Genomic DNA, 72,089 nt, shown 5'->3' with positions numbered 1-72,089 from the left:
AGTGCCCCAAAGTTTCTACCGGAGAGTCAAGACGAAAACGTGTGCCAACCCCTATGCATAGGTTCATGGGCGGAACCCGCAAGTTGACCACCAAAACATACATCAAGTGAATCACCTGATATCCCATTGTCACCACAGATACAGACATGCAAGACATACATCAAGTGTTCTCAAATCCTTAAAGACTCAATCTGATAAGATAACTTCAAAGGGAAAACTCAATCCATTACAAGAGAGTAGAGGGGGAGAAACATCATAAGATCCAACTATAATAGCAAAGCTCGCGATACATCAAGATTGTGTCGAATCAAGAACACGAGAGAGAGAGATCAAACACATAGCTACTGGTACATACCCTCAGCCCCGAGGGTGAACTACTCCCTCCTTGTGATGGAGAGCGCCGGGATGATGAAGATGGCCATTGGTGAGGGTTCCGCCCTCCGGCAGGGTGCCGGAACAGGGTCCCGATTGGTTTTTGGTGGCTACAGAGGCTTGCGGCGGCGGAACTCCCGATCTATTCTGTTCTCCGATGGTTTTAGGGTATATGGATATATATAGGCGAAAGAAGTCGGTAAGGGGAGCCACGAGGGGCCCACGAGGGTGGAGGGCGCGCCCCCTGCCTTGTGCTCTCCTCGTTGATCCCCTGACGTGCACTCCAAGTCTCTTGTATTGCTTTCTTTCCAAAAATAACTCTCCCGAAGGTTTCATTCCGTTTGGACTCCGTTTGATATTCCTTTCTTCGAAACACTGAAACAAGGGAAAAAACAGGAACTGGCACTGGGCTCTGGGTTAATAGGTTAGTCCCAAAAATAATATAAATGTGCATAGTAAAGCCCATTAAACATCCAAGATGGATAATATAATAGCATGAATACTTCATAAATTATAGATACGTTGGAGACGTATCAGCATCCCCAAGCTTAATTCCTGCTCGTCCTCGAGTAGGTAAATGATAAAAGAAATAATTTATGAAGTGTGAATGCTAGCAGGTGCACAAGTTTGATCAATGATAACTTCAATCAGCTTTTCTAGCATCATCATATGTCATAACAGTAGCTCAACTCATAAAACTTCTCATGATCAAGTAACAACTATTCACATGTTAAAGTATAGATCATAAACTTTATTGAAAACTAATAAACAGTGCTCTTAGTCATCAAACAATTGCAATTTATCTTATTTTCAGGAAGGGTCTATGTCAGAGCTTTGATTTAGCAAACTCCACATACTCAACTATCATATAGTCTTCCATGATTGCTACCACTCAAAGCATATTTTTAGAACAAATAGCATCCATCGAACACAGAGAAAGATAGGGGCTTAATGTTTCGCCTCCCAACTTATTTATCATATAGATAATTTTCAACAATAATAATTCATGATCAAATATATTTGAATGGCCATATATGCTTAGATCTTTCCATCACATGATGCTTGCCAACTAAAGAGTAGGTTGGAATGAGAAGGATTACTACTGACTCTTGCATAAAAGTACAAGATAGGCCCTTCGCAGAGGGAAGCAGGGATTTGCAGAGGTGCCACAGCTCGAAGCTAAAACAGAGATGAAACTAATTTTGAGAGGTATGCTTTCACTGTCAACATAACGACCAAGAGTTCCCAATATCTTCCATACTACATACATTATAGGCGGTTCCCACACAGAAAGGTAAAGTTTTTACTCCCCCTCCACCAACATTCACACTCCACGGCTTGTCCGAAACAACGGGTGCCGTCCAACTATCAACATTCCTGGGGGAGTTTTGTTTAAATTATTTGCGAATTTGTTTTTGATCTTTTGATCATAGGACTGGGCATCCCAGTTACCAGCCATTTTCTCATGAATGATGAGCGGAGTCCACTCATCGTGAGAATAACCCACCTAGCATGGAAGATACTGACAGCCCCTAGTTGCTACATGAGCGATTTGGGCATACAAAACCGATTATTATTTGAAGGTTTAGAGTTTGGCACATACAAATTTACATGGAACGGCAGGTAAATACCGCATATAGGTAGATATGGTGGACACTCATGGAAGAAACTTGGTTCAAGGAATTTGGATGCACAAGCAGTATTCCCGCTTAGTACAGATATTTTGGCTAGCAAAGGATTCTAAATAGCAAGCACCACATGTTAGAGGATCCATAACAATATAACTTCTATACAAATATACCCAAGCATAACTCATTATGTTGTCTTCCTTGTCCAACTTCAACTAATTTGCTCAGGTTTGAAAATAATTAATGGGGCTCACATTCATAGAAGATGTCCAAGATAGTATATTTATATGTGAAATCTCTCTTCCTTCAATATTCTTTCATGAATTGTTCAAGTGACCAATACAATGTTTGCTAACCTTCAAAAAATTGACCACCTCTACTTCTTATATGTGAAGGCATTACTCCCCATGGTAAAGGCATATGAAACATATATAAGTTCAGATTTATGACATTCAAATCATTCAACTATTTACTCATAGGATATAAGTGAAGCACACGAGTAAATGACAAACTACTCCAAAAAGATATAAGTGAAGATCAATGAGTAGTTGAATAATTATGCAACTATGTGAAGACTCTCTAACATTTAAGAATTTCAGATTTTTGTATTTTATTAAAACAGCAAGCAAAGCTAAAGAAAATAAAATGACGCTCCAAGCAAAACACATATCATGTGGTGAATAAAAATATAGCTCCAAGTAAAGTTACCGATGAACGAAGACGAAAGAGGGGATGCCATCTGGGGCATCCCCAAGCTTAGGCTCTTGGTTGTCCTTGAATATTACCTTGGGTGCCTTGGGAATCCCCAAGCTTAGGCTCTTGCCACTCCTTATTCCATAGTCCATCGAATCTTTACCCAAAACTTGAAAACTTCACAACACAAAACTTAACAGAAAACTCGTAAGCTCCGTTAGCGAAAGAAAACGAAACACCACTTCAATGTACTGTAATGAACTCATTATTTATTTATATTGGTGTTAAACCTACTGTATTACAACTTCTCTATGGTTTATGAACTCTTTTACTAGCCATAGGTTCATCAAAATAAGCAAACAACACACGAAAAACAGAATCTGTCAAAAACAGAACAGTCTGTAGTAATCTGTAACTAACGCAAACTTCTGGAACTCAAAAAATTCCAAAATAAATTGTTAGACCTGAGGAATTTGTCTAGTAATCACCTTAAAAAAGAATCAACTAAATAGCACTCTCCAGTAAAAACTTTTAGCTAATCTCGTGAGCGCTAAAGTTTCTGTTTTTTACAGCATGATCATAAAGACTTCACCCAAGTCTTCCCAAAGGTTCTACTTTGCACAAACACTAATTAGAAATAAAACTACATATAACCAGAGGCTATATCAAATATCTATTTCTAAACAGAACCAAAAAGCAAGAAACAAAAATAAAATTGGGTTGCCTCCCAACAAGCGCTAATGTTTAACGCCCCTAGCTAGGCATGATGATTTCAATGATGCTCACATAAGAGATAAGAATTGAAACATAAAGAGAGCATCATGAAGAATATGACTAGAACATTTAAGTCTAACCCACTTCCTATGCATAGGAATTCTGTGAGCAAACAACTTATGGGAACAATAATCAACTAGCATAGGAAGGCAAAACAAGCAAATCTTCAAGATTTTCAACACATAGAGAGGAAACTTGATATTATTGCAATCCCTACAAGCATATATTCCTCCCTCATAAAAAATTTCAGTAGCATCATGAATGAATTCAACAATATAACCAGCACCTAAAGCATTCTTTTCATGATCTACAAGCATAGAAATTTTACTACTCTCCAAATAAGCAAATTTATTCTCATCAATAGTAGTGGGAGCAAAATCAACAAAATAACTATCATGTGATTGAAAATTAAGATCAAGATGACAAGTTTCATGGTTATAATTATTCTTTATAGCATACATGTCATCACAATAATTATCATAGATAGGAGGCATGCTTTCATCATAATAAATTTGCACATCAAAACTTGGGGGACTAAAAATATCATCTTCATCAAACATAGCATCCCCAAGCTTGTGGCTTTGCACATTATTAGCATCATGGATATTCAAGGAATTCATACTAATAACATTGCAATCATGCTCATCATTCAAATATTTAGTGCCAAACATTCTAATGCATTCTTCTTCTAGCACTTGAGCACAATTATCGGAATCCTTATTTTCATGAAAGACATTAAAAAGATGAAGCATATGAGGCACCCTCAATTCCATTTTTTTATAGTTTTCTTTTATAGACTCAACTAGTGATAAAACAAGAAACTAAAAAATTCAATTGCAAGATCTAAATATATACCTTCAAGCACTCACCTCCCCGGCAACGGCGCCAGAAAAGAGCTTGATGTCTACTACGCAACCTTCTTCTTGTAGACGTTGTTGGGCCTCCAAGTGCAGAGGTTTGTAGGACAGTAGCAAATTTCCCTCAAGTGGATGACCTAAGGTTTATCAATCCGTGGGAGGCGTAGGATGAAGATGGTCTCTCTCAAACAACTCTGCAACCAAATAACAAAGAGTCTCTTGTGTCCCCAACACACCCAATACAATGGTAAATTGTATAGGTGCACTAGTTCCGCTAAGAGATGGTGATACAAGTGCAATATGGATGGTAGATATGGGTATTTGTAATATGAAAATATAAAAACAGCAAGGTAACAAGTAATAAAAGTGAGCGTAAACGATATTGCAATGCTAGGAAACAAGCCCTAGGGTTCATACTTTCACTAGTGCAAGTTCTCTCAACAATAATAACATAATTGGATCATATAACTATCCCTCAACATGCAACAAAGAGTCACTCCAAAGTCACTAATAGCGGAGAACAAACGAAGAGATTATGGTAGGGTACGAAACCACCTCAAAGTTATCCTTTCTGATCGATCTATTCAAGAGTCCGTAGTAAAATAACATGAAGCTATTCTTTCCGTTCGATCTATCATAGATTTCGTACTAGAATAACACCTTAAGACACAAATCAACCAAGAACCCTAATGTCACCTAGATACTCCAATGTCACCTCAAGTATCTGTGGGTATGATTATACGATATGCATCACACAATCTCAGATTCATCTATTCAACCAACACAAAGTACTTCAAAGAGTGCCCCAAAGTTTCTACCGGAGAGTCAAGACGAAAACGTGTGCCAACCCCTATGCATAGGTTCATGGGCGGAACCCGCAAGTGTTGGGTTCTACGGTAGGGTGCGTCGACTGCAAATTAAAATTTTCCTACGCGCAGAACAACCAAGAACATGCTACGGGAGATGGATCACAGTTCGTTACCACTAGACGCGCAGTGCCGTGCAGCGGAAGAAGAGTTGGGGCAGCGCGTCCGCGTGGATCGTCTCCACCTCGTGCGATCTCCCTCGAACAGCCGGTCGTCTGATCCCACGTACAAGTTCGCCGGAGCGGCGCAGGTGCACCACGTCTAACGGTATCCGTGCGTGCAGGAGGAACACCGTGCGGCGGACTGCTAGGTCCGATCACACAGTCGGCGGCGAGTGGAGATGTCTATTCGCAACACATGCAAACCCTAGTGACAACGCCGAAGCGATCAATCGCATGAGTGTGCCGCACCTCCACTTTATATAGGCGTCCGTCGCAAGCTCAACACTTGGGCCTCGCACGGACCCTAAAGCCCATAAGTCTACTCGGCCACAATCCGAATACAGCTCGGATCACATCCGACCAGTGTCCTCGGATCCGACCTCGTAGGTTCCTTCCCTTAAGCGCGCGACCCCTTAGGTTCAAGGCATGCCGAACACCAAGCAGACTATGAAGCTGGTTAGGCGAACCTGTACAACGTGTCACACTTCTGTTCCCTTTGCCTCACGATATATGTTGTCGGGCTCAAGGCGAGATTGTCATCCTTGTGCTAGCCTGACCTCTTTCTCGTTCCAGTGATGCCGACCACAAACCGGATTATCTCATAATCCTTGTCGCATGGCCATGCTTATCCTGATCGGATCACACGAGGGGCCCAGAGTATATCTCTCCCGATCGGAGGGGCAAATCCCATCTTGCTCGACCACGTCTCGCAGCATGGGTCTGGACAAGCCCGAAACCTACCTTTGTAACTACCCAGTCACGGAGTAGCGTTTGGTCGGCCCAAAGCAAGTCTGTCACCATCCCGAGTACATGTGCCAGCTCAGGTCTTAGGACATAGAACGTATGTTGTACTAGAGACTCACAGATGACATATCGCTGCGTCTCATAGTTGGGTCTGTCCGACTCGGACCTTATCTCGACTCGGATCCGACTATGTCGAATCCGACCAGACCTTTCCAAGTCCATATTATCCGGTTAGCATCCAATGCTCCATGGCTAGTGAGACCAAGCCATCAACCATGTCATATGCTAGTCTAGTTGGCTGCGCGTCCACACAGCCCTTTCGACTAGGGACCTTTTAGGACAGTTATCATACAATGCATAGTCCCACAAACAAGTCATGTACTTGCTAATACACATCATTGATAATGTCCAAGGACTATCTTTATTCATAAACACATAGGAAATATCATCAGACATGATTGCCTCTAGGGCATATCTCCAACAGTCTCCCACTTGCACTAGAGTCAATCAAATAGACATCTAATGCCCATAGCTCTAACATGCCCCTCATGCTTGGGTTGTGGAAGCGGCTTAGTCAACGGATCTGCAACTTTTTCATCCGTGTGAATCTTGCATAACTCTACATCACCATTCTTTATGATCTTTCGTATCAGGTGATATTCCGATCTATGTGTCTGACCTTGTGGTGATTCCTCGGCTCCTTGGCTTGTGCGATGGCACCAGAATTATCACAATAAAGGTCCAACGGTTTTACCGAGGCTGGGAAAATACCAAGATCATCCAGAAAGTTCCGGATCCAAACACCTTCCTTCGCGGCTTCACAAGCCGCAATGTATTCGGCTTTTGTGGTAGAATCGGCCACCGTATCTTGCTTGGGACTCATCCAGCTCACTGCTCCTCCATTCATGATGTACACGAATCCGGACTATGATCGACAATCATCTCTGTCGGTTTGGAAACTAGCGTCGGCGTAACCCCTTACGACGAGCTCTTCCTCACCTCCATAAACTAGGAACATCTCTTTAGTCCTTTTCAGGTACTTCAAAATAGTCTTTACCGCTGCCCAGTGACTCTCACCTGGGTTGGCCTGGTATCTGCTTGTTAGGCTTACCGCAAAAGCAACATCTGGCCTTGTACATATCATGGCATACATGATGGATCCGATTGCCGAGGCATACAGAATCCTACTCATCCTGCTTTGCTCATCAGATGTCGAAGGACTTTGAGTCTCGCTTAGCCTTATACCATGTGAGAGTGGCAAGAACCCTTTCTTCGCCTCACTCATGTTGAACCGCTTCAACACTTTATCTATGTACGTGCTCTGGCTTAAGCCGAGCAGCCTCCTTGATCTATCTCTATAGATCTTAATGCCTAAAATGTACATTGCCTCACCAAGGTCCTTCATTGAAAACTTGCCATTCAATGACTCCTTGACCGAGTTCAGCATCGAAACATCATTTCCGATCAGTAGTATGTCATCCACATACAAGATCAAAAACACTATCGAGCTCCCACTTAACTTCTTGTACCAGTGACGACTTCATCAAAACGAATGTTCCAACTCCGAGATGCTTGCCTCAACCCATAAATGGATCGCTTGAGCTTGCATACCTTACTAGTGCTAGTCGGATCAACAAAACCCTCGGGCTGTATCATATACACGTCCTCGGTTAAATTTCCGTGAAGGAAAGCCGTCTTGACATCCATCTGCCATATCTCGTAATCGAAATATGCAGCTATAGCTAGTACGATCCTCACCGACTTCAGCATCGCTACCGGCGAGTAAGTCTCGTCGTAGTCAATTCCTTGAACTTGTCCATAACCCTTAGCGACAAGCCGAGCTTTGTGGATCTGAACATTTCCATCCACATCGGTTTTCTTCTTAAAGAACCATTTGCAACCAATGGCCGTTACGCCAGGCGGCGGATCAACCAAGTCCCAGACTTGATCCTCATCCATGGACTTTAACTCAGATCTCATGGCCTCCAGCCATGCCTCGGAATCTGGGCTCACCATCGCTTCCGCATACGTGGCCGGCTCGTCGCTTTCTAGCAACAATACATCACGCACTCTGCGCAATCTTTCCGACCTCCGTGGTTCCGGTGCCGCTTCCACTACGGGTTCCCTGACTGACTCCTCTATGATCTCATCATCATCAGCCGAGTCGTCCCCGAGTGTTCCTCGAATTTCTTCGAGTCGGACCGTCCTCCCATTGGCCTCCCGACTGAGAAACTCTTTCTCAAGGAAAACCCCGTTCCGAGCAACAAACACTTTGTTCTCTTCCCGGTTGTAGAAGCTATATCCCAAGGTTTCCCTCGGATATCCCACGAATATGCACTTATCCGATTTGGGTGTAAGCTTGTCTGACATAAGTCGCTTGACAAATGCTTCACAACCCCAAATCTTTAGAAAAAACAAACTAGGAGTCTTCCCGGTCCACATCTCATGTGGTGTCTTATCTACGGATTTTGATGGTACCCTGTTAAGTGTGAAAGCTGCACTTTCTAGAGCGTATCCCCAGAATGACAAGGGTAAATCCGATTTGCTCATCATAGACTGGACCATGTCCAACAAGGTACGATTCCTCCGTTCCGACACGCCGTTTCTCTGTGGTGTACCCGGAGGTGTGAGTTGAGGTACTATACCTCGGCTTTTCAGATGATCATCAAACTCCTGGCTCATGTATTCACCTCCACGATCAGATCGTAGAAGCTTTATAGTCTTGCCGAGCTGATTCTCAACCTCGTTCTGAAACTCTTTGAACTTTTCAAAAGTTTCTGACTTGTGCCTCATCAAATAGATATATCCATATCTACTCAAGTCGTCGGTGAAAGTCACGAAGTACTGATAGACACCTCTGGCAGTTGTGCTCATTGGACCACACACATCACTATGTATAAGCTCCAATAGCTCGGACGCCCTCTCGTAACTCTTTGCGAAAGGAGACTTAGTCATCTTGCCGAGCAAGCATGATTCACATGTCTCGAACGACCCGAAGTCGGACGAAGTTAGGAGCCCATCATCATGGAGCTTCTTCATGCGTTTCAGACTAATGTGTCCAAGCCGGCAATGCCAGAAGTATGTCGGATTTATCTCATTAGGCTTATGCCTCTTGACATTCACGTTATAGACCAGTTCCTGTTCCAGATTCAATATAAACAGCCCATCAACAATGGGTGCATAGCCGTGGAACATACCATTCAAATAAAACGAACAACCATTGTCCTTTAAATTGAATTCATAACCCTGACTCATCAAACATGAGGCAGAAATAATGTTCCGAGTAAGTGCAGGAATGTAATAACAATTTTTCAATTCCAAAATAAATCCAGAAGGAAGCTGGAGCTACATCGTGCCGACCTCCAATGCAACAACTCTTGCTTTGTTGCCGACCCTAATGTCAATCTCCCCTTGTGCCATACGCCTAGTTCTTACCAGCCCCTGCATCGAGTTGCAAACATGAACAACCGATCCGGTATCAAATACCCAAGAGCTACTAGGTATGTTAGCAAGGTAAATGTCACATATGCAACAAGTGTACCTTTGCCTGAAGCAGCATTCCCGGCCTTCTTGCCATGCTCTGCAAGCCACTTGCTACAGTTCCTCTTCTAGTGACCAATTTCCTTGCAATGATAGCAAATGGTCTTTCAGTCCGGTCCAGACTTCGGCGCAGCGGCGGAGGTTATCATCTTCGTGCCCTTTGCCTTAGCCTTCTTCTTAGACCAACTCTTCTTGAACCTGGCCGATTTCTGCACCATCAACACTTGATGCGTGCCTTTCTTAATATCCTGCTCTGCCACTTTGAGCATCCCATGCAATTCAGTGAGCTTCTTATCCATGCCATGCATATGATAGTTCGAGATGAACGTCCCATAGCTGGGCGGAAGAGAACCCAGAACTGCATCAGTAGCCAGCTCATCCAAGAGCGGGAAGCCCAACCGATCCAAAGCTTGCACATATCCGATCATCTTGATCACATGTGGGCTCAGTGGATCACCTTCCTTCAGCTTGCAATCCATCAAGGATCGCCAGACGTTGAACCTTTCGATCCTAGCATGTGTCTGAAACATGCTCTTGAGACTCTCAATCATATCGTAAGCCTCAACATTTTCAAAATGTTGTTGCAAATCGGGCTCCATACAAACCAGCATCAGACAACTGATCTCCGTTGATTCATCAATGAGTTTCTGGTAGGCATTCTTAGCTGTGGCACTAGCATTATCGGCAGGTTCCTCTGGAAGTGGATCCTCTAGAACATGTTCCTTTTTATCATGCTTGAGGACAATTCTCAAATTTCTATACCAGGTGGTAAAGTTTGTTCCATTCAGTTTATCCTTTTCCAGAATTGATTTCAATGCAAAGTTGGCTTGAGCAGGTGGTGCCATTTATCTACAACAGAAAATATGCAATCACTAAGCAATGTGTCTATGTAGAGTAATTCTAGCCTTAAACGAAAATACTCCCACTGAAGTTGGCATCCCTCTGCAAACTTTCAGTGATTTAGGATCCGACTAGCACATGCGACTAGTGAGCTTTAGCATCACTGCTAGACAACATGCCTATCCGGTAAGCAACTCCTTGCTAATCATATCTCTATACGACTCCTATCGGTCGGGAAGGTATACCCCGGCTCCCAACCTTCTTTGCCACAAGGCCCAAAACCGTTTTGATAGCCTTGTCAAGTTAACCTGATGCAGTGCATGTCCGTGTCCGACACGAACCCTTCAGTTCAAGGACACCCAGCAGCACCTCGATTTTATGAGCCCACTAATAGACGTACTTGACGTGCGAAGGTGCAACATCGGGGATGGCAATTCGCTTGATATTCTTGAGGGATCTTTCTACCATTCTAACATGCATAGAAAACAAGAAGCATAACAATCACAAATAAACATATATTGTGAAATAGTATGGCTCCTTCATGGACATTCTTCCAAGTCGGCTCCGAATCCGATGACCATCTAGGAACTCCATCTTGTTTGTCACGCCGGGACGCCAAGCCAGCAACCTGATCTCTATTATCCAACTACTACAACTAGTAATGAATTTTACATAGAGTCACAAGTCGACACGCAGGTCGTTATACAATATAATGACAGCACTCTAGCTCTTGTCGGCTGACAAACATGACGCGCAGGCCATGTATAAATTACACACATGCATCACATACACATGAGCCATACTATTCACATCAAACCCTGCAAAACAAAGTTATGCATAGAATCGCATTCTACCGGTTTGTGTGATCGTGTACGAAATACAAGGCGCTATGCACACGGCGGTCCCATCTGAACTCCGATCACGCCGAATTCTCTGATCTGACCGATCTCATTGATCATCGCGAATCCGATGCGGATTTACGTTTCACTGTTAACCCCGATGGCGGATAACCGACCGGTAGGGGTAGATCGTGTCACGACCTCATCGATTCCGATTGACAGAAAACATAGCCACATCGATCCCCATGTGCAGTTGATCTCATCAACCGTGCACATAGCCGATCTCATCAACGACAACAGATCTCATCTGCCGCCTCCACATATCTAATATGCATACGATCTGAATCCAAATCCTATAGCAGAGGCTCTGATACCAGTGTTGGGTTCTATGGTAGGGTGCGTCGACTGCAAATTAAAATTTTCCTACACGCAGAACAACAAAGAACATGCTACGGGAGATGGATCACAGTTCGTTACCACTAGACATGCAGTGCCGTGCAGCGGAAGAAGAGTTGGGGCAGCGCATCCGCGTGGATCATCTCCTCCTCGTGCGATCTCCCTCGAACAGCCGGTCGTTCGATCCCACGTACAAGTTTGCCGGAGCGGCGCAGGTGCACCGCCTCTAACGGTATCCGCGCGTGCAGGAGGAACACCGTGTGGCGGACTGCTAGGTCCGATCACACAGTCGGCGGCGAGTGGAGATGTCTATTCGCAACACATGCAAACCCTAGTGACAACGCCGAAGCGATCAATCGCATGAGTGTGCCGCACCTGCACTTTATATAGGCGTCCGTCGCGAGCTCAACACTTGGGCCTCGCACGGACCCTAAAGCCCATAAGTCTACTCGGCCACAATCCGAATACAGCTCGGATCACATCCGACCAGTGTCCTCGGATCCGACCTCGTAGGTTCCTTCCCTTAAGCGCGCGACCCCTTAGGTTCAAGACGGCTTGGTCGCAGTTCGGATTACCTCCGAACTGCACGGTTTGCAGTGGCCTCTAGCAAGGCATGCCGAACACCAAGCAGACTATGAAGCTGGTTAGGTGAACCTGTACAACGTGTCACACTTCTGTTCCCTTTGCCTCACGATATATGTTGTCGAGCTCAAGGCGAGATTGTCATCTTTGTGCTAGCCCGACCTCTTTCTCGTTCTAGTGATGCCGACCACAAACCGGATTATCTCATAATCTTTGTTGCATGGCCTTGCTTATCCTGATCGGATCACACGAGGGGCCCAGAGTATATCTCTCCTGATAGGAGGGGCAAATACCATCTTGCTCGACCACGTCTCGCAGCATGGGTCTGGACAAGCCCGAAACCTACCTTTGTAACTACCCAGTCACAGAGTAGCGTTTGGTCGGCCCAAAGCAAGTCTGTCACCATCCCGAGTACATGTGCCAGCTCAGGTCTTAGGACATAGAACGTATGTTGTACTAGAGACTCACAAATGACATATCGCTGCGTCTCATAGTTGGGTCTGTCCGACTCGGACCTTATCTCGACTCGGATCCGACTATGTCGAATCCGACCAGACCTTTCCAAGTCCATATTATCCGGTTAGCATCCAATGCTCCATGGCTAGTGAGACCAAGCCATCAACCGTGTCATATGCTAGTCTAGTTGGTTGCGCGTCCACACAGCCCTTTCGACTAGGGACCTTTTAGGACAGTTATCATACAATGCATAGTCCCACAAACAAGTCACATACTTGCTGATACACATCATTGATAATGTCCAAGGACTATCTTTATTCATAAACACATAGGAAATATCATCATACATGATTGCCTCTAGGGCATATCTCCAACAGCAAGTTGATCACCAAAACATACATCAAGTGAATCACGTGATATCCCATTGTCACCACAGATACACACATGCAAGACATACATCAAGTGTTCTCAAATCCTTAAAGACTCAATCCGATAAGATAACTTCAAAGGGAAAACTCAATCCATTACAAGAGAGTAGAGGGGGAGAAACATCATAAGATCCAACTATAATAGCAAAGCTCACGATACATCAAGATCGTGCCGAATCAAGAACACGAGAGAGAGAGAGAGAGATCAAACACATAGCTACTGGTACATACCCTCAGCCCCGAGGGTGAACTACTCCCTCCTCGTCATGGAGAGCGCCGGGATGATGAAGATGGCCACTGGTGAGGGTTCCCCCCTCCGGCAGGGTGCCGGAACAGGGTCCCGATTGGTTTTTGGTGGCTATAGAGGCTTGCGGCGGCGGAACTCCCGATCTATTCTGTTCTCCGATGGTTTTAGGGTATATGGATATATATATAGGCGAAAGAAGTCGGTAAGGGGAGCCACCAGGAGCCCACGAGGGTGGAGGGCGTGCCCAGGGGGTGGGCGCCCCCCTGCCCCGTGCTCTCCTCGTTGATCCCCTGACGTGCACTCCAAGTCTCCTGTATTGCTTTCTTTCCAAAAATAACTCTCCCGAAGGTTTCATTCCGTTTGGACTCCGTTTGATATTGCTTTTCTTCGAAACACTGAAACAAGGGAAAAACAGGAACTGGCACTGGGCTCTGGGTTAATAGGTTAGTCCCAAAAATAATATAAAAGTGCATAGTAAAGCCCATTAAACATCCAAGATGGATAATATAATATCATGAATACTTTATAAATTATAGATACGTTGGAGACGTATCAGTGGCATCCGAGCCAGGTCTATGCGTAGATGTTATATGCACGAGTAGAACACAAAGAGTTATGGGCGATAATAGTCATATTGCTTACCAGCATGTCATACTTTGATTCGGCGGTATTGTTGGATGAAGCGGCTCAGACCGACATTACATGACCGCGTTCATGAGACTAGTTCTACCGCCGTGCTTCGCACACAGGTGGCTAGTGGGTGTCTGTTTCTCCAACTTTAGTTGAATCGAGTGTGACTACGCCCGGTCCTTGTTGAATGTTAAAATAGCACACTTGACGAAAAATCGTTGTGGTTTTGATGCGTAGGTAAGAACGGTTCTTGCTAAGCCCGTAGCAGCCACGTAAAACTTGCAACAACAAAGTAGAGGATGTCTAACTTGTTTTTGCAGGGCATGTTGTGATATGATATGGTCAAGACGTTATGAGATATAAATTCTTGTATGAGATGATCATGTTTTTGAAATTATCGGCAACTGGCAGGAGCCTTATGGTTGTCTCTATATTGCATAAGATGCAAGTGCCATGTAATTGCTTTACTTTATCGCTATGAGATAGCAATAGTTGCAAAAGCAATAGTTGGCGAGACGACCATATGACGACACGTTGATAGAGATCAAGATGATAGAGATCATGGTGTCATGCCGGTGACGATAGAGATCATGACTGTACTTTGGAGATGGAGATCAAAGGCACAAGATGATGATGGCCATATCATGTCACATATTTTGATTGCATGTGATGTTTATCTTTTATACATCTTATTTTGCTTGGCTCGGCGGTAGCTTTATAAGATGATCCCTTACTAAAATTTCAAGGTATAAGTGTTCTCCCTGAGTATGCACCGTTGCGACAGTTCTTCATGCTGAGACACCATGTGATGATCGGGTGTGATAAGCTCTACGTTCACATACAACGGGTCCAAGCCAGTTTTGCACATGCAGAATACTCGGGTTAAACTTGATGAGCCTAGCATATGCAGATATGGCCTCGGAACACTGGAGACCGAAAGGTCGAACGTGAATCATATAGTAGATATGATCAACATAGTGATGTTCACCATTGAAAACTACTCCATCTCACGTGATGATCGGACATGGTTTAGTTGATATGGATCACATGATCATTTAGATGACTTGAGGAATGTCTATCTAAGTGGGAGTTCTTAAGTAATATGATTAACTGAACTTAAATTTATCATGAACTTAGTCCTGATAGTATTTGTATATCTATGTTGTAGATCAATAGCTCGCAAATAGCTTCCCCATTTTATTTATGATATGTTCCTAGAGAAAACTAAGTTGAAAGATGATAGTAGCAATGATGCGGACTTGGTCCATGATCTGAGGATTATCCTCATTGCTACACAGAAGAATTATGTCCTTGATGCACCGCTAGATGACAGACCTATTGCAGGAGCAGATACAGACGTTATGAACGTTTGACAAAGCTCGGTATGATGACTACATGATAGTTTAGTGCACCATGCTTTACGGCTTAGAACCGGGACTTCAAAAAATGTTTTGAACGCCATGGAGCATATAAGATGTTCCAAGAGTTGAAATTGGTATTTCATACTCATGCCCGTGTCGAGAGGTATGAGACCTCTGACAGTACTTTGCCTACAAAATGGAGGAGAATGGCTCAACCAGTGAGCATGTGCTCAGATTGTCTGGGTACTACAATTGCTTGAATCAAGTGGGAGTTAATCTTCCAGATAAGATAGTAACTGACAAAGTTCTCTAGTCACTATCACCAAGTTACTAGAAATTCATGATGAACTATAATATGCAAGGGATGATGAAAGTAATTCTCGGGCTCTTCGTGATGTTGAAATTGGCGAAGGTAGAAATCAAGAAAGAGCATCAAGTGTTGATGGTTTACAAGACCACTAGTCTCAAGAAAAAGGGCAAAAGAATAGAAAGGGAACTTCAAGAAGAATGACAAACAAGTTGTCACTCCCGTGAAGAAACCCAAAGCTAGACTCAAGCCTGAAACTGAGTGCTTCTACTGCAAAGGAAATGGTCACTGGAAGTGGAACTGCCCCTAGATACTTGGCGGATAAGAAGGATGGCAAAATGATCAAAGGTATATTTGATATATATGTTATTGATGTGTACATTACTAGTGTTTATAGCAACCCCTCGGTATTTGATACTAGTTCAGTTGCTAAGAGTAGTAACTCGAAACGGGAGTTGCAAAATAAACAGAGACTAGTTAAGGGTGAGGTGACGATGTGTGTTGGAAATGATTCCAAGGTTGATAAGATCACCATCGCACACTCCTTTTACCTTCGGGATTAGTGTTGAACCTAAAATAAATGTTATTTGGTGTTTGCGTTAAGCATGAATATGATTGGATCATGTTTATTGCAATACGGTTATTCATTTAAGTCAAAGAATAATTGTTGTTCTATTTACATGAATAAAAACCTTTTATGGTCATACACTCAATGTAAATGGTTTATTGAATCTCGATCGTAGTGATACACATATTCATAAATATTGAAGCCAAAAGATGCAAACTTAATAATGATAGTGCAACTTATTTGTGGCACTGCCGTTTAGGTCATATTGGTGTAAAGCGCATGAAGAAACTCCATGCCGATGGACTTTTGGAATCACTTGATTATGAATCATTTGATGCTTGCGAACCATGCCTCATGGGCAAGATGACTAAGACTCCGTTCTTCAGAACAATGGAGCGAGCCACTGACTTATTGGAAATAATACATACCGATGTATGCGGTCCAATGAGTGTTGAGGCTCACGGTGGGTATCTTTTTTCCTGGCCTTCACAGATGATTTGAGCAGATATGTGTATATCTACTTGATGAAACACAAGTCTGAAACACTTGAAAAGTTCAAAGATTTTCAGAGTGAAGTAGAGAATCATCGTAACAAGAAAATAAACTTTCTACGATCTGATCGTAGAGGCAAATATTTGAGTTACGAGTTTGGCCTTCAATTAAAACAATGTGGAATAGTTTCACAAACTCATGCCACCTGGAACACCACAGCACAATGTTGTGTCCAAACGTCATAACTGTACTTTATTGGATATAGTGCAATCTATGATGTCTCTTACCGATTTACCACTATCATTTTGTGGTTATGCATTAGAGACAGCTGCATTCACGTTAAATAGGGCACCATCTAAATCCATTGAGATGACACCTTATGTACTGTGGTTTGGCAAGAAACCCAAGTTGTCATTTCTTAAAGTTTGAGGTTGCGATGCTTATGTGAAAAAGCTTAAACCTGATAAGCTCGAACCCAAATCGGAGAAATGGGTCTTCATAGGATACCCAAAAGAGACTGTTGGGTACACCTTCTATCACAGATCCGAAGGCAAAATCTTTGTTGCTAAGAATGGATCCTTTCTGGAGAAGGAGTTTCTCTCGAAAGAAGTGAGTGGGAGGAAGGTAGAACTTGATGAGGTAATTGTACCTTCTCCCGAATTGGAAAGTATTTCTTCACTGAAATCAGTTCAAGTGATGCTTACACCAACTAGTGAGGAAGTTAATGATGATGATCATGAAGCTTCGGATCAAGTTACTACCGAACCTCATAGGTCAACCAGAGTACGTTCCGCACCAGAGTGGTACGGTAATCCTATTCTGGAGTTCATGTTACTTGACCATGACGAACCTACGAACTATGAGGAAGCGATGATGAGCCTAGATTCCGCGAAATGGCTTGAGGCCATGAAATTTGAGATGGGATCCATGTATGAGAACAAAGTGTGGACTTTGGTTGACTTTCCCGATGATCGGCAAGCCATAGAAAATAAATGGATCTTCAAGAGGAAGACGGACGCTGATAGTAGTGTTACTATCTACAAAGCTAGACTTGTCGAAAAAGGTTTTTGACAAAGTTCAAGGTGTTGACTACGATGAGATTTTCTCACTCGTAGCGATGCTTAAGTCTGTCCGAATCATGTTAGCAAATTGCCACATTTTATGAAATCTGGCAAATGGATGTCAAAACTACATTCCTTCATGGATTTCTTAAAGAAGAGTTGTATATGATGCAACCAGAAGGTTTTGTCGATCCTAAAGGTGCTAACAAAATGTGCAAGCTCCAGCGATCCATCCATGGACTGGTGCAAAGCATCTCAGAGTTGGAATATATGCTTTGATGAGTTGATCAAAGCATACAGTTTTATACAGACTTGCGATGAAGCCTGTATTTACAAGAAAGTGAGTGGGAGCACTACAACCTTTCTGATAAGTATATGTGAATGACATATTGATCGGAAATGATGTAGAATTTTCTGGAAAGCATAAAAGGAGTGTTTGAAAGGAGTTTTTCAAAGAAAGATCTCGATAAATCTGCTTACATATTGAGCATTGTCGGTGTCAAAACCGGCGGATCTCGGGTAGGGGGTCCCGATATGTGTGTCTAAGGTCGATGGTAACAGGAGACGGGGGACACAATGTTTACCCAGGTTCAGGCCCTCTCTATGGAGGTAATACCCTACTTCCTGCTTGATTGATCTTGATGAATATGAGTATTACAAGAGTTGATCTACCACGAGATCGTAATGGCTAAACCCTAGAAGTCTAGCCTGTATGACTATGGTTATGAGTATCCCCCTCTTCGGACTAAGTCCTTCGGTTTATATAGACACCGGGAGGATCTAGGGTTACACAAGGTCGGTTACAAAGAAGGAATCTACATATTTAGCCACCAAGCTTGCCTTCCATGCCAAGGAGAGTCCTATCCGGACACGGGTGCAGTCTTCAGTCTTCGTATCTCCACAGCCCATCAGTCCAGCCCATGGCTAACAGGCCGGACGCCCGGGGACCCCTTAGTCCAGGACTCCCTCAATAGCCCCTGAACCTGGCTTCAATGACGAGTAGTCCGGTGCGCAGATTTGTCTTCGGCATTGCAAGGCGGGTTCCCCTCTTCCGGATACTTCACAGTGGTCTTCGGACGATCGAGTTCAGCTCTGCAACACAAGTAGCTTATACTTCCACAGAGGGCATAATAATTTATAAGTCCAATCCTCTGGCAACCTTTTACAACATGACAACATGTCAATCCGGTCATTATTTCGAACCGTTTTTTCGCCTGCTGCCCCACGTTCCGAGACGCGGTTGTCATTGGCACGTCTTATCCAAGCAAAGATCGTGTCCCCTTATTAAGGGATTCTTTATCAACACGGACGTGGGTAACCCAACCGTCTTTAGGATACAACTCCTTGGGAATAGGCAAGCTTTAAGTTCCAGGAGGAGGCGTTAGATATTCACGACCTTTATAAAGGGGTACAGACTCGTCTTCCTTCTCCATGCTTGCTTCTTCCTCAACCCTTACTACCTCGAATTCCAACACCCAGGTTTCAATCGCCGCAAGCCTCAGTCATGTCCGGATCCAGCCATCGAGGCCGGTCGGTGGCTTCTTCCGTCACAGAGGAGGATATCGCGAAGCTTCGCGCGGCAAGATATCTGACCGCAGAAATCCTCCATCGGCTTCCCACGAAAGGGCAGGTTATCCCCACCCCCAGATCCGGCGAGAGGGTCGTGTTTGTTTCCCTCTTCCTCTGAGGATTAGGGTTTGCCCTTAATCCCTTCGTCCGGGGGCTCATGTTCTATTATGGACTAGATTTTCACGATCTCGCCCCGGACTCTATTCTTCTCATCTCGTCGTTTATCGTCACGTGCGAAGCCTTCCTCCGAACTCCTCCACACTTCGGCTTGTGGCTCAAGACCTTCAATGTGAAGCCGCAGGTGATGGAGGGGGAGCAGGCAGAGTGCGGGGGAGCCTCAGTGAGCAAGCTTACCAGCGCTGTTTGGCTAAAAGGATCCTTCACAGAATCTTCCGACTTATGGCAGCAAGAGTGGTTCTATAACACCGAGCCCCGTGGTTCCAAGTGGGCAGCTGCGCCTGCATTCCGATCCAGCCCCCCAATTCAGCTTGCATCATGGATTAACAAGGGCTTGGACTGGGGATCAGTTGATGACGTGCGAACACTGCAGAGTCGCATCCGAAGCCTTATTGAGAAGGATATTGATCTTGTCAACATTATTCACGTAATGCTAGTCCACCGGACCCTGTCGTGCCAGCGACGGCCTCTCCGTATGTGGGAGTTTAATCCAGAAGGGCCACGGACTTTTCAGCACTTCCTCGGCACTACACACGAGGGAATGTGGAAATTATTTTTTGGGAAACGAAAGCAGTGGCCGGACACCACGGAAGATATTGGTCTTGACTGCAACCATCCGGACACCTCGGTAAGCACTCAATTCCCGAACACCTTTCAGTCAAACGTACCATAATAGGGTACTGAGCAAACCGTCTTTTTCCAGGGTTGGATAAAGAAAATCAGGTGTCCGACCCCTCTTCCAGAAGACTCAGCGGACGCCGTGCTAACGAGGATGCTGGCCCCGACACCATACCAGGTGCCGACGAAGGAGGGCAAGAATAGGGACACTAGAGGTGACCCTTGTTCCGGAGACGGATTAGACATTGTGTCCGGGGAAATCAAAGTTTATTCTCCCAAAGACAAAGGTGCGGGAGGAGCGAACATCCCCTCTCCCCATGGAAAGAAAAGGGCTGCCTCCGAAGATCGGGAGGGGAGGTCTCCCAAGAGAGGCAAAATGCCATCGTCGGGCGGCTCAGGCTTGGCAAGCGAGATCGTCGCGCGGTTCCATTATGAGGACAGGCCTCCAACCAAATCGTATGTGAAGCAGGGTGCTTTAAACATATGCTGCTCCTTTCTTGTTACCGAAGTAGCATCTTATATATATATATATATATATATATATATATATATATATATATATATATCTTCGCAGTTCTGCGCACAGTTGTCCTCAGCAATCTTCTTCCTCGGGAGACCTTCTCCCAGAGATGATGGAGAGCGATACGCCTCCCCCGACTTCCTCGCCCAACAGGGCGGACGACTTCGAGGTGTCGTCGTGGAGGGTTTCTCCCGACCGACAAGTAGTGCGGGGGCGAAGAGAACCTTACCCGAAGGTGGTCCATCCACTGCTCGGGGTTCGGGGGCCAACAATGAAGGTCCCGGACTATCCGGTTTACAGCCAGAGATGATTCTGGAAACAAGTGAACGGCTTCCTTCAAAGGAAGGCCGTACTCCTGCAGCGGCTTCCGAAGATCCAGAAGCGCTGGATATGTTGACGAGCCTGCTGCGACAAGCGTCTGTCTCAGAGGAACACCATGCCCTGATGGGTACGGTGGTCGAGAGGGTTCTGTCCGTGAAGAGCGGATTGAATGAAGCCTTTACGAGCCTGCTAAGAGGCTTTGAGGTTTGTGATATAATTTTTCCAACTGTACCTTAAGAGCAAAATGCACCTGTGTATAGATAGTAGCCCCTGAGACTCGGATTGCCTTCCCAAGGGAGGCGATCGGAGGATCAAAAAGATATGCTCAGGTAACAATATGATGTAATTGGAACGCATGCCGTTTCCCCCTGGCAACTGTCCGGACTACGGAGGTAGCCGAGCTGCAGCGGAAGCTTGATGTGGCAGCGGATGACATCGCGTTAATCAATATGCATCTTGACGAGTCGCAAGGTACATATTCGGAGCAGCCTGTATACATACATATTTGTAATATAAGCATGACGCTGAAAATTGCATACTGGGATATGCATGGCTGCAGATGGTGCTGCCACTGTTGAGATTCTTCGGGCGGAGCTGGCCCGAGCCAAGGAGCAGGCCCGGTCTAGTAATGCGGCTGCCGAAAAGGCATCGGCTGAGTTAAAGGCTGAACAAGCTGCTCGGCGCCAAGACGAGGAGAAAATATCCACAATGGCGCTCGAACTAAAAAATGCTACTAGCCGCTGTGAATTTCTTAAGAAGGAGAATGAAGCCAAAACGGCTGAACTTGACAAGGCCTTACGAGAGGCGAGAGAAGCGCGGTCTGAATCCAGAGCAGCCCATGAGGAGATCCGCCAAGCTGGGGAGATTATGGCCGGTAAGCCCTTTTTGTTACAGACTAAGTTCGGCAATCCGAACTATGCTTAGCTTAACCAAGTGTGGAGTTCTCCGGACGAGTTTTTAGACTTGCCGGAGAGTTCTTCCGATGCGGCGTAGTTTTACCAGGCGCGAGAGGGGTATGCAAAGAAGAGGCTTTTCTGGTCACAATTTGGCGCGTCAAAGCGCCCTCTTTTGCTGAATGAACAGATGTTCCAATGGGCCGAGCTTCATAGGATATCCGGCGCTGCCATGAAGAATGTCATAATCCGGCTGTGGCCGACTGAGCCTGTTCCAAATAGCTACTTCGGCTTGGTGCAGTGGCTTGTTGATGCAGTGCCACGTATCGACGCTATGAGGCGGTCGGCGTGCATTGAGGGTGCACGGATGGCCTTTGCCCGTGTCAAGACATACTGGGGGAAGATGAAGGCCATCGATGTTGCAGCAAAGAGTCCACCCAAGGGCAAGGACTATCACGCACCGGAGCATTATTTTTAAGACGTCTTAGAGGCTGCCCGCTTGATAGAGGGTCAATGCTCGAAAGTCATAGTATTTGAGTGAGGTGTAAGGGGATTGTAAAAGACAATTTTATATTTAATCTATTTTTATGTTTTGCTCGAAGGCTTTTTGTTCCTCCTGCGTAGCCGTTTTTATATAATCTGAAAGTTTTCCAGTCGTCGGCTTCAGCCCCCTCGTAGGAAGTACGGGGGTGTTCGGAAAAGCATTTGATCACTCTTGACCCAACGTATTGGTCCATGAAGGAGGTGACAATGCGGTGAACCAGGCAATCAGACTATAGGGCGTTAACACTTTCACTTAGCCATAGGAGTTTTATGGTGGGTCTACGATCTAGCCCCTGGTAAGTACGCGGCTTATTTTTAGTACGATGCGTTGTACAGATGATCTGAAAAAGATCCTTCGTATAACACAGAGAGAATCGCTAAAGATTCGAATAAGTCGTCGAGTGGTTGACCAGCTCTCGCTGCATCATGACAGTCAGTTCTCGGCTTTCTCTACTGAGGTGCTTGACCAGATAAACTGGAAGCACAATCGTAGTAGTTCTCCCTTTACTACCCTAGCCGATAGAGCGGAACGTAGGGTAGCAAGCACAGGAGCCGGGCAACCCAACTATTGACCCAAGACATGATTCGGAGCTAATGCATATAAGGCCAAACTTGTGACGCCGAAGTACGCTATAAAGCTGTTCGGACTTGCCGGCAACTCATTTGTTCCCATACCGAGCCCCTAGCGAATTATGCCGAGGTGTGTGTGTAAAACAACCACAGGAGCAAAAATTCGGGTCGATTAGGAAAAAGTCAATACTGGACACTGGTTACGTGCACTGGGAGCTGAGTGATATGCCAAGTATTATATAGATAACAAAGCCACAACCCTGGCTATTTGACATGCTAGGGGTCGAAGGCTGAGGAAAAAAAGCACTTTACAGGCTCGGAATAGAGAGCTCGGTCTACAAAAAGTTATTTTGGACCTCCTGTTGCACGTCTGCGCCGCCTGTCCTCGGTTAAGGGATTCCTTGACAGGAATAACCCTTGGATGATCGTACGAACCCGAACTCTGGTGGAGTCCTCGGGGGTGACCGGCCTTTGAGCTACCTGTGAAGGGGATAATAAAAGGGAAAAAGGGCAGTTAGAAAAGTAGGGGGTTGCAGGCACACCCGTATTGTGCTTCCGCCGGTGCCCAGGGTATTTCAAGTGCATATATGTATGCGCGGTACCCACTTCGAAGGCATATTAGGCGAACGGCGGAAGCCGAATTGCTAGTCCAATATGGACATTGATCGGTCATGTTGAATGGAGACCGGCGGCGTGATGGCCGACGTGGTATGCGGCGTGATAAGGCCGCAGTGTAGTTCGGCTGAGGTATCCGTAGTATGACCTCCTGTACGGAGGGAGTGTTTCGTGCGCTCGCCTCTAGGGGTGTGTGTCACATATACCATGTTTACCGTTTTTGCTTCGGGGGGAAATTGCTTCTGACCCCCGGTATTTGGTTGGTGGATCTCTTCATCGTCCCTATCGCCGGGCGGCCTCCTCCCCTTGTGTTTGGCGTTGAGCTTGCCGGCCTGCTTGAAGACCCAACAGCTTCTGTTGGTATGATTAGCTGGTTTATCGGGGTGGCCGTGAATCTGGCAGGGTCGATCCAATATCCTGTCTAGATTGGATGGTCCATCTCTGTTCGCCTTGAATGGCTTCTTCCGTTGACCGGATTAGGGACTGCTGAATCCGGCGTTGACCGCTGTGTTGCGTGATCTTTCATTATCATTGCGACTTTTGTGTTTGCTGCATCGTGGCTTGCCATTGCCGTCTCGGATTTCAGAAGTGCCCGGGTCATAGGCACTGTTGCTTCTACGAGCGAGCCAGCTCTCTTCTCCCGCGCAAAAGCGGGTCATTAGAGCGGTAAGGGCTGTCATGGATTTAGGTATTTCTTGGCCGAGGTGGCGGGCAAGCCATTCATCCCGGACGCTGTGTTTGAAGGCCGCAAGGGCTTCCGCGTCCGGACAATCGATGATTTGGTTCTTTTTAACTGAGAACCTAGTCCAGAGCTTCCTGGCTAACTCTCCGGGCTGCTGGACAATGTGGCTTAAGTCATCGGCATCCGGTGGCCAGACATATGTTCCTTGGAAGTTGTCTCGAAAGGCGTCTTCCAAATCTTCCCAGCAGCCAATAGAGTTTTCTGGCAGACCGTTTAACCAGTACCGAGCTGGTCCTTTGAGTTTTAGTGGTAGGTATTTGATGGCATGAAGGTCATCTCCGCGGGCCATGTGGATATGGAGAAGGAAGTCCTCGATCCATACCACGGGATCCGTTGTTCTGTCGTATGATTCGATATTCATGGGTTTAAACCCGTCTGGGAATTCATGCTCCATTACTTCGTCTGTGAAGCAAAGAGGGTGTGCGGCGCCTCTATACTGGGCCACACTGTGACGTACCTCCGATGGAGTTTGTTTACAGTTTTCGGCCCGGGCGTGGCTAGGTTTGTCACACCCGAATAGGTAGCCGTCATCGTGTGTCGAGGCACGTCATCGCGATCCATAGATCGATCTTGTGTGTCCTGCTCTACTGTCCAAGTCCTGTCGACGGTCGTATGCACAACCCCGAGCTGTCTTATTCTAGCCTTTACAGAGAGGTGGGGCGGTCCGGTGTTCGGCTTGAGTTGCCACTTTATCCTGACCGCGTGGCGGTCGGCCGGCCGTGTTGTGCGATGATGGTACGGGCTCCCGCACCTCGTCATCGAACTGGGGTAACAATTTGTGCTTCGGGTAATTTTTGGCTGGGCCGTTGAGGCAGTATTCTTTGGCGGCCAGGACTTTGGTCCATCTATCATTGAGCAGATCTTGGTCAGCTTGAAGCTGCAGCTGCTTCTTTTTCAGGCTGCTTGCAGTGGCTATTAGCCGGCGTTTAAAGCGCTCCTGCTCGAGAGGTTCTTCAGGCACGATGAATTCCTCGTTGCCGAGGCTCTCCTCTTCCTCGGAGAGCGGAAGATAATTACTATCCTCCGAGTCTTCGTGTATGGCCTGTTCATCAGGGCTAACGTGCCCGCCCTCCCATTCATCCTGTCTGGAGATTGCCCCGACAGGGTCTTCATTGTCTTCGGCTTCGTCTAGAGTATTATTTTCTCTGGTGCCGGTGTTGTTGTCTTTTGTACGACGTGGCTTAGACCGGCGCCACTGACGCCGATGTCGGGGCTGTGTCTCAGGAGGTTTGTCCTTAACTGGATCCTCTTTGTCATCGTTGTTAGTTTCTTTAGGTGTATCCACCATGTATACGTCATATGAAGAAGTGGTCGTCCAGCGTCTGGTAAGCGGCGGGTTTTGGCCCTACTCCTCGTCGGCATCGTCGTCCATACCGCCAATGTCGTCGGAGCTGTAATCAAGCACGTCGGTTAAGTGTTCGATAGTGGCTATGAAGTGGGTGGCGGGTGGGAAGCTGAATTCTCCCCCGTCATCAGCCTCCAGTTTGAACCGGACATAATTCGGCTGTGAGTCCCCCACCAGGGACAGATTCTTTAATGAGTTTAGCACATCGCCGAAGGGCAAGTGTTGGAAGATGTCTGCGACGCTAAACTCAAAGATCGGTAAGCGATCAAGTTCGGCGTCCGCGGATGCACATGGCTCGGAATTTATGACCAGAGACGAGTCCGGAGTTCCGGTGACAAAGATGTCGTGTGACTTTAGGTCTATGTTCGGCTCCAACGCCGTGGAATCTGTGGCCTCCGCGGTGGGGTTGAGCCTCCCATCCTTGGATGATGCAATATGCTCCGGATCTACGGCCAGAGCAGTTACAGGAGCAGTCTCCTGGATGTGGTCCGATGACAGATTTAGGTCATGTTCATCGGGGTGACCAGGAGCGATCGCAGCGGTCTTGAATCCAGCGAAGATCAAGTCTCCACGGACGTCCGCGACGTAGTTCAAGCTCCCGAATCTAACCTGATGGCCAGGGGCGTAGCTGTCGATCTGCTCCAAACGGCCAAGCGAGTTGGCCCGCAGTGCGAAGCCGCCGAATACGAAGATCTGCCTGGGAAGGAAGGTTTCTCCTTGGACAGCATCGTTGTTGACGATTGAAGGGGCCATCAAACCTTTTGGGGACGACACAGTGGAACTCTCAATGAAAGCACCAATGTCGGTGTCAAAACCGGCGAATCTCGGGTAGGGGGTCCCGAACTGTGCATCTAAGGTCGATGGTAACAGGAGACGGGGGGCACAATGTTTACCCAGGTTCGGGCCCTCTCTATGGAGGTAATACCCTATTTCCTGCTTGATTGGTCTTGATGAATATGAGTATTACAAGAGTTGATCTACCACGAGATCGTAATGGCTAAACCCTAGAAGTCTAGCCTGTATGACTATGGTAATGAGTATCTCCCTCTCTGGACTAAGTCCTTCGGTTTATATAGACACCGGGAGGATCTAGGGTTACACAAGGTTGGTTACAAAGAAGGAATCTACATATTTGGCCGCCAAGCTTGCCTTCCACGCCAAGGAGAGTCCTATCCGGACATGGGTGCAGTCTTCGGTCTTCGTATCTCCACAGCCCATCAGTCCAGCCCATGGCTAACAGGCCGAACGCCCGAGGACCCCTTAGTCCAGGACTCCCTCAAGCATCAAGATCTATAGAGATAGATCAAGACGCTTGATAAGTTTTTTCAATGAGTACATACCTTGACAAATTTTTGAAGTAGTTCAAAATGGAATAGTCAAAGAAGGAGTTCTTGCCTGTATTGCAAGGTGTGAAATTGAGTAAGACTCAAAGCCCGACCACGGCAGAAGATAGAAAGAGAATGAAAGTCATTCCCTATGCCTCAGCCATAGGTTCTATTAAGTATGCCATGTTGTGTACCAGATCTATTGTGTACCCTACATTGTGTTTGGCAAGGGAGTACAATAGTGATCTAGGAGTAGATCACTGGACATCGGTCAAAATTATCCTTAGTGGAATAAGGATATGTTTCTCGATTATGGAGGTGACAAAAGGTTCGTCGTAAAGGGTTACGTCGATGCAAGTTTTGACATTGATCCAGATGACTCTAAGTTTCAATCTGGATACATATTAAAAGTGGAAGCAATTAGCTAGAGTAGCTCCGTGCAGAGCATTGTTGACATAGAAATTTGCAAAATACATATGGATCTAAATATGGTAGACCCGTGGACTAAACTTCTCTCACAAGCAAAACATGATCACACCTTAGTACTCTTTGGGTGTTAATCACATGGCGATGTGGACTAGATTACTGACCCTAGTAAACCCTTTGAGTGTTGGTCACATGGAGATGTGAACTATGGGTGTTAATCACATGGTGATGTGAACTATTGGTGTTAAATCACATGGCGATGTGAACTAGATTATTGACTCTAGTGCAAGTGGGAGACTGAAGGAAATATGCCCTAGAGGCAATAATAAAGTTATTGTTTATTTCCTTATTTCATGATAAATGTTTATTATTCATGCTAGAATTATATTAACCGGAAACTTAGTACATGTGTGAATACATAGACAAAACAAAGTGTCCCTAGTATGCCTCTACTTGACTAGCTCGTTTATCAAAGATGGTTATGTTTCCTAACCATAGACATGTGTTGTCATTTGATGAATGGGATCACATCATTAGGAGAATGATGTGATGGACAAGACTCATTTGTTAGCTTAGCATTATGATCGTTACAATTTCATTGCTACTGCTTTCTTCATGACTTATACATGTTCCTCAGACTATGAGATTGTGCAACTCCCGAATACCAGAGGAACACCTTGTGTGCTATCAAACATCACAACATAACTGGGTGATTATAAAAATGCTCTAAAGGTGTCTCCGATGGTGTTTGTTGAGTTGGTATAGATCGAGATTAGGATTTTTCACTCCGTGTATCGGAGAGGTATCTCTGGGCCCTCTCGGTAATGCAAGCATTGTGACTAATGAGTTAGTTGCGGGATGATGCATTACGGAACGAGTAAAGAGACTTGCCGGTAACGAGATTGAACTAGGTATGAGGATACCGACGATCGAATCTCGGGCAAGTAACATACCGATGACAAAGGGAACAACGTATGTTGTTATGCGGTTTGACCGATAAAGATCTTCGTAGAATATGTAGGAGGCAATATGAACATCCAGGTTCCGCTATTGGTTATTGACCGGAGATGTGTCTCGGTCATGTCTACATAGTTCTCGAACCCGTAGGGTCCGCACGCTTAACGTTTGATGACATTTGTATTATGAATTATGTGATTTGATGACCGAAGTTTGTTCGGAGTCCCGGATGAGATCGGGGACATAACGAGGAGTCTCGAAATGGTCGAGAGGTAAAGATCGATATATTGGAAGGCTATATTCGGACATCGGAAATGTTCCAAGTGATTCGGGTATTTTTCGGAGTACCGGAGAGTTACGGGAATTCGCCGGGAGAAGTATTGGGCCTTATTAGGCCATACGGGAATAGAGGAGGCAGGCCAAAGGGAAGGAGGCGCCCCCCCATGGGTCCGAATTGGAGTAGGGGAAAGGGGGCGGCGCCCCCCCCCCCTTGCCCTTTCCTACTCCCTCTCTCTTTCCCTCTTTCTTCTCTCCTACTCCGGAAAGGAAAAGGGGAATCCTACTAGGACTTGGGAGTCCTAGTAGGACTCCCCACACTTGGCACGCCCCCTCTAGGGCGGGCCTCCTCCTCCTCCCTCCTTTATATACGTGGCAGGGGACACCCCAAAGAAACAATAGACAATCTCTTAGCTGTGTGCGGTGACCCCCTCCACAGTTACACACCTTGGTCATATCGTCGTAGTGCTTAGGCGAAGCCCTGCACCGGTAACTTCATCATCACCGTCGCCACGCTGTCGTGCTGACGGAACTCTCCCTCGGCCTCAACTGGATCAAGAGTACGAGGGACTTCATCGAGCTGAACGTGTGCTGAACAGGGAGGTGCCGTACGTTCGGTGCTAGGATCGGTCGGATCGTGAAGACGTACGACTACATCAACTGCGTTGATAAAACGCTTCCGCTTTCGGTCTACGAGGGTACGTGGACACACTCTCCCGCTCATTGCTATGCATCACCTAGATGGATCTTGCGTGTGCGTAGGAAAATTTTGAAACTACTGCGTTCCCCAACAGCTTCGAGCCCTTCTGATGCGTTCAACACTGAGGTGCAAACGGCCATTAATGAAGAACGATTGACATTTACAGAAGGTTCTAAGATGAAGCTCAATAGCGACCCTTTTCCTATCAATATGGTCAAGTTTGAGAATAAGAAAATGCTTATTCGGTCGGATCAGACCGTGTCCGCAGGAGAAATAAATATTGTTGATGATAGTGCTTCTCCAAGGATGATCAAACAAAAAAATCTGGAAATAGCAGTGTGGAAAGTCAATGGAGGGAGGAGACAAACTAAAAGAACAAAGCCGACCGTTAACATGTTGTTGAAAAAAATACATCTCACGCAAGACCAATAATGTGTTTAACCAGCTCGGTGGTAATAAGCATCCTAGATCTGGTGGTCATGAGCGATGGCAAAGAAATTCATATGGCCAGCGGTCGTATTTTGCAATGGAGCCGACATATTGGGGCTGTGCACCTCCTATGTATCCCAAATTTCCTCGGTGGGGTTTTGATCTGTGGGCATGTCCTACAATTCAACCGGGATGGATTCCGCTGAAGCACATGTTCAGACCAAAATTTCATGAGAAAAGGGCTCCGTTTAAAGAAGAAGCTAGGTCAGACGACGCCATTATGATTCGAGGAAGTTGATCACCAGTACGCAATGCAGGTGGCAAAAATTATAAGGTGGATCGCATGCCCGTGTGGGTGTCGGTGATGTTGAGATACCCATGATCGCATGTACATTAGGCAGCTAGGATCTTGTTTTATTGTTTCCTAGTCTATGGATATCTCCCGATCCTTTCCATGTATAGCCAATACGGTTGAGATATTCTTGCCCTTGTACTCTATATATGCTATGGCATACGACCAATGCAAATATTCACAATCCACACTGTATTAGATACTACGTAAATTTCCTACCCTAACGCTTACGCCGCCGCCTCCCTGCCGCCGCACCCCATCCCGGCCGCCACCCTCTCCTGCCGTCGCCATCCACCCCTCCTTTTCCCTCTGCCTGAGCCATCCTAACCCTCACCTCCCATCGCCACCATGTCGTTCGCCTCCTATGACTCCTCCTCCCCATGTCCGGCGCCACAAACCACTCGAACCTGTTCGCCGGCCCCGACCCTATTCCCACCTAAGACATCCGCAACATCGACATCCTTGCCCGTGTGCCCATCCGTCTCTCCCAGGAGAATTCCTCTTACTACGCATGGAAGACATACTTTCCTCTTGTTTTCTGTGAGTTCCATCTCCAGGAGCACGTCGACGGCACCGTTGACGCCAAGGCCATGGCGTTCGACGCCGAGTGGTCGGCCTTCGCGGCAACTCTCATCCGCTGTTTTTCTTAACCATCTCCAAGGATTTGTTTTACACGATGGTGCAGGATGATGATGATGCGCATGCCGTCTAGACGAAGCTCAATGGCCTCTTCACTGATAATCGGCTCCAGCGGCTCATCTTCCTTCAGCAAGAATTCTTTGGGTGCCATAAAAATAATTCCTCCGTGGATGTTTTTTGCATGTGCCTAAAGCGTCTTTGCGACGAGCTCTGCGACATCGGTGAGAAAGTCTCCGACGATCTTCTCCTCAGCACCCTCATCGTCGGCCTCAACAAGGAGTTCACTCATGCGGCTGCCAACCTCACGCTCATCCCCAACCCGACCTTCCCCAAGGTCGTCGCTTATTTGTGTTTGGAGGAACGCAGGATGAAGAAGATGAGGGCGAGGGTGGTCCACACTGCCCTCGCCACCGGCACGTCGCACGGCGCACCTCCCCAACAGCAGTCGGCGGTGCCGTTCCAGCCGCCCCTACCGGTCCCGCCGCCCTTCCCGTTCGCTCAACAGGGAGCGCTGGCGCCTACCGCTCCCACCGAACGCGGCGGCCGCCGTGGCAAGGGGGGCCGCAAGGGCCAGCAGCGCGCGGCCAACCCTGGCGGGCCACCCCGGGTCCCCCAGCAACAGCAACCCGTGGCGCCGTGGGCCTATGGGCACAATCCTTGGACCGACGTAGACCAGCTTACTGCTCATCTCAACACCGAATTCGCCATGAAGGACTTGGGGCATCTTCGTTACTTCCTCGGCATCAAGGTCACTCGGCGCTCCGATAGGTTTTTTCTTCATCAACAGAAGTATGCACATGAGCTTCTTGAGTGCGCCGGCATGCTTAATTGCAAGCCCGTCGCCACTCCTATTGACACGAAGGCCAAACTCTCCGCGCTTGAGGGTTCTCCTGCACCAGATGGTCCGTTCTACCGGTCTATCGTCGGCGCCCTATAGTACTTAACCCTCACATGACCGGATTTGCAGTATGCGGTACAACAAGTGTGCCTACACATGCATGCTCCACGCGACAGTCACTGGAACCTAGTGAAGCGGATTCGGCGTTGCATCCGCGGCACCATGTCCCTTGGGCTCACCTTGACAGCATCCTCCTCCACCGACATGGTTGCTTACTCTGATGCTGACTGGGTTGGTTGTCCGGACACACGTCGATCCACCTCCGGCTACTGCATTTACTTGGGGCCATCCCTCATCTCCTGGTCGTCGAAACGACAGCCTACGGTCTCTCGTTCCAGTGCTGAGGCAGAGTATAGGGTTGTGGCCAACGCCATTGCTGAGTGTTCTTGGTTACGGCAACTTCTTCAGGAGCTCCATCACGATGTTTCACGTGCCACTCTTGTGTACTGTGACAACGTCTCGCCTGTTTACCTCTCCGCCAACCCCGTTCATCATCGCCGCATGAAGCATATCAAGCTGGACATACACTTCATGCGTGAGCAGGTGGCTCTCGGCCGCATTCGTGTGTTACACGTTCCCACCGCTCAGCAGTTTGCCGATGTCATGACCAAGAGGTTACCGACGTTTACCTTCGAGGAGTTCCGGTCCAGTCTCTGCGTCACTGGCGACATATCGACTGCGGGGGGTGTTGAGATACTCATGATCGCATGTACATTAGGCAGCTAGGATCTTGTTTTATTGTTTCTACGGATATGTCCCAATCCTTTCCATGTATAGCGGATACGGTTGAGATATTCTTGCCCTTGTACTCTATATATGCTACGGCATATGAGCAATGCAAATATTCACAATCCACAGGTGAAGTGTGTTGAACCTAAACCCATAAAAAGTTCAGTTGATTTAGATGCTGCTCACTGTCCAAAAATTGGGGAACGCAAAGGTGTTGTCAATAGTGCAGAAACGGGCAATGTTGTTGGATTAGGATCAATCCCAAAAGATGTTGCTAGTATAGAAGAGAATAATAATGATGTGAAGCTGCAGCAAACCGGCCGATCTACCCAATTTGAAAAGAATACTAATTTGGGGCATAGTACGCACGCACGAGGCATTTGTTGTATCTTCAAGTACCAGTCAAAAGTATAGATCGGCAAGCTCACATGCTGATTTAGCCATGGGAAGTTGTTGCCCACGAACATCCAAGAATTTGCCTCCAATGGTTTTCAAGTCTAACACTAATACATCTACACGTTGGGATTCAAGCAAAGTACACAGCCGGAAATTTAAAGCTTTTTTTAGAACTGATGACAGTGAGGTTCCCTCACTGCCTTTTTTATATTAATATGTTAAGAGAAGGGGGGGTTAGAAAGTCCATAGAGTTACAGATTACATTAGAGGGGGGTATAGAGACTAAACTATTACAAGATATTTTTACAAGGATCTTTACAGAGAATCGGCAAGGGATAAAATGTAGGGGCCATGCTCCTGCTTTGCTCTATGAACTAGCATGGCAAAGTCCCGTTTGAATCTGTCCCTCCAGGATCCAAACGAGGGCTGAATCCCATGGAAGTGCTTGTCGTTTCTCTCCTTCCAGATCCCCCAAGCTGCCACCGCAAAGACTTCGAGGAACATTGGTCGAGCCCATCTAGTTTTGGCCTCATGCAATTTCCTCAACCTGCACGAATCACTTGGCCATTGTATCCCAAGAGCGTTCCAACATCTCTGACTGAAGGGGCAAGTAAAAAACAGGTGTATAACGTCTTCCTCCGGAGGGTTACATCAGAGCAGACACGTGTAATCATCATTTTGGATTCTGTAATGTCTTCTCTTGAGCATGTTTCTAGTGTTCAATCTATCGGACATTAGCAACCATAAGAAAACTTTCCACTGCATGGTGCATTTGGATTTCCAAATCCACTTGAAGGCGTCATCGACCTGAACTTGGCTGAAGCAATAGGCATAGTATTGTGTGGAACAAAAAACTCTTCCCCCCCAAATACAAGACCAAACATCCTTGTCCTCGGTGATGGATACCCCCATAGTATCCGCCTGCAAACCAGCCACCTCTTGCCGTGCCTCATGCGATAATGGAAGGTCAAACACCTCGCTCAATCGTTGAGAAGAAAGCAACTGGCGCACCGAGATGTCTGGATCTGTAGCAAACGAGAAGGCTCTCGGGAACCGATCCTGAAAAACCTCATTTTTTCATTTGTCCTTCCAAAAGAGGATCGTGTCACCCGCAGCCACATCCGCCTTGGTGATCCCTCGGTAGATATCCGAGAGCTGCATGACATCCCTCCACCAAAATGAGCCACAGGGTTCAGTTGCATGAGGTACCTTGCCTGTATAATAAGCATTCCAGATCAAGTTTACCCAGGGGACATCAAGCTTGTTATAGAACTTGTGGAGCTGTTTGAGCAGAAGCCCTTGATTTTGGATTTTGAAATCAATGACTCCCAGGCCTCCTTTGTTCTTTGGTCTACACACCATCCCCCATGCTGCCAGAGAGCTACTTTTGTTTCCATCATCCGATTTCCTCACCCAGAGACAAGATCTGCGCAGTTTATCAAGGTGTTCAATAATTTTTGGGTTTATCTTGATCGAACACATGGCATATATGGCCAGAGAGGTCACAACAGAATTTAGTAAAGTTAGCTTGGAGCCATAATCCAACAAGGACGCAGCAGCGGGAACCCTCCTCTGCACTGACGTGACCAATGGCATCAAATCATTAACAGACGGACGCGTGGTGCCCATGGGTAAACCAAGATACGTGAACGGCATATGGCCAAATGAGCAACCAAAAACCGCCGCCAACACCGTGGCATTCATCTGATCCAGGTTGATAGGTACCAAAGTGGATTTGTGAAAGTTGATCTTGAGACCCACAGATGTTGCGTAATCCATCAAAATATTCCTCAACACCTGAGCCTGCATGGGGCAAGCGGGGAACACAATGATCATATCGTCAGCGTACTGGATTACCGGGTAGTCATTATTTGGCGTTGGTATAGGTAGTTGGATCAACCCTGAGTTGCAGGCGTCATTGATCGCCGACTGCAGCAGATCCGCTGCGAGAACGAAAATTAGTGGTGATAGAGGATCACCCTGACGAACACCGCAAAGACATTGGAACTGCTTCCCTGGGGTGCCGTTGACTAGCACCGAAGAACAACCAGAGGAAAAAATGCAATTGATCCAGCCCAACCACTTATCATCAAATCCCATACTGCGCATGATCTCAATGATTGGTTCATGCTGAATCATGTCGAACGCCTTCGCAAAGTCCAACTTCAAGATACAACACTCACTCCCAGAAGCCTGGCATTGATGGATGTACTCGAAGGCCCAAGCCAAGCAGTCTTGGATCGACCTCCCTTTGAGAAAACCATACTGATTGCGATGGATAACCTTAAGAACAATTTTTTGTAGACGATTAGCTAGCAGCTTAGTTATAAGCTTGAGACAACAGTTGAGCAAGGTGATTGGTCTGTAATCATTAGCAGTTTCGGGCGACTGGATCTTCGGGATGAGTGTGATATAACCTGAGTTGAGACTTTGAAGATCTAGAGTACCATCATAGAAATCCTTGCAAAGACTGTAAAAATCTTCTTTGACAATATACTAGCAAGATTTGAGGAAGCAACCATTGAACCCATCGGGGCCCGGTGCTCTATTCGCGGGCATCTCCTGCACCACCTTGTCTATTTCCTCATGCGTGAAGGGTTTAGTCAGCTCATCCAAGCCTTCAACTTTCTTAATAATTCTTGCCAGATCAAATTTCATTTCATAAGGTGTCTTTCTACCCAATCTTTCCTTGTACGTTTCAAAGAGCTCCTTCGCTTTACCTGCATGGTCAGAAACAACAGTACCATCCTGAAGTTTGAGAGAGGCGATGGAATTTTTGCGATATCTCTCCGACGCCGCCGAGTGGAAAAATTTAGTATTATCACCCCCACATTTGAACCAACGAACTGTGTACCTCTTCTTCCAATATTGTTGTTTATAGCCGGGGAGGGTGACCAAATGATCCTTAAGAATTCCCCTGAAGTTTGCTTCAGGTATTGTCAACGCCCGCTTATCTTCAATATTATCCAGTTCGAGAAGCGCCCAGTTTGAATTGTCAGTACACAAATTCAAACAAGAGATGTTTTTACTCCATTTTTTGAGAGTATACCTCAAGTTTTTCAGCTTCTTGCATAACAATGCAGCTGAGTTGGGCGCATAACAATACTTATCCCATGTTGCCTGAACCAGCTCCAAGAAACCTGGATGTGAAATCCAGAAATTTTCAAACCTAAACACCTTACTTTTGGGGATAGAGGACTCTATGGAGTATGATCTGAGACTGGCTTGGGGAGTGGCCCCACGGTGGTGTTAGGATAGTTTGACGTCCAGTTCGAGGAAGTAAAGAACCAGTCGATTTTTTCAAGCAGAGGATCAGTCTGCATATTGCTCCACGTGAACTGTCTGCCCTTAATTGGTAGCTCAACCAGCGCTTGGGATTGTATAAAATCATTAAACGTTAGCATGTCATTAGCATCCCCTCCAGGTTTGTTACGATTATCAGGCGCTCTAATATAATTAAAGTCACCACAAAGAAGCCAATCCTCATCGTCAGGTATGTCCAAATCAAACAGCCAAGAAGTGAAAGCAGCTCTGGCAGGCCCAGTACATGGCCCATAAACATTAATAAGATTCCACTTGTTGGCAGTTTGCAGAGAAGTAAACTGAATACCCAAAGCAAAAGATTCTGAACATATCACAATGCCATTAAACATCGAACTATCCCATAGCACAAATTAACCACCAGAGGCCCCCCTGAGAGGGCACCACTTCAAATTTATCAAACTTTTTAGGACAGAAAAGTTTAACAAAAGTAGCACGCTTGGTTTCTTGCAGACAAATTACTGAACATCCACTACTACTAATAGCATTACGCAAAGCCAATTGTTTTTGCTCAGAGTTGATCCCTCGGACGTTCCAGCACAGCACTTTCCACGCCTTAAACTGCATCGGGATCCACGGTGTCGCTCTTCTGCCCAGCTTGAGAGGAGAGCAGCTTCTGCTTACTTAACTGACTCGGATGCAAACCACACATATTAGTGCCAATGGATTGGATAGCTAGGATGGAGGTGGGAGGTGGGATAACATGAGATACCTTTTCAGGCCCACCAGCAGAAGAGGAGCAAGGAACAAAAGGATCTTTCCTCGGCTTGACCTTGGATGTCGCAGCTCTCCTGTCAGACACAGGTGGCACCCTGAACCCATCGTACTTGTTTGTACGAGCACTTCTATGGAGGAGGACAGTGTCCACATGGGCAGTTTCACTTTGCATCAAATGACCAATCGGATCCAGTCTAGGCGCAAGGTTAACGACCACCTCCTTACGGGTTTGATCAACAACCTAGGGATCATCCCTAACTGGCACAGAACGACCATCCAAAGCAGACATATCAATCACTAGGCCAGTACAAAAAGCATAACTGAAGAAGCTTCCAAACACATCAGGTTCTGGCTTCAACTGTGCAAGCAGAGCCAAACACATAGAGTTCATCTGACACTGAATGAAACTGAAGGGGTTGAGAGGGAAGCAGGCTGAACGTGGCATCATAGGTGGCAGTATCGAGCGGGTGTAGATCCTTTTGAGCATGACACCCATCCACCGCAGCAGCTCTTCATCAACAGTGACAAGGATCGCAGATTCAGAACCCCCATCTCTGACGAAAGCAAGCCGGGCCTCAGGGACACCATTGATGAAGTTATCAGCTAGCTCCTCCACATGAGAATATTCTGACCAGGCATCAGAGAGGTTGTCCGTGATGTTATGCTCTTGTTTCACTCAAAATAAGTTCTGAAGCTGAAACCAGTATACGGGGGAGGGACGATGGGCCAGGCTCTCCAACCGTTGTCTTGAACTTGATCCTGCACCTGCTCGTTACCATTCCAAAGTGCTACATTAGCAACCCGTTGCGCCTCCATCTCATCAATCCTTGCTTGCTGCATGAGAGTGTAGTACGGCAGTTGATATGGATGTGGTGAAGCATTCAGCAAGGGTGCATCATCCTCATTCCCACGTAGGCCTGGGAGAGTGTTTCTACCATTCAACACATAAACTGGAACCGACCAATATCTAGCTAGGCCTGGCAGCATCCCAACCCTGGTGACAACCAGACTATGAGGAACCTCAGCAACATCCTTAATGTGGCACTTGACAAGTACCCGAGCTTTGTTTTCATTCGTTCTGGGCCATGCAAGCAGCTTGCCAAACTTGGAAACAGCCTTATACACATAATGTTCAGTCATGTAATCCATAGGAAAAGCGAGCATCAGAATCCAGACTTCATACTCAAAAGCAGGCATTCTCATATTAATCCCTTCATCATGGGGGATCAATGAGAAGTAAGAATCTTCAGTTAACGCATGTGGACCATCTCTAATGGCTTCATCTCTACTCTGAACATCCGTAAAAGCAACACAACCAACTGCAATCAGATAAACAAACTCATCCTCAATCTGATACTCAAGATCCTCTCTAATGATGCGACAAACTTCCTCAAGCCAAAACCTTTTCTGATGATCTGGTACTGGTGGATTGATCTCAATCAAGGCATACCTGTCATGATTGAGAGGCGGTTCATCGACGACCATGGTGCTCCGCTGAATCCGGTGATCTGGTCCACGCTCAATGTTGGAGCCAATGGGGGTGAAGGCGAATGGCCGGACCGGAAAGTTTGCCATGGCTGCAGCACTAGGGCTCTCCGGAGGAGTTGAGGCACTTGAAGCAGATGAGAGCAGAGCAAGAACAGGGGCGGCAGGGGAGGCGCAAGCAATTGGGAGGACTGCTGGATTCGGGCCCCGGGGCGGTGGAATTGACAACTGCGGGGGGAGGGAGTCGTATTGACATGCAATGGGGGGAAGCCACGTCACAAGTATCCAGGATTTTCTGTTTCACTTTCCACCCCCGACCCCGATTTTTACTGTGTATATCCCGATTTTCGGGCGGCTGGATACCATGTCGTTCCACCCGACCGCACACAGATGTTGCTAGCTCTTTGGGCCGCCAAATAAATCTTGGCCCAAGAAAACCTCCACGGCAAACAACATGGCCCAACAGACTACAAGTCCTACACCTCTTAAGGCCGGGACAACTGGTGGCAGAGTGACCACTTTGGCTACACACTAGGCATAGAGGTTTCATGCGGCCCAATATGCATGCATTTGACTTCTCATACTGTTTAGCAGAACATAGGCACTGATCAATAGGTTGAATACAATGTTGACAGAAAATACCTGGGCAATCAGAAACAAGATGTCCATGGTGCGAAGAGTTCAGGCATTTCAAGAGTCTAGCATCAATATAAGCCTGTGATGGCACGTCCTTGATTTGAACCATAGACTTAATATCAAAATCAGAATAACCCACTTGCCAGCCATCCATAATGTGATACAATTTATCATCCGAGATGGAATTCCAATATAATTCCCTGAAATGAGGACCATGAAAGACTGGAACAGCAGCAGGCAGCTTATCGTGACAATTACAAACCACATCACCAAATCGAATTTGAGAAATAGGATCCGAAATAATCGGAAATTGAAACTTTCCAAAGGAGATGTCATTGGTGATCAGATCTCTCTCGGAGTTCATCTCCTGCGAGGTGGATTGAACAATCTTGTCTTGTTGATCCTGTAGACATTTAGATTTAATAGCTACAGATCTAGACCCCACCCCAGAAAGATGACAATCCGTGTGCCAACCATTATCAAGATGATCAAAAGCTGAATTAATATCACCACGAAAGAGGTGAAAATGACAAACAAAATCCAGCCAAATCCGATCCTTAAGGCCATAGATTAAATGTCCCACTCGATTAGAAGCCACAGAGAACCGAAAATGGCGATCACTTAACCGCAAAACCCTAAAACCCGAACTGATACCACCAATGCAAGATTGTAGGGCAAGCGCTACCGATTCCTCCGTCAATGGAAAGGATGCCGAGGAGAATGAAACAACCAGGTAGAATTCCTTAGACGATCCGGGATGAGTCGACGAGAAGTGCACTGTGGATCTGAACTTGTCACGTACCTGAGATTCAATCGCCAAACCCGGGGAGAAGTCCCAATGAAGGAGACTCTCTATAGCGTCGTGGTGGCTGCCACGGCCGGAGTGGTCGGTGACAGGATGGTGGCCGCCGGGGCCGGAGTGGCCACCGGCGGTGGAGGCTAGGGAGTCGCCTAGGAGGAGGAGAGGGAGCGAATTGATCCCTATACTCACAGAAAATTTAAAACTAGTAATGTATCTACTCAACAAAGAGGTTTCTGGCCAGGGATAAAATATTTGCCACAAAAACAGAAGTACGTCAGTATAGGCCAAAGGACTCGGGGCAGTAGAATTAAGTCAGTCGTGTGCCAGGAAACCGGGACTTCAGTGGTGCCCAACGGGACTTACCCGCACTTAGAAACTGCATGTGCAGAGAGTACGAGCATTTGAGATGAAGGAAGAGATAGTCGAGAAGAAGCGCTTGCTCGATGGAGAAAAACAAATAGTGCTAAAAATGACACGGAGGGAGAAGCGTATTGTGGAGCAGATGTTGCCCAAAGCTCCCAGTAGAAAATATTCAAAAAAAAGTATTATCCTAGCATGTCCAAGAAAACCTGAGATAATGTGGCCGATATAATATTTGAAGTATCGCCCTCAGCAAATTTGGCTGATATATCTTTTGAAATATCACCCTAAGCAATTATATGGTGGTGAAGTTGTCGTCATCGTCGTAAGGTATTATAATAGTGTTTTTGGTGAATACAATAGTACAAAAAACAGGAAGGCATGTGTTGAAGGTGTAGTTTGGCTAGTTGGTTTGTATAATCAGCCAAATTAATTAGTTGATCAAGCTAATCAGTTGGTATTTTGCTTAAGAAATGTAACGGAGGGATTTGCATGGACAAGATTCTACGTGGGACATATCCTAGCTAGACTCAGTATATTTCGAGCTACGACGCTTCTATCTATGGACAAGGCCTAGCAAGAAATAAAATGCCAATCTGAAGTTTGGGGCTGCAAAGGCTATGAAGCCACGTAATGATCAGAGTTCAATACAGATGCTTCAGGTTCAAGTCAGGTGTAACAAGCTATTTAGGCTGCGTTCGGTTTCTCTCGGCTCCTTTAACTCCGCTCCCGGAGCGGATGAGACTTTAGCTTAATTTGACGGAGCTGCCAAAACCCAGCTCCCCAACTCCACGGAGCGGGGAAGTTCCGAACAGGGTTTAATCGGGGCAAATATATGGAGAATTTGCTGGACTAGTGGCTACCGAGGACAAGTCTGAAATGATTCTACGATCGAGATAGCTAAATCTCAGTTGACTGAGATTTAACCAAGTCTCGGTCGATGCTATATGCACGGGATCTTACATGAAGATCTATGCAAAATTTTCTTTTTTCTATTTTTTCTTACATGTTATATCACTTGACTTAGACTTAGACCTAGCCACACCCTTCTAGATACATTGAGCTAGCATGTCACTGCCTAGGACAAGTCCTTGCCGGCCTCAGATGCCAAGCTTCTCGTAAAGAAAAGTGTAACAAGGAAAACTACATCCGCATGAGTGGTTATGCACGAGGCACGTGAACATTATTTGGTATAACTAGTACATATGCCCATGCGTTGCAACGGGCTAAAAAACACAAAACCTTCATCGCGTGACACTATGTGCCACGCTTTGTATCCAACTTTGACTCATAAATACGATTACTGTCATCTCTAATAAAATTTTGAAAGTAAAGTTGTTTCACTAAAAGAAAAAAATACAAATATATAGATTCAAGAATGGAGGGAAAACTTTGTGAAACTTACAACAGTGGTTACTTTTTCTTGCTTCTAGCAATTTAATGTTACTTGTGTGAGGTGTGTACATGATTGGAAAACTTCGGCTCCTATGACGTGAAGATATAGAAAAAGGTAGATTCAAGTATGAAGGAAACTTTTGTCAAACTTGGAGAACTTGTTTGCAAATTGCAATAGGGAAAAAATTGACATGTGAGAGTCCACTTAGACACGTCTGCGTCCATCAAAATACAATAAAGGGCGGGCATCTACTCTTATGTTGTACAACACAAATGGCCATGTGTTGCAACGAGAAAGAAATTTGACATGTACTCAAATTTAGTGAAAGTTGTTTGTGCAAGCACAATGGTGCTCAACCAAAAGACGTGTGTGTTAAGGTCACTGATTGTCCCGCCCATCAAAATACACGCACCCAATGTATAGAAAAATTTATATCAACCGTTCCCAATTTGGCCATAGAATACATTTTCTTCGCGATTGGACATTACCTCTAACATTTAGCATTCGATGAAACTTCCATCCATTTGGCTATTAAGTGCTACTTGAAAAGAAATAATTACCCATGTAAACCAATGTTTAGATATAATAGGTAAGTGCCCGTGTGTTGCAATGGGAGAACAACAGTCATGCCTTCAAAAATAAACTCAACCAAGAACTCTTTACCCTCCCATTAATTGTACAGTATAATACTCCCTCAGTAAAGAAATATAAAAGCGTTTAGATCACTAAAGTAATGATCTAAATGCTCTTATATTTCTTTACAGAGGGAGTACATGATACATGTGCAATGCATGTATATTAGTTTAAATGAAGATATATAGATGGCGTACATTTAAACTCCCATGCGTTGCTATGGAGGAAAAAAATCATCACCAAAATGCAACTTTCTCATTTCTTAATTAAACTGAAGCACCTCTTGTTCCACTATGAACTATCATTTCTCAAGTACTAACTAAACTTAGTTTAATGTTACAATCAAATGGAATCGAAGTTCTAATGAAATGTTCATTCATATCTACTTTCTTATGATTGTCCATGTGCAGTAAAAAAACCTAATACTTGCAAAAAATTATAGTACTGATCAATCGGCGTATAATCAGAAAAAGCATTTTTGTACTCCTTGCACATATTTGAGTCAAAAGATGACACCACGATACTTATCCAACTCAATGGTGAAGACACATAATTTAGTTCACTAAATATCTGCATAAAAACGTAGTGATGGTTCCGGTGTTTTGGTCTTTGGGCCCAATACACCCGGAGGGAGGGCCAATGGCTTCAGACTTTTGAGTTCCAACCTGCTCAAAGGGAAAACATATCGATCATCTAATGGGCCCTAAGTTGGCACTAAACAGAAATAATAATTACCCAGGCAGTAAGACATATTTAAATTACTAGAAGTTGAATCAGAAGAGGGGAAAATGACCTAATATAAGTCAAAGGAAACGAACAATTTCACCTTGCCTATAGACACAATATTTAACATAGCATGGTCATATTAGTGACCATGTAAATTTCTTTACTTTAAAAGCTCTACTATCCTAAAAATCTATAGGCAACCCGCTTCAAATAAATGTGAATTCCACAAGAGAATGTGTGAAAATGTCTTTCTTTCATCAACTCATTTCAACATGAGAATGTTCATCTATGATACGCTTCCTTGGCGGGACAGAGAGCATGTCTAATACACAGAAACCTCTTCAGAAATTATTATTATTTTCTGACACTTGAGCATCCTTGACGAGATGGAGAGCATGTTATTACAACTTGAGTATGCTCATTAATACTTTTTTTTATTTGATCGCCAAACATTTGAATGGAGTACAAGGAAAATCAAGAATGAGATATCCAGGATAAGAATGAAACCTCTTGAGAAATCGAGTTTGCTGCATCCTCAGGGCAAATTTCAGAAACCATAAATCCTTGAGAATTGCAATGGGCTTCAGAGTTTTGCATTCCAACTTGCTCAAATAACAGCAGTAATTAAGAGATGGTGAACATTGAGATGTTAAGAATCATATAACAAATCTCTACTACTTCAGCATAGATCATGAATGTTAAGAGGGGAACATGAAGTCAAATTGAGAGCAGATCATGTGTGCACCAATGCTTGTGTGCTTTTTGTTCATTTGTCTGACTATGTTTATTGTAAATGCCAAACAGTGCCCCGAGAACATGTAGAGGTATCACAGATATGGTGATAAAGTAAACAGAGAAATCGCCAACATAGTTTTATCACCTATGAACTTGCTCGTGCACGGCCAGGATAGGATGGTACCTGCACCTACGCGAGAGCCTTGCGGGGTGAATTCAGGAAACATTGGCTACTACCATCAGATAAGGCATTCAGTTATACCGGTGAAGACTGGCTTGAAAATTCGCACGCGACGTGTGATGATACAGGCCGAGCAAGTGTCCTAGTGTTAATCTAGAGAGCATGACACTTACGTGATAATTATGTACATGAGGAGGGGAAAGCCTCGATGTCTGCTTCAGTTAATTTCTTTATTAGATACGAAAATGAACTACAGCAGTGCACTGGAACCGAGGACAACAGAAAAGGAAAATCAAACATGTTCCCTAATAAGGGCGCCATGCCACTTGATCCTGAACCCAACCACTGGTTACCACCTCCCGTTGACTACTGGAAGCTTAATACTGACGCTTCCTTCCTTGCTGATACTGGTGATGCTAGCCAGAATGCGGGATTGCTGGAAGAGATGCACTGGCGCGAGCTGAGGGAGCAGAAGCCGAGGCAATCGGGTTTGGATTGGGTGAGCTAGAAAAACGATACAGAGGTCGATTAATCATATTGCAAATCATTATTTACTCTGCTGCAACCTGGGACTCCCAACATTTCAGCCATCCACCACTCTGTTGCTGACATTAGAGAGCTACTTAATCTCTTCCAATCAGTGAACATCTCTGTGATCAGAAGGGGTAAAACGCGTTGGCACATGGCCTGGCAGTGCACCGCATGCAAGGAGCCAAGGACCTATGGGAATACATCAACGCTTGCTGGGGTACCCACCCAACTGTTTCATTTACTTATGACTGATCGTAATCAGCAGGCGGGCAGTTTATACGCCTACGGCTTTCTCAAAAAGAAAAGGTATGTGCTCACCCTCGGATCAGTCGCACAGCAGATGGCCGCACCGCCGCCCAGGGCCGATCTCTACTCCCACACAAGCACAGCCGCGGACGGCGAACTCTCATTCCACACAGCCGCAGATCAGCCGCTTGCACCGCATACCAGACTGCCATGTTGCCGTGCCAAGCTCTCCCTCCAACGCTCCATCTCAACTAATCTCATCTGAACACTTCCATGGCTGCACGAACCTTCTCATCTTCCTCCTTGAGGTCTTTTCCTCTCAGATCCAGAGGAAACACTGAGCAGAACAAACAACCGCCAGATGATACATGTAGCACACGGATAGACTGGTCCAAGTGGAGTGTAATACCCGAACCCTAGGGTGGCAGTGGAGAATTGGGGATCGGGGAAAAGAAGAGCAACTTGGGGAAGAAGGAGAAAGGTGGGGGAAGCAAGTGTTTCTTTTCTCATTCGATGCCGATACAGAATGGACTAGGAGCTTATATCCTTGCTCGTAGATGGGACTGGGCCATAACAGTTGGCCACCTACTCAGCCCACACACACCCACTGAATCCTATCGGGCGCTTGCCGCTACTGTAGATATTCAGGTATGCTTCAGTTAGCCTCCTGGCAGCTCACTTGCGCTGACAGTATCCCCGCCTGAAGAAGCAGCTTGTCCCCAAGCTGGTGCCACTGGAAAACGTTGCTTCACGGTGTCGTAGTCTTCCCACGTAGCTGAAGAAGCTGGCAAATCTGTCCATCGAATCAGAACTTGAGCCAACGAAGCATTTCCTTTCTTCACCAGACGCCTGTCAAGGATTTCTACCGGCATGAGCTCGACTCGGTCAAGTAATGGCGATTCTGGAATAGTGTTGAACACTGGTGTATGATCTGGAACATGAGGCTTCAGTTGAGATGTGTGGAACACGGGGTGCACCTGACTGCCCCTGGAAGCAAGAGCTTGTAGGCGGCTGGTCCGATTTTCTCCAGCACTTCAAACGGCCCAAAGAATTTCATTGCTAGCTTTGGATAGGGTCTGTTAACCACTGATGTTTGAGCATATGGTTGCAGCTTTAGAAACACCTTATCCCCCACAACAAATTCCCTGGAGGAGCGTTTCTTATCAGCATCCGCCTTCATTTTGGTCTGAGCTCTGTTCAAATGTTGATGGAGAAAGTCAGAGTATTGATTTCTCTCCTGGAGCCACGTCTGCAAGTCAGGATGTGTTGCTTGCAAAGGTTGAGGAAGTTGCCCCAGGTTAGGTTCATGGCCATATACTGCTTTGAAAGGAGTGCACCCCAAGGAGGAATGGTATGTGGTGTTGTACCAAAATTCTGTCAGAGGTAGCCATTGTGACCATTGCTTAGGATTTTCAGACACGGCACATCGGAGGTACATCTCTAGACACTGATTGACCCTCTCGGTTTGCCCATCAGTCTGTGGGTGGTAAGCTGTAGACAGCTATAACTTGGTGCCCCACAACTTGAATAGTTCTTTCCAGAAGTGGCTGGTGAAGATTTTGTCCCTGTCAGATGTAATGGTATAGGGCATGCCATGTAACTTCACAATGTTTAGCAGGAAAGTATGAGCTATGTGAGCAGCAGTGAAGGGGTGTTTGCGAGCTATGAAGTGGTTGTACTTAGTGTATCTGTCCACCACCACTAGTATCACTGAGTATCCTAAAGATTTGGGCAGGCCTTCAATGAAATCCATAGAGATATCTTCCCAAGGTCCTTTAGGGATTGGTAGTGGACAAAGTAGCCCAGGGTATATGCAGTGCTCATGTTTGGCTTGTTGACAGACTTGGCATTGCTGAACAAAGTTTGCCACCGCTTCTTTGAGACCATACCAATGAAACAGTTTCTTCACTCATTCATAAGTAGCTTGAGTGCCTGAATGCCCTCCCACGGGAGAATAGTGCAGGGCTTCAATGATTTTTGTTTGCAATCCAGCATTAGCTCCTATCCAAATTCTTCACTGGTGTTTAAGCAAGCCGTTTTCCAAAGAAAATTCAGGTTCTTCATTGGGATAACCACCAGTTTCTACAAGAGGTGTTGAGCTTTGCAGTCAATCTCATATGAGTTGAGAATTTCCTGAATCCAGACCGGCTGACTTGAAGAAACTGCAGGCAAGGCAAATACATGCCCTACCCTGGACAGAGCATCAGCTGCTTTATTATCTTCTCCCTTCTTGTACTGGAACTGAAACTGAAGGCCAATCAACTTAGTCATGGCTTTCCTCTGGAGATCTGAAGTAATAGCTTGAGTTTCCAAGTGACACAAACTCTTGTGGTCTGTCTTGATCACAAACGGGCCTCTGCATACATATGGTCTCCATCTCTCAATGGCCATAATAATAGCCAGAAACTCCTTTTCGTATATGCTCAACTTTTGGTTAGCTGGCCCCAGAGATTTACTGTAGTAGGCCACCGGATGGCCTTCCTAGGTGAGTATAGCTCCAATGCCAGAGTCACAGGCATCTGTCTCAATACAGAATGGTTTGTTGAAATTTGGTAGGACCAAGACAGGAGTAGATGTCATAGCCTGTTTCAGACACTCGAAAGCAGCTTGAGCTTCACTCCATTGGAAGGACTTTTTCTTCAGCAGATTGGTAAGGGGCTTGGCAATAATGCCATAATTTTGAACAAACTTTCTATAGTACCCTGTAAGTCCCAAAAATCCTCTGAGCTCAGTGACTTTGTGGGAGTTGGCCATTGCACCATGGCAGTTGTTTTTGCTGGGTCGGTGGCCACCCCTTTGTCAGAAATGATGTGACCTAAGTACTCCAACTGTTGCTGAGCAAAGGAGCATTTACTGAGCTTGACATAGAGTTGATGTTCTCTGAGAATTTGGAAGACATGTTGCAGATGTTGTTGATGAGCTGTGAGATTTCTGCTGAAAACCAGTATGTCATCCATGAAGACCAACACAAATTTTCTAGTGCAACCTTTCAGGAGGAAGTTCATGAAGCACTGAAAGGTTGCAGGAGCTTCTGATAGTCCAAAAGGCATTACTCTGAATTGGAACTGCCCAAAGTGGGTTTTAAATGCAATTTTATGTTCATCAGCTTCCACCATTCTAATCTGATGATATCCTGCCTTGAGGTCAAGTTTGGTAAACCACTTACTTCCAGCTAGTTCATCTAAAAGCTCATCCACAACTGGCATAGGAAACTTGTTCTTGACAGTGACTGCATTTAATCTTCTATAGTCCACGCAGAATCTCCAAGTACCATCTTTCTTCTTAACCAGTAGGACAGGAGATGCAAAAGGAGACATGCTAGGAGAAATAATTCCTGCAGCTAACATTTCAGACACTTATCTCTCTATCTCATCTTTCTGCAGAGGAAAATATCTGTAAGGTCTGACATTCACAGGGGTAGTATTAGGTAGGAGAGATATTGCATGGTCGAATCCTCTGTGAGGTGGTAGTCCTGTAGGGTCTTGGAAGATATCAGCAAATGAGTCAACAGTTTTCTGAATGCAATCAGGAGTTTCAGAAACAGAAGGCATGGTGTTAACAGATAGTACGGCAGTTGCCCAGATATCATTTCCTTTGTGACACTTCATCACTTGATCTAGCGTTAACTCTTGAAGTTGAGTGACGGGTTTGGCTTTCAGACCTTGCAGTGTGACAGTTTCCTTGTTGTCTTGAAACTGTATCCACTACTCTTCCCAATGACAAGTCATGGGGCTCCACTGAGAAAGTCAGTCCATTCCCAATATGGCATCATAGCCCCCTAGAGCCAACACTCTCATATCAGTGGAGAACGTGTGCCCTTGTGCCTACCAACTCAGGCCATGCACCATCTGGGTACACTGTAGTTTCTCTCCATTAGCGACCTTGACAGCCATAGCACTTGGGAGTGGGACTGTAGGGCATTATAATTTGTCTGCAAGTTGTTGGTCTATAAAAGTGTGAGAGCTGCCTGAATCCACTAAGAGCAACATCACTTGATTTCCCACTAGAGCTCGAATCTGAATTGTTTTTGTGTTAGTAGTACCAGCCAGAGCATTTACTGAGAGATGGGCAGCAGCTTCTTCTACAGCTTCCTCTGTAGCAATGGCATCCAACACTGCATCTGACAGATGAGCTGCTTCCTCAGCCATGTGAAGTGCCTTGGCTTGAGCTACCTGTTTATTAGCACAAACATGCCCAGGTGCAAACTTGTCACCACAACTGTAGCACAACCCATTTTGTCGTCTGTAATCTTTTAGTTGTCGGGCTTTCCACATATCTCCAGCAGCAAGTTGAGACCGTGGTGTTTGGTCTGGTCGAGATTGAGGTTTGGTGACAGTAGAACTCCTGAAAGTCCTATTGCTTCCTTGTTTGGCCATGTCGAGCAGAGCTTCCTGAACTAGTGCATATTCACAAGCATGAGCAACTGTAGTGGGTAACTGCATCTCTACAGCCGCACGCAGTTCCTCTTTCAGTCCCAGGACAAACTGTGTCACCAACATGGTCTCGCTGATGTTTCCCTCATACATCCGGACTTGTACACCAGCTGATGGAAGGCCGTGCGATATTCCTGAACCGTTCCTTGTTGCCGCAACACCAGCAAGTCCCTCATACATGTGCGATGAACATTGACCTCGAATTCCTGTGTGATTGATGTGCAAAAAAAATTCCCAAGTACTGCAATGCTCTGTCAGTTTGTATGACTGAAACTAGTGAGCGGCATTGCCTTGCAAATGTAGTGATGCGGACATCAGCTTGAAGGATTCCGGAATCTGGTATAGCAGGAAATAAGCTTCACAGTTATCCAACCAAATACGTACATTCCGTCAAACTTAGGGAACTCCATCTTAGGCATCCAGGGCCGCTTGCTACTCTGCTCATCCTGACCCGGCGACGCGAAGGATACTGGCGGTGGAGCTGATGGTCGAGGTCGTAATGGCGGGGGAGGCGGCGGTGGTGGTCGAGGTCTTAATGGTGGAGGGGGCAGTGGTGGTGGAGGAGGTGCTCGAGAAGTAGTCGGCCCCCCGAAATTTTCGCCTGACTTCGGCGAGGCTCCCATACAGCCCTCTGCTGCGATCCGATCCAGCTCCGCATCTCTGACGCTGGTGGATTGCTTCAGAACGTGCGCCACCTGCACCTACTCATGGTGGATCTCGCCTATGGAGCTGACGGACAGATTGACCTTTGCTTGTACTTGATCCAGCCGCGTAACTTGTTCCTCGAATTTTGCATCCAGCCCGTCGAGACGCGCCTGGATTGCCTCGATCCCGTCCACTTTGGACTGAAGCAGCCGCAGCGCCTCGAACCCCTTCATCACCCGTTCCTCGAACGATCCCATGGATGCCGCCAGGTACCTTGTCTGTGCGCTCGGCTTGAACGGTGCCGTCGCCACTTCCTCTGAATTCGACCGAACGCTGATCTCGGATTTACAGTCGACCGCACGAAGCAGTCAACCTACCAATCAGTCGATGTTACCGGCGAATCTCGAGTATGTGAAGTGCGGATCGGACCGACGAAGCTCTGATTACCAATTGTAATACCCGAACCCTAGGGTGGCAGTGGAGAATTGGGGATCGGGGAAAAGAAGAGCAACTTGGGGAAGAAGGAGAAAGGTGGGGGAAGAAAGTGTTTCTTTACTCATTCGATGCCGATACAGACTGGACTAGGAGCTTATATCCTTGCTTGTACATGGGCCTGGGCCATAACAGTTGGCCACCTACTCACCTACTCAGCCCACACACACCCACTGAATCCTATCAGGCGCTTGCCGCTACTGTAGATATTCAGGTATGCTTTAGTTAACTTCAGTTAGCCTCCTGGCAGCTCACTTGCGCTGACATGGAGCTCCATCTAGAGCTTCACAACTGTAGGGAATTGAAGTCCGCTGGATAGCCTGGGGGTGGCGACCTGCTCGACCAGGACGATCCAGTCCGGCCGCACCGACCCACCTCCGCCACGCCTCACCATACAGACTCTTGCTCGTCAGCCCCATTGTCACAGACTCCCGCTCGTCGGCCGCACCAACGCACAGAGGTATGTACTGCAACCCGCATGGAGATATCAGACGCCATCGACCTGACTCGACGTGACCTCCTCTCCACCTCAAATAGCCGGAGGAGTGACATTGAGATTAAAGAAGGGAATCCTACACAGTGAAGAATTTGGATCCAAACCTCACACGCGCTTCGTCCGACGTGCGGTACTGGGTTCCCGTGAGGGGTCCGTGGGCGACGGCGGTCGTGGACTCCGTGAGGAAATAGAATTGGGAAGAACGAAGGGACTGGGGCGTGGTGTTTTTCCAAGGTAACGTGTGTTGTATAGATTCTTTTAAATCTCAGCCGTCGATCTCTATGCTCTTACATAAAATTAACAGATATAAAAGGATGACTTATAGAGAACTATGAAAGCCTCCGTCCTTTAATATCAGATAAAGATAAAGATTGTCAAAAATGCCTGCCTGCCTGCATGAGAGTTTTGCAAAGTGTAAACAAATATTATTTATTAAAAATGAGAGCTTGATTAGCACAGACATTTGCTGATATAGTATTTACTCTTCAAACAACACTTATCTTTCCAAGTGAAATGAAAACGGAGGATATAAGTTATTTGTGGGGAATAAGCATAGACATTTGTTGATATAGTATTTATTCTTCAAACAACACTGATCTTACCAAGTGAAAAGCAGAGTAAATATAAATTTCTTGTGGGGAATTAGCACAGACATTTGCGAGCTGCGTCCCGAGGAACCAGGAGTATTAGACACCTACCAAATGTAAGTATAATGCTATTTGATGATGAAATGCATAAATCTGTAAATGTTGTCTGTCGTGGATATTATCTTACAGTACATTTGTGTGTGCGTATATTCGAAGGTTTTGATAGTAATAGCTAAGTCATTTTAGCTGGTAGGATTTATATAATGCTAAGACCTATGAGTATTTCTCTATTTTTCAACTGTTTTTCAACTAAACGGCCCTCGTGCAGCCATTGATACACTATGCATGGGTTCAACTCATGCAACTCGATATGTAACAGGAACTGCTGTTGTATATAAGCGATAGACATATTGCTATTTTTGATTAGTCCTATTATTATTATTGTTTTTGCCTATTTTCAAAATTAAAATCTGTTGATCTTCTATATGCTAAGCTCATACATGTGGCGCTTCCCAGGACAACTTTTGTTTCTATCTTTTTGCTCAAACGATGGATCTCCAAATCAACTTGCTTATGGTTGTGCATAACAAATTAGATTTTTTTTTTAGAAAAGGAGGAATACCCCCGGCCTCTGCATCTGGACGATGCATATGGCCAATTTATTAATTATTAACACAAGACCTTACAAAGTCGTACAACAGCAAGACCAAAGCCATCATCTTCGCAACTTCTGTCGCTACTCCTATCTAACTAATGAAGGGGCGCTGATGGTCTGAGCCTAATACCAAACAGACCTCGCAGCCAAACCTAACATCTAAGACCTGAGGTCCCAACCAGGACGCCTGCCGGGTATGAGGCCGCCACAACCACCTGCCACATATCCATCTTCAGAGCTGTACTGTTGCATCGGCCTTGCCCGGTCTCGCTGCTGCCGACGCCACCACGACGCCAGACAGCGTCGACCTCCTGCGCGTGTCCGTCACCACACATCTGACGCCAAGCCTCCGCTGCTCCATGCCGCCAAGAGCCGCCGCCAAGAATATATAGAAAGAAACACCGCTCCACCGAAAGGGAGGCAGCACATCCCCACCCCTCACCTGCAGACCCTTCCATCCGATCCCAATGTCCTTGGCGTCGCCTCCAGGAAGGTTACGGTGCACGGGGCGCCGCCGACGCCCGATCCGCATCGGATCTTGGGCTTTCACCCGGACATGGGTCAGAGTGGAGACATGGTGCCCTCAGCAGCGCCCCCAAGGAGGAAAGCGGCGCCAAAAAGCGGCATCGCCACTGCCGGCCAGCCAAGGCGGCCAAGGTTTCCCCCGGACACCGATCTGCTCCACCAGAACACACCGGAGGTGGATCCGGCAAGATCCAAACCAAACCGGGGACTGGGAAGGGATGCATGGAAGGGAAGGGGGCAATACCTCCAGATCTGGCACGCCTGCGGCTCGCCGTCCTCACGGCCGAACCCTCAGGCACGCTGCACGCCACGCCAGCAGGGGTCGCCGCCCTGGATCCGATGGCCTCCGTGAAGAAGAAGCACCGAAGACCCTGCCGCCACCTTCCCCGGCGCCCGCGCGGGCTTTCCCGGCGGTCGTCTCCGGTGGCGGCGAGGGGGGTGGGGGAGGTGGGGGAGGCGGCGGGGGGGAACCCTAGACTCCCCCGAGTCGCCCTAGGGGCGACGCGAGGGACGGGAGGGACGTGATTCAGCTAATAGCGGTTTTCTTTTCAAATAACAAATTAGATACGCGAAAATGCTGACTTCTCATTGATTTGTTCCAGAAGCGTACATTATGCCCTTGTATGCGTTGGTTGTTAAATAAGCTAAAATTACTGCTGATCAACGATGATATGCATCATCAATTTTTTTTTCTTTTATTGACTTGTCAATTTTCCGAGCCACATCTAAATGGTACATAGATTAACATGTCTATGAGTCTTTGTATATCCGCACATCCACTCGTCACTTGTTATTTTAAATAACTTGAACTACAACTTAAATTGTAATAACTCTTTCTATGCACGCTCGCACTACCTCTTATATGTACTCACGCATTGTTTACACATTTGTATTGATCTTTTGAAAATTCAGTAAATACCTCAGGAGGAGCACGGGCAGACGAGTTCTAGAGAAGACAACGTAGGCGAGATTGGACACTTGCAGCACAGCAATGTCGAGCCTAAGTCAAGCCAGACTGAAAGTAGATGAGGTTAGTGCCACCACAACACTTAAATTCTAGTCAAATCATTGCATCTATTTTTCCCTTGTCAACGGTGGTGTTTAAATATGATTCAATCAATGTAGCAAAGCAATTAAATTTTAGTCCAATCATTGCATCTATTTTTCCCTTGTCAATAATGGTGTTTAAATATGATTCAATGCGTCGCATATAAAATCTTGTAAATTTCTTGCTCAAAGTTAACTTTGGTATACTACTTGTTTGGATAAGGCCGCTGCTAGGCGTCAACCGACTGATTTCTCCAGGAAATCAGTCGGGTCGCAGGCCGTTGGATCCATCCCCTTACAGCTGTTGGATCAGTCAACGCTAAGACAGGTCCTTCTCACATCGCAACCGCAGCCAACGACCGTGTTGCCATGGGGAAGCAGTGTCGCATGCTCGCAGCAGGAGTCGCACCGCCCCCTCGCCGGCAGCGTAGCGATCCTTCATCGCCGGCGTCGGCGACGCTACACTGCAGCGCCACCCTGCGCTCCATCGCAGCACCCGACACCACCGGCCAAGCTCTCCACCGCATCGCAGCTTCGGGCTGCCGGTGAAGCTTCAATGCAGCCGCCTCTGAAGATCCATCGCAGCCTCCGTTGAAGCTCCATTGCATCACCCCCCGTGCATCGCAGCTCCGTGTCGCCGGTAAAGCTCCAATGCAGCCGCCGCTGAAGCTCCATTGCAGCACCGCCCACTGCATCGCAGCTCTGGCTCGCCGGTGAAGCTTCATTGCAGCCACCGGTGAGGCTCCATGGCAGCCGCAGGTGAAGCTTCATTGCAGCCGGCGGTCAGACTCCATTGCAGACGCCAATGAAGTATCATTGCAGCAAACGCGCGTTGCGTCACAGCTCCGGGCTGCAGGCGAGCGCTGCATCACAGAACAGAGGAGCCACCCGACGGGAGCTCCACTGCAGCACAGCCGCGCGACCCCCATTAATTGCAGCGCCAGTGACCCCCTTGCACCCAGAGTCCACGGCGGCTTTCTGCGGGGCGTCGTCTTCCCTAGCTGTAGCACACGGGATGCTTTGATTTCTCCGGTGAGATGGCAGCACGGAGGCGAAGGAAAAAGCATAGGCTGGGATAATTGGTAGTAGATCACAGAGGTAGGGGAGAGCTGGGGTCAACGACCCAGTTGGTGCTTTTTGTGGCTGGGGCGTCCCGCGTGAGGATAAGGACGGGGAGTGGACAAGCGGTGTGCAGGCCCAGCGGGACACGTGTCCCACGTTAGAGGAGGTTTACGTCTCGCTGTAATCAGTCGGTTTAAAAGGAGTGTTTTCCTTTGGATAATCCAAATCGCTGATGATAAATTTTATAGGTACCAGTGTTTATATACATTTTGAAGATGTCGTATATGGGAACAGATAACAAAAATACCTGATGTAAAGCTGTCTTGTGAAAGAGCTTAATTGAACTGAAGGTGACGACCTGTGAAACTGACAGGTTAATTGTAAAGCTTACTTGTCAAACAGCTTAATTGAACCGAAGGTGACGACGTGTGAAACTGACAGGTTAATTGAACCAAAGACCTGGGATTGTGTCATATAAAAAATCATTAAAGATAATTTCAAAAAAAAAATCATTAAAGATAGGATATATTTGTAGCACCAACGATGGCTGCCTCTAAATAGGTTTCGGACTCCTGTAGGAATCTAAATAGGATTTGGACTCTTTTTTTTTAGATAGTATAGGATTTGGACTCCTGTAAAAATAGGATTTGAACTCTGTAAGGAAGCCAGCGCCCGTCCTTTCCTTCATCGATACGGGCGGCGGCTTCGTTTGTTTTGGCAATTAAAAAATAGAGATATGGGCCGCCGGCCGGCAAGCGTACGCTCTGATTTGCTCAAACAGACAAAAGCCTTGTAACGGGATGAAATAAAGCAAAACCAAACTAAGAATATCTATTCCTTTTAATAATAGGTATAGATTAGCAACGTTGTCCGATTGGTTTATTATTTTCCTTGTGGACCAAAACAAGTTTCTATACGTGAATTGGACTTGGAACTTTTATGTACAGCTTTGTACTTGTAACCGAATCAAGGAATTAATTCTGTTCGGTTTGGTTTTGATATTTTGGTCGTATACGCCAAGTCCTGCATGCCCTTTATATATCTAAGGTCCTGGGCCGATTGAGGGAAAAAACACCAATCAATCTATTCAATAAAAATACATTACTTTTTATCTACGTTTGTTTCTTGTTCGTTTTCTCTGCGAAGCTTTAGCAGCCTTAGGGATTGGTTGATCTTTGATGTTTTGCGCTGAAAAACGGCCGTCTCTCCTTCATGAAAGTGAGAAAATCTTCTCTCCTCACGAAAGCGAGAAAATCTTTGTTGCTTTGCTCGTAAAGTAATATTTCGCCGTCATGAAAGCACGATGGTTATCGTGGTGTCGCGTGGCAACACTAGCCTCGTTGAGACACACCACTCATTGATTGAGGAAACTTGGTGGGCACCTCCTATTTGGCGCTTCAAGCGTCATACCATTTTGCAAACGGGCTTCTGAAGCAAAAAACCCCTCCCGCGAGCTGGGCCGGCCCGTTTAATATTTTCTTTCTTTCCTGTTAAAATTCAAACAAAAAGAAAAGATGCGACTGGTGGGGTTCGAATAAGAGGCCTCTTTATTCAGGGCAAAGCGTACTAAACACTAGGCCATCTCAAATGAATGTGCAGACTCACATCTTTCCCTTTTTATCCTGTACAGTTCGCGGAACTTTATTCTTCTTTTTTAAAATTTAATTTCTTTTTTTCTGGAACTGTTTTGTTCAGTTTTTTCTCATTATTTTTCTTTTGGCTAAATTCATGAACTTTGTATTCAAATTAAATATTTTTCTAAAAAATCAATGAACTGTTTTCAACATCATGAACATTTTGAAAAAATTGATGAAAATTTTCAAATTCAACGACCTTTTTTTTCAAATTCAATGATTTTCTTTAATTCAATTAACTTTTTCAATATCAATCATTTTTTTTTCAAAACTGATGAACCTTTTTCGGAATGGATAAAATTTCTTTAAATTAGATGAACTTTTCTCCATGTTGATGAACGTTTTTCAAAATTCCTGAACTTTTTATCATTCGCAATTTTTTCGTTTTTGGCGATTTTTTTCTTTTAATATGCTAAATGCGGTCGAGCCAACCAGAAAAAAAAAGAGCAATGTCTACATGGCCCGGACCATCGGCGTTGGCGCGTGGGCGCCTGAAGGGAGGTGTTGCTGGGCCGGCCCAGTAACCACGTGCAGTATCATGCTGATGTCAACCATGTTTTTTCGTTTTTCTTCACATTTTTTTTATTTTTGCATTATTTTTAGTATTTTTTATATGTCCAAATATTCTGACTATATTATATATAGGCTAAAAAACATAATTTACATAAAATTTTGAAAATGTTAATCATGCATTTGATAATATTAAATGTGTATAAAACTATGTTAATCATGTGTATGAAAAATGTTTGTAACATATAAAAAATATCACGCGTTTCAAAATGTATGTGACATTTGAAAAATGTTTACACAATGTAAAAAAAGTTTGAGTAATTCAAACAATATATTTAATACATTCAATAAAATGTACGTTATATTTTTGAATAAACAAATCATGATTTTCATAAATATATCTCTGATATTTTCCTAAAAAGTGTTTACAATGTAAAAACGATGTTTGAGTAATATAAGAAAAAATATTTCATACCACTAAAAAATGTACATGGCATTTCAGAGAAAAATTCTAAAGATTCAAAAATATATTGGTGACATTTTAAAAATTGTTTGTACAAATTAAAAAATGTTTCCGTAGGTTAAAAGAATATGTATTTCAATTACGAAAGTTTATTTGACATTTTAGAAAAATATTCACATGCTTCAAAAATGTTTATGAATTTGTTTAAATGTACGGATAGTCTAGAAAATGTTAATTATTATTACAAAATGTGAAACGTGGATTTGGAAAATATTACCGTGTATTCAAAAAAGTGTTCAACACATGAATTTTAAAAAAAGTACATCATGTACATGAAAAATGCCAAAAAAATATTTCGCGTGTGCGCTAAAACTGTACATTGTGTACTGCAGAAAAAGTAGACACATATTAAAAAAGAAAACAAGTAAAACCGAAAAGAAACAAAGAGAAAAGCAAAGTAAAACCAAAAGTATACAAAGAAAACCGAGAAAGGAATTAAAGAAACGAAATTTCTTTTCTGAGCCTGTGGTCAGATGATCCTGTTATCTGGGCCATTCATTCGTCCCATGATTTGCGCCATAGTTAGTGTTATTTCTCGTATGACACAGACGTATTGGTGTAAATTTTAACCTGGGGCGGAGTACTTACTGCGGTAGGTGAGCTTTTTTTTAGGAAAAAGTCTTCATGGCTAGCTATTTTAAAATTAGATAACGCTTACATCATTTGCTAAATATTCAAGAATAAATATAGGAGGTGAGTCCAACCACAAGTTTGGTGGATCAACACGTCCATTAAGAGGATGAATAGGGCATGGGAGGCGGCAGGGCATTGTGTCCAAAGTGGGCCGGTCCCTCTCCCATGATCTACTCGTCCTCGCTGGAGACCGCACCTTCACTTACAGGTCTTGAACCCCGTTCATGGAGATGGCAGATGGAGGACGTGGTCGCCGATGCGGAATACAGCGGAAGTGGACGCCGACCGCCAGCGTAGGGTAGGTTTAGGGTTGGATCGCTTTTTTTGTTCTAAATGTTTGAAATGTAATGAAATCCGCCGTGTTAGCATGCATCTCGTCTGGTTTGTATGAAAATCCGCCATGTTTGCATTAATTTCCTCCGGTTAGTTGAGAAGTTGTTTTGAAATGTATGCGGGCAGCATTGGATGGCCACCTTGGGCATCGGTGTCCGCTAACTACCCCCTGTCCGCGCATGGATGTCGGAGCAAATTTGTGGATCATCGTTGGAGATGCCCTGAGCACTCTGCTTTTATTTAGGTGACTAAGCGATATGCTTTCCTCTAAAAGAAATACTAATCGCTTTCCTAGGTGAAAAAAGAATCAGTGTGATTTTTTTAAATAAAAACACCGAACTGATTAGCAAAAATGTTAGCACGGCAGGAGAAGGGTAAAATACATGTACTGTGACGAACGAGAATTGCAGCATCGTACTGCAATCGTGTGACTAACCATGTACTTAGGGACACGCAAAAGGATAAGAAAGAATCTAAAGAAAAACTCAGAGAACATGGTCTTTCTTGCAAAGATCTTATTATTGAGAAGATAAATAAACCCCAACTATCAGTCACCAATGTACCGAGAATCACAACATCAGTGAAGAGATTATTACTACAAAATTCAGCTGTGTAGAACACAATGTCAGTGTCACTGCACAGGTGCCCTACGAAACCAATTAAAATATCCTAGTAATAATGAAATTAAAAGGACGTGGTCTTTCTAAATCAATCGTGATTGCCTACACCTAATCCACCGATCAGTTATAGACAGGCGTCGTCGTCGTCAGGGGTCAGCAATACACGCGACGACGACAAGCGGCGGCGCGCGCATGCATGCAGCGGCGGCGTTCTCAAAAAAGGACGCCCACGCCGTGCACGGCCGCGCGCTCCGATGCGCGCGCGGCAGCCACGACCGGCGACTCCGCGCGCACCTGGCTACTTCTTCTCCGCGGCCAGCGACTCCGTGAACCGGGTGAGGTCCCTGTTCACCAGCGCGTTCGACCTGACGGCGGCGTCCTTGGCGATGGTGTCCACCAGCGCCCTCGGCACCAGGCACTTGCCCTCGGCGGCCAGCCGCTCCTGCATGCCGCCGCACACGAGCAGCGCGTGCATGTGCTCCTGCGCCATGGCCGGCACCTTCTCGTCCTGAAAAAGAAAACGAGAATTCTTAACACAATTGACACTGCATTGAACGAGAGGGATTGATCAACATTGATCAAGGTACGTTTGTAATGCCGTGGCCGTGTTAATTACCTCGATGTTGTTCAGGAGGGTGAGCATGCCGACCTGGGCCTGGAGGAGCTTCACGTGGCGCGCGGCCTCCTGCAGCATCTCGGCGGTGTTGAGCTTGTGGCCACCGGGGATGAGGCGCGACAGCTCCGCCGTCTTCTCGCTTATCCGCCTCCGGCGCTCCCTCGCCGCGGCGCTCTGCGACGACCCGTTGCCCGCGGCCTGCAGCTTCTTGGCGTCGGCTCCGCGCACGAACGGCGGGTACACCTGCGGCGGCGGAGGCGGGGGCGGGGGCAGTGGCAGCACGAACTCGGGGAGGAACTCCGGCACCTGCTGCGTGCAGGCATTGTCCCACTTCTGGGCGAGGCTTCCGTCCGCCGCCGTGAAGTCGAACCACGAGTCCTCCTCCAAGCCCGCCGCGCGCGGCTTCTTGGCGCAGCGCTGCTGGCCGCCGTCCTCGTCGTCCTCGTCGTCGTCGTAGGGCGGGATGTTGAGGAACTCGTCGAGGCCGGCGTTGACGGCGGGGTCGAGCGGGTCGTAGACGAAGCCCAGGAGCGCGTCGCCGACGTCGGGGTGGACGTCCTGCAGGAAGCTGACGTCCCGGTCGGCGCCGTCATGGAAGCAGTGGAACAGCGGGCGCGCGGTGGGTGTCGGGCGGAAGCTGAGCGGGGCCATGGACATCGGGGCGTGGTTGCTTGCTATCTTTGCTAATGCTGCGCGCTGCTGGTGTCTCGCTGCAGAGCTCAACCGCCCTGGGACGGGGTCAAGCGAGGTGGAGGAGGTGGAGGTGGAGGCGGCGGCTCAACTTGAGTTTGCTGGGGTGGGTCTTAACACAGAGGCAAGCGCAGTGATTAGTGGTGGTCTTAACGATTGCTTCGCGCGGTAACCGCCCCTTGAAAGCCGGGGACGCCGGGGCGGCGCCACCCACTCGCTCCTCATTAACCGCCATGCCATTCTCTCCCGCGGTTATGGCTTTTTCATCTCATCCCTCCCTTTTTTTTTAATTCCACACAGTGCTGAGCGCCCCTATTTAACAAAAGAATTTTGTTTAGATGCTCAGGCATTGCATTTACAATGGCCAACATTATTACTGATTGATGCAATAATCACCTAATTAATTCTCGCTAATACACGCAGGCATTGCATGCTAGTATTGCTCAGTAATGGAGTCTGAACTGTGAATGTATATCGAGAATAAGGCGCAGGAATTACAGTCCGTATTCTATATTTAGTCGAGATGACCAACACTTTTTTTTCGGTGCAAAAATGTGTACGTGTCGGCACCTTTCCTGGAAAATGGAGGACTGGATTGCAAAGAAGAAGAGAATAGAGGAGCCAATCAGGCCGGTTACCGCGTAATATGCCACGTCGTTCTGTGGCTAAAAAAAGCTATTTTCCCTCCATTTTTCCTCTTCTATGTTCCAGTAATTGTTGTCTTGGATTCTCTTAAGCGGTTAAAACGTCCCACTAAATCGTAGTTCCTGCGGGTCCCACCCCTCCATCATTCTCTGTAACCGCCATCCCCCCGCCTCTCTCTCTCTCTCTCTCTCTCTCTCTCTCTCTCTCTCTCTCTCTCTCTGAGACGTGGCCACCCTGACGGAGGGGCTGAGAGCACGGGCGCCGCACCGTGATCCAAAACCAACTCCTGGTTCCTTCTTTCTCTTTTTTTAGCAATGGTTCCTTTTTTTTCATGTGAACAATAATCCTGGTGGGTTAGTACATCTGACATCTCATGTGGGCCGTAGCCCACTTGGGCTAGTAGGCCTAAGAACAAGATGCAGTCCTACTATGGACCAATATGGGCTCCCGAAGCGGACGGACAGATCCCAAAATCACGGGGAGCAACACCCCGGGTCATTCTCGAAAAAGAAAAACCAAAGCGGGTTACTTTAAAATAATAATAACCTAACCAAAGGGAATTCTAGAAACACCAGCGAACTATTTTCTGGTGCGGAGCACTCCAGTCTGCAGCGCCGCCCTGTGGCTTGTGTTGGGTGCTTCTTCCATTCAAAATGTTTCTTTATTTTTTTCCATTTTTTTGTTATTGTTTTTTTGTTTTTTGGGATTTATTCTTTGTGTGAAGCATAGTTGTGCTTCCTGCGTGTAAGCCCAAATGTGCTTTCACAAGTTGTTCTTCTGTGCTTTCCTAAAAAGTTGAAGAAGAAATGTGCGTCTGTGTGAACTACAATTGTGCTTCCGTCATTTTTTTGTTTGTTTTTTTTGGTTTTATGTTTTCTCGATCTTTGGTTTTTTTGGGTTTTCGTTTTTTCTCAGTTTTCTAACACTTTTCCTCCCGCTTTTTTGGGCATCTGCTTTTTGTTTTAGATTTTATTTTGTTTTCCGCGTATAAGATAGAGTAGTGCTTCTCGCGTGAAAGCCCGACTATCTTTCCACAAAAAGTGAAGCACAACGGTGCTTTCGCGTGAAGCACAAAAACTGTGTTTATGTTATTCCTCCCAAAAGTGAAGCACACATGTGCCTCTATGTTTACCCAAAAGTGAAGTAAAGGTGTTCTTCCGTGTGAAGCACACGCCTCACAAGTCAGTAGTTTTGTAACAGAAACACAAGTTAGTTTACTTGAGAGCACGGATCCTATATACCTAAGAGAGTCGTCTCCGCTAACTTATTTATCTCAATATGCAAGCATGTCACCTAATAATTATGAATGGGATAAGCCCCCTCAACATGCAATCATGCATGAAAAAGACCCACCATAACATTCAACCATGCATGGGAAAATATTTTCCATTCAGTTATTCTACCTATATTCAATAAATTTTGTTACAACTATACATAATCAGATATAATGAGTCATATGTACTTTTCATTTCGATTCTCCTGTTATCAACATAAAATTTCATCAACCAATTCTCGTAGCAATGGCGGGGTATCCTCTAGTTATTATAGTTTAGAAGCACAAGTTACTACTAGTTGGAAGCACAAATTTACCCAAAAAAGTTCATCCAAACCAATCAACATGGGATACAGTTTCAAAGATTTCAACATGAGAAACACAAGAGTAAAGCTGTTCATGATCTGGACTCGCAGTTTAAGAGATTAAATATTTGGAAACAAACAAATCTATAAAAAAGACACAAACAAAACCACCAATGCCTCTCGTATGCGGAGGAAAATCCCACCAAAACTCTCAGGTAGCAACAAATGTCACACATATAGCGCTCCATTGGTCGCCACCAGAGAAGATCGGAGTGACCTTTGCAAAGCATACCCCATAATTAGTGAAATTTACATTCATGAAAGCTTCAAGTTTGGAGAGGACCTCTACAAAGACTTCCTAATTGGCGCCAGCTAAGGTAAAGGGTGCTCATGCGCTAGAGTATTTGGGCCAGCCCGGTTGCTGTTTTTTAAAATCATTTAATTGGCGCCCATATCGCGTTGACCATTGACAGGCCGACCAATGACCGTGGACCATTGAACAAGGAGAGTTTATGTTAACTTTATTTTTAAAATATACACACAAAATAAAATGTTAACTCGAAAAAATTCAAGACTTGGAGAGTTCGTAAATTGAAAACAGATCACAAAAATGATTAAAAAAAAGTTCACGAAATAAAAAATATAACTTAAAAAATATTTATAATTTGGAAAAAGTTCACGAATTTGTAAAACATTCGCGGTTTTATAAAAAAATTCACAAAAAATCCAAACAGTTCGCTGCTTAATAAAAGTTCATAATTTGGAAAATGTTCACAAAAATTAAAAAAATAATTGATTTTTCTAAAATTTTGAAAAATTAAAAGAAGTGCAAATTTTGAAACTTCCTGAATTTGCAGAAAAGTTTGAATTTGGAATACATCACGTATTTAAAAAATAAAGAAAATTAAAAACAAAAAGTAAACCAAAAGAAAATGATAAATAAAAAACCAGGTAAAACCCATGTCAGGAATAAACGCTATAAAACACCCAGAAAAATGGCGCGGAAACAAAGGGTTGAGAGAAAACTTTACATGCCCGGCACATTTGTCACGTAGTGTTAGGAGCGGTGTGCGCCAATTAACGAAATTGTCTAAAACTGGTGTTTAAGGTACCAAATAGGATCTATGTTCTATACATTGCTTCATGAACTCGGAAAAAAGTTCATCAATTTTTGATAAAAGATCATCAATCTAAAAAAACGTCCATTGTTTTTTATCCCCCCCCCTCCGCACGCAAAAAGATGTCATCAAATTGGAAATAAGTTTGTGTATTTAAAAATTTAAAAGTAAAGAATGCAAAATAGAAAAATAAATAAAAAGGAAAAATAGAAAATAAAGAAGAAAAAAACCAAACAAGACCTGTCAGGGAAAAATGATAAAATTAAAAAAATAAAGGAAAAAACGGCTATGCTTCCCAAAACCTGGAAGAGGTCTCTCCCGTTGCACCCTTAGATTGGCCGGCCTAGGTAAGAGAGTTAACGTAAAGCACGTTAATGGGCGCTGAAGGCGAAGAATAGGGAATACCCATGTTCAGATTTCTTGTTCGCTGCTAGTTTAAGGTACTTGCTCAGGAAAAACCAATAGTTGCTGGTACAGAGTCAAAAATTGACTCCCTTTTTTATGGATTCAAAAATGCATACACTTGAAAGTAGTTCGTGGGTTTTAACAAGTTCATGCATTTTGAATAAGATCTTAAGTTAGAGAAAAGTTCATGAATTTACAAAAAAATTATGAATTTGAAAAAAAATCATACATTTGAAAAAGAAAAAAAAACGAAAAAGAAAACCAGATGAGAAGATATACAAAAAAATAAATAAAAAATAATGAAAACCGGGTAAAATCCATGTTAGGAAAAACTGCTAGAAAAACAACGCCCAGAAAAACCGCACAAAAACAAACAGTTGAAGAAAAACTCTACATTGCCCGACCATTTGTCATGTAGTGCTAGGACGGGTGTGCGTTAGCTAGCAAAATTGTCTATACCTGGCCATCCCTCGGGCCGGGCCTGACCAAGCCCGAAGCAAAAAACCCAGGCTCGAGCCCGGCCCGGGCATCAGGCCTAAAAAACAGGACCAAACCCAGCCCATCACTTCAAAAGCCCGCCGGGCCTCTTTGTTAAATAGCAGATATGATGAGCCCGGCCCGGCCCAGCCTTCGGGATCAAAACCTAGGCCCAAGCCCGGCCCGAGGACAAGGTCGTGCCGGGCCGGGTCGGGCTGCCCATGACCAGGTATACTGGTGCTTAAGGCACCAAATAGGATCAGGTCCTCTACATCGCTTCACAGACAGATTGGCATACTAGCGCTCACGGGTATGCTCAGCTGGATCGGTCCATTTTTTTAGGATCTGGATCGGTCCATTAGGACGTACGTTCGCTCCTCGCTGTTCATATCGCTTGTTCGCTGCTAGTTCAGGCTACTTGTTCATGAAAAACCAATAGTACCCCTTAAAAAAGGGAAAAACCAATAGTTGTTGGTTTAGAGACGGAACTTTTTAGTTTGAGAACACAGTTTTAGAGGCAGAACTGACTCCCTGTATTTATGGATTACAAAATTCATACACTTAAAAGTAGTTTGTGGATTTTAACAAGTTCATGCATTTGAAAATAGCCTGCGCAAAAAAATGCGTTTGAAAATAGGTCATAAGTTTCCAAATGTTCGTGAATTCAAAAAGATCACTCATTTAAAAAAATGTTGATCATGGATATGAAAGTTGTTCAGTAATTTAAAAAAAGTTCATGAATTTAGAAATTATAAAAAAATCAACGTGGTCAGGAATTTAAATATCACAAATATAAATAAACTTCCTGAATTTTAAAGTATGTTAAAAAATTATTAGAAAATTCATGATAAAAATGAACACTAGAAAAAGAAATGGGGAAAAAACCAAATAGAAAAACTCCTAGAAAAAACCCGAGGAACCTTCTAGAAGGTTCTCAAAGCTGATGAGAAAAAACATACATGGGCAGGCCCATATATGAGCTACGATAGATGGAGGCTACTTACCAAATGGCCAATATTTGCGCACCAAATAGGATTTGCCTCAAGTTTGAGTTCGGTGCTTCTTTATTTTGTAAAAGTTTCTTATCTGTAGAGTAAAAAAAGATTATAATTCACTTTTTCGAGAAAACTTCTGATTTATTCACTATTGCAGGATGGTCCAAACGTGACACTACGATCAGAGACCCTTCGACGAAACCGTGTGCGATGCCATAATCGCAAACGGTGGTGTAAAAAACCGTCAAAAAAGGTGCAAAACATTTGCGATGATGGATGCATCAAACACGGTTCAGATTTAGTTGTGCGTGCGATGCAGGGCATACGGTTTAGTTCAATTAACTGTTTGGGATGAGGAGCAACAAAAGAAACGGGCAACCATATGAAGGCGTGTGCGATATACATCATACGGTTCACTAGGATGAACTGTGTGTGATTAGCCAACACAATGGAAACGGTTCAACTGAACAAGATGTGTGTGATACGCGGCAAACATGTCCATAATCAGAAATCACTACAACAAAAACCCTTATATAGCAACGCATATCTACCGACGATCGAGAACATGTGTTGTTGATTCACCTCCCACCTCCCACGCCCCACGGAGAGCTAACCTCCCACCTCCACATTATCTGTACATCCACCGTGCGAATATCACGCAGCCAAGTAGAGTTGAAAAGAAAGAAAAAGTTAGATCTTTTCTCTCCGCCATCTCCCTTCGCCGATTCCTCTCCCACACCCGCCTGGTTTTCCCTAATCTCTTCCCTCCGATCCTCCGCCGATGAGGAATCCTCCATGCCCTAGCGCCCCCACATCCATGGGACGCCTCGACGGTGATCCTCGGCCTCGGGACCTCGGCTTCGACGCCCACTGTTTAGTAAGGCTGCTCCCTCCTTCCCTTCGCTCTTACCCTTCCCGTTGGTTTGCTGCCTACGTACATGCCCGCCGCACCTGACACGCGAGACCATGGGCACGACGCACACCGTTTCTGTGCCCCTTGCCCCGGCATCTTAGCGCTACCTCCAGCTGTTTGATGGGATCGCCCATTCTCCGTTGCGGCAAGCAGCTGACACCTATCCCCAAGCGCGGCCTCGGCGCCCTTTTCCTTACCAAGTGAACATGGCGGGATTTTTTATTGTGCATCCATTATCTCTGGGAAGCACGGTCGCAATTGTGGGTTCCTTTCCTGGTTAAAATCCTGGTACATCTTCTGTGCTGATTGATATGCAAGTAGTGTGTGTTGCTTTCTGGTTAATATACAAGTAATGTGTGATTACAATTTGATTGTATACTTCAGGTATGAGGAGAGGGGAGTACCACAATGAAATGCAGTCGGGTTTGAGAAATAATAGTTCATACAATCAAATTTGAGGCCTGTCGTCCATCTTCAGAGGTTTATCCGCGAACAATTTTAAAAGTTCACTTCTTATAGGGAAAAGGTGAGTCCCAAAATCCTGAACCTCTGTTCATTTTAGCTCTTCAAGGACCTGATTTAGCTTGCCCTGTGATTTTCATCTGGTGAATCACAAGCTAAAAGCATTCTGTTGTTTGCCTGCAACAAATCCTTTAGAAAAAAATGCTTCCAACAAATGTTTATATTATCAAATCCTCTGAAGTAGGAACACAGCAAACAACACCATATGGCAGTTTGGCACTACATTTATGATCAATTTCTCTGAAATAGGTACAAAGCAAATTACATGAAATTTATCCGAAATTAGGAGCTGTTTTTAACTACTGACATGAAATGCATTTTGAATTAATTAAAAAGTATGCATTTAACTTTAGTAGTGCTTGTGCAAGTCAGCTGTGTTATGCCAATCACAAACTGAAAGGCTCACACATATGAAAAAATGACATCGCCTATGGGCTCTGCATACTTAATGCGTCAATAGGAGTAGGATCATGTCATGCACATCCGCTTGTGAGTTGTGAATAAATGGACTAATAAATATTCTCAATTATCACATGCAAGAAATCTGATAGTAGTTTTCCTGTGTTGCTGTAGTTTGATTGTGTTTTTATTCTGCTGTCATGAAAGTTAACAATGGGTTCTGGCTTATTCAGAGGTTCTATCCATAGAAGTGCAGAGTTTGCCTGAATCCTTCTCGTGGAAGTTGTGCAGAATCCAAGACAATTTCTTCTCCTCATAATCACTTTGGTGTCCTACTATTGAACCAACTATATACACCACTCTGGTACATCCACTGTCCACTTATCTTCTATTCCTACATATTTGTTCGTATCTAATTCTTAGGTGGCTCGTAACTGGAAAGCACTGACAAGACCCTCTTTCTGATATCTCCAATTTTGACCCACACTCAAGAAAGAATACAGGTAGAGCTACTCTTGACTACCTCTCTCTATATATGTATTGCAGGGGTTAGTACTGTTGGACTTTTTTGTTCAGTTAATAAAAAATGTTAAAACTATGTGTATGGATGTCCAGCAGTGCAAACGATGATATGAGCTATGTATATCTTTAGATATCGCTTTGTGCTTCAGTATAAAGCATAACATCCTGATGTACTAAGTAATATGGGGCGTATATTAGAAGTGGTTTATGGAGCAAAATAATTTCTATGCAAGCATGCTGTATTTATTACATTATCGTGAGATTTTGTTCTGCCCTGCACATGCGTATACAATAAATGGTAAAAAGAAGTGTACAGGTGTTGCTAGATAATTCTATTGGCATGCATGACCAGCAATTCGAGAATAGCGTCAAAACAACCTATTTATTGTATATTTTTATTAGTGGGATATTTTATATTCTATATTCTAATTGTGTGCCTTCAATAACTAAAGGTGGAACCATTGACCATGATTTGATTGTATTCTCACCGCATTCTTGATTTTCAAAGATGTGCTTATCATTGTAATTTGGGAAATGTATAAACAAAATCCATGTAACTGTTGGCCCAGACGAACTCTGTTTGCCACACAGGTAAGTACCGACCTAGCATATAAAATTCAGGCTGTTAGCTTTGGAAATGAATTGTCGGCAATGTGTAATGATCCACATTGGAAAAATATGTTCAGTTGATACGGCAATAAAAAATGTCAAAATTATTGATCATACAGTTGGATTAGCTATCTCATGGGCTTCAACCTTTGTATGTTGCTTCTCTTTAGATTATATTGCTCTATTAACTTCATTTTCTTCTTCTTCTCTAATGATATACTCATGTCAGCATTTTGCTGTTGTTCTAGATTGCCGAGATGAATGGATGGTGCATGGCTAAGTTGATTGCAAGGTGGAAAATGGGGCTAGTAGCAGATAGTTGTCCACTAATGTTATATAATTTCGTTGTCATGGTCAATGTATAGAAATCATGTATATATACTTTGGATTGTGTCCATGTAATGCAACCTATTCTATTTAATATATGAGATCTTTCTTTTTACCGGATCTGGGTTCATGTGTACTATCAATTTTGGTGTAGTAATTATTGTTAGTAATATATAAAATAATAATAGAGAACGTTTGTATGAATTTGTTATGTGCATTTCAAAATCAGTGTGTGTAGGTTCCCAGCAACATGTAGGGTATGCACCAACGCATACTAAGTGTTGTTAGGCTGCAACTATATACGTTGCTATCTTGCAACGCTTCCTCACATCGATTACCAACACAACTATATCCGTTGGTGTAGGCCCTTGCAACGCCACCAACGGCAATGCATAATAATCCGTTGGTGTAGACCTTAGCAACGACTATATGGGCATACAACAACGCATCGATCCGTTGCTAAAGGGAGGTTCATGTTGTAGTGCCAATAATAACAGAGACGATTGCTGCTAATAAGCCGTGTGATTTGCTCTGTCTACAGTAGAATAACATGTATATATATATATATATAACTGAAATAAATATCTAATTACATAAGTGACTATACAGATTATTCGCACACATCTCAATAAATAATTGTATGCATTCTAAAGTAGGAGAAACGATCGTCTGATCATCTACTTCTTGTGACGCTCCCGCCACTGCTCTGTGGCTCGATCCCTCATCTGGGGCAGGAAGAAGACACTTCCTCATGTCAACGATCCGCCTGTACATCTCGTAGCTTGTGTACGCGTCCATGACTGCATACTTGATATGTTGTTCATCTAGCCTCCCATGACACACACTATGCCATGCATTCTTGTCCTTATTGCTCTCATTCTTCATCTTCATGTAGTAGGGGTCGATGATGGCCGAGGCAAGGTCAACCAGGGAGTTCACTTTGTTTTTGTCGCTGCCCCAGACCTTGTAGTGGTGCTGGATGTTGACAAGATTCGGCATTTCAAGTCCAAAATCTTGAACGCTTTTAGATCGTTGGTGGTGTCCACCGTAGCGAAACTGTAGTCGGAGCTGTTGATAAACCTGGAGAAACGCTCGCAAGGCCTTGTGGCAAGGTGGTAGTGGTAGACGAGGACGTCATGTCGCACACACAACTGGGCGACGACAACCTTCTGATCGTGTCCGGCACGACCGATGGTGTACTTGAGGTCGAAGCCGACCACTCGGTACTTGTCCTCGGCAAGGAACTGCTCCATAGTTTAGATGGAGCTCTCAACCGAGACCGGATCGTTCGTGTACACCACCGAGAGGGCCTTCCCCCTCACGTGGGTGTCCACTACATGATGCGTGGTGAACTGCCCGCCGTTGTCGTCGGCGGCCGCTCGGAGCACCATCGGAATCGCTGGATGTCCTCTCTGTATGTGTTGTCGTGGGTGTGCTTATTGTGTCGTGTGACGTGAGAGATGAAGGTAAATGGCCACAGGAATAAATGGGGGCCGGGCGGCCTGGATTCTCTGCGCGTCCGCATGGCACTTTTTGCAGCGGGTAACTGCATCGTCGCGCCGCGCCCGGCGCAACCGCATTCACACGAACGTGCGTGATCGTGCGCCGGCCCCAAACACTAGCAACGCGCGTGGAGGGACAAGGGTAGAGAACCGGGAGGGACGCGAGAGCAGAGCGCGCGCGGCGGGACGTGAGCAGAGCGCACCGCGGCCGCCTGAACCGCAAGCAACCACACGCATAGAGCAGTTGAACACGCAGGAAATGGTCGCCTACAAGTCGAGCGAAAGTTGCGTTGGTGCGTAGAGAGCGGCCCTGTGCTACTACCTCCATGTAGTCTATAGTTCCCTTTATATTCTATGCCATACCTTGCCCTCAAATTTAACCAACAAAATGTTAATGCATGTTATAAAAATTATATAATTGAAAACTATGTTAAAATACGAATCCAACTATATAATCTTTGGCGACATGCATTCGTATTTTATTAGTTAAATCATACTTATAAACCAGGATGGGGGTATAGTCGATAACTAAATCACAAACATTTTTTTATTAACCGTATGTGTACATGGCCTTTCCCTCTCGCGCGTCTTGTCACCCCGCTGCCGCAGACGGCTTACAACGCAAACTTGCGCAGCGCGCGGGGGCGTTCTTTTGGCCAAACGGTGGCGCTAATGAATCGTCGGTGAGCCCGTTCCCGCGCAACCTCGCAGGTTCCCGCGCAAGATTCCCGCCCGACTCGGTGAAATTCCCCAAAATCCCAATGCTTACCGGCCTGCTATATAAACCCTCACGGCCGGCGATTCCTGCATCGCATTTTCCCCTCCCTCCTTGTAGCTTATCTCGTCTACTTCTCCCACAATCGCCAATGGCACCAGTCCGTCGTCGTCGCTCAGCCACTCCGCCGTCATCAGAGGACAGCTCCAGCTGGGAGGCTACACCGCGGCGGCAGAGCAGTCCCCGACGTAGTGTAGTGTGCGTGGCGTCCCTGTTGGGTGTGCGCGGAACACCCACCACACGCTCCGCCGCCAGTGCCCGTCGGCAATTGTTGTCGTCCGCCGTTGCCTCCACACCACCGCTGAAAGCCAGGGCCATCGCCCGCTCCGCCGCCGCGGCCCGAAGGCGGGAGGTGGCCGTCGTGGCCACCACCCCATTGCCAGCCACCGTGGCCATCACCCGCTCCGCCACCGCGGCCCGAAGGAGGGAGGTGGTGGTTGTGGCCGCCACCCCATCATCGGCCGCCGTGGCCGCCAGCCCACCGTCGACCGCCCACCATCGACCGTGGCTCGAAGGCGGGAGGCGGAGGTGGATGCCCGCACGTGCGTCAGCGACCTTGCGCGCTACACCGAGTTCCTGCAGGAGGAGGAGGAGCGCTTCGTCGAGCACGCAAAGAGCCTTACCGCCGCCGTGGCAGCGGCACACGCCGCCTGAGAGGCGAGGAATCAAGAGATCTATGAGGAGAACCACCGCTTCAAGAGGGGTCATCTGGAGCGGCAGAGGGCGTTCGAGGTGAGCGTCACTGAAGCTGCAGCATCGGCAGGCACCGTATTGCGGTTGCCCAGCTCGTCGGTAGGCTCCTCCTTCTCCGCCTCTTACTGAGCGTGCTCGGCAGAGGAGAGGCAGCCGGAAGTAGTACAAAGCCCCTCCGCAATAGTAGTAGTATTTAGGGGCTATTTTGTTCAGTTCATCTGACTATAGATGTGGTGGAACTGTACAACGTACTTAAAATTAGCTAGTATATATAGTTGAACTAGCTATTTCAGTACGTGGTTGGCAACAATTGGGGAAAAGTTTGGTTGGTTCAGCTGCCGAGTTGAACTATTTGTATAAATTAAGAACGACTGCTTAATCTATGAATGAAACCTATGGTTAATTACTGAATTTTAGTTGCAAAAATTAGATACTGCTAGTGATTTTTAGCTTCATA

General features: G+C 45.6%; 1 protein-coding gene across 1 annotated transcript; it reads right to left on the bottom strand.

Annotated features, from left to right (window-relative positions):
* Positions 1-35,378: 35,378 nt before the first annotated feature.
* LOC141022816 (uncharacterized) lies at positions 35,379-37,092 on the bottom strand. Its single transcript, XM_073499086.1, has 3 exons — positions 36,916-37,092; positions 36,430-36,484; positions 35,379-36,022 (listed from the first exon to the last, which is right to left on the bottom strand). Exons 1-3 carry the CDS (start codon positions 37,090-37,092, stop codon positions 35,379-35,381), a joined length of 876 nt encoding a protein of 291 aa, XP_073355187.1.
* Between the last annotated feature and the right edge of the window lie 34,997 nt (positions 37,093-72,089).

This window comes from Aegilops tauschii, chromosome 5, assembly GCF_002575655.3.
Source record: "Aegilops tauschii subsp. strangulata cultivar AL8/78 chromosome 5, Aet v6.0, whole genome shotgun sequence".
NCBI lineage: Eukaryota > Viridiplantae > Streptophyta > Magnoliopsida > Poales > Poaceae > Aegilops > Aegilops tauschii.
The sequence above is the reverse complement of the archived record's forward strand: the minus strand, read 5'-3'. Positions and strand labels throughout refer to the sequence as shown.

What these genes read in the sequence shown, in the direction of transcription:
- LOC141022816 (XM_073499086.1), bottom strand. Translation starts at nt 37,092, where the DNA reads ATGCAAAGTGAAACTGCCCATGTGGACACTGTCCTCCTCCATAGAAGT. An exon ending in CTGCTGGTGGGCCTGAAAAG is followed by an intron (nt 36,485 to 36,915) that starts GTATCTCATGTT and finishes TTGGGTATTCAG; the next exon opens with TTTACTTCTCTGCAAACTGC. An exon ending in TATTAATGTTTATGGGCCAT is followed by an intron (nt 36,023 to 36,429) that starts GTACTGGGCCTG and finishes TTTCACATCCAG; the next exon opens with GTTTCTTGGAGCTGGTTCAG.